The sequence below is a fragment of the Nicotiana tabacum genome, chromosome 19, assembly GCF_000715075.1.
Source record: "Nicotiana tabacum cultivar K326 chromosome 19, ASM71507v2, whole genome shotgun sequence".
NCBI classification, from domain to species: domain Eukaryota; kingdom Viridiplantae; phylum Streptophyta; class Magnoliopsida; order Solanales; family Solanaceae; genus Nicotiana; species Nicotiana tabacum.
The window spans coordinates 125960704-126032792 of record NC_134098.1 but is presented as its reverse complement, the minus strand read 5'-3'; the positions used below and the strand labels follow the sequence as shown (position 1 = coordinate 126032792).

The 72089-nt window shown below is 40.9% G+C and overlaps 2 protein-coding genes and 1 long non-coding RNA gene across 3 annotated transcripts; all 3 read left to right on the top strand.

The window, feature by feature from the left end:
• Positions 1-11872: 11872 nt before the first annotated feature.
• On the top strand, positions 11873-37564 carry LOC107779963 (uncharacterized). Its single transcript, XR_012703215.1, has 3 exons — positions 11873-13778; positions 36232-36303; positions 37276-37564. It is a non-coding gene; the product is annotated as an uncharacterized LOC107779963 (long non-coding RNA).
• A 13794-nt stretch (positions 37565-51358) lies between these two features.
• Positions 51359-53194, top strand: LOC142173713 (uncharacterized). The gene has a single exon (XM_075239344.1). The coding sequence runs from the start codon at positions 51359-51361 to the stop codon at positions 53192-53194; it is 1836 nt and encodes a 611-aa protein (XP_075095445.1).
• A 1038-nt stretch (positions 53195-54232) lies between these two features.
• On the top strand, positions 54233-55213 carry LOC142173712 (uncharacterized). The gene has a single exon (XM_075239343.1). The coding sequence runs from the start codon at positions 54233-54235 to the stop codon at positions 55211-55213; it is 981 nt and encodes a 326-aa protein (XP_075095444.1).
• Positions 55214-72089: the final 16876 nt, after the last annotated feature.

Sequence of the window (72089 nt, the reverse complement as noted above, 5' to 3'; positions counted from 1 at the left end):
CATTTACTTTTGAGACTACGAGGCGGTTCCTCTGGAGTTCTCCCTGCACATTTACTTTTGAGACTACGAGGCTGTTCCTCGGGAGTTCTCCCTGCACATTTACTTGAGGCTACGAGGCGGTTCCTCGAGAGTTCTCACTGCAGATTTACTTTTGAGACAACAAGGCGGTACCTCTGGAGTTCTCCCTGCATATTTACTTTTGAGACTACGAGGCGGTACCTCGGGATTTCTCCCTGTATATTTATTTTAGGACTACGAGACGGTACCCGGGGAGATCCCCTGTTGTTTACCCCTGTTTGTTGTACTGTTGCCTTGCTGTGTTTCCTTTTGTTAAATTCGTCACTCATTATACTGTATATTCTCCTACCTTATTTATTATTTACCAGTGGGCCTGACCTGACCTCGTCACTACTCGACCGAGGTTAGGCTTGGCACTTACTAGGTACCATTGTGGTGTACCCATGCTACTCTTCTGCACATGTTTTGGGTGCAGATCCAAGTGCTTCTTATTAACCCCGCTACTAGCTGAGAGTGCTTGTTGTTGTACGGAGACTTCAAGGTATATTGTCGCGTCCGCAGACCTTGGAGTCCCCCTCTATCCTCCCATATGTCAAACACTTCCTTTATTCCTTTTATTAGACTCTAGTGTATAGAGATGCTATTTTCCTTCTGTAGCTTGTGACTTAGGTGTTTTGGATTTTGGGAAGACTGTGTATTTATAGAGTATTGGTTATTGTACATGTCGGACGGCATTGTTACTAGTTATTCAGTTATTCATTGTTGTTAGTTGCCAAGTTTTAATTTCGTTTTGTTATCTTCCGCAATTTGTTAGACTTACCTAGTCGTAGAGACTAGGTGCCGTCACGACGTTATATGGGGAGAGTTTGGGTCGTGACAAGTTGGTATCAAAGCTCTAGGTTCATAGGTGTCGTGAATCACAAGCCGATTTATTAGAGTCTCGCGGATCGGTACGGAGACGTCTGTACTTATCTTCGGGAGGCTATGGAACTGTTAGGAAAACTTACGCTCCTTGATTCCTTGTCGTGCGAAAATTGTTGACTTCAAAATGCTAAACTTTTGTATCCTATTCTCTCACAGATGGTGAGGACACGTACATGCGGATCTGATGACCAGGCACCCTCGCCCCCTGCTAGAGTTGCGAGAGTCCAGGGCCGGGGTAGAGGCTGAGGACGTCCACACGGTGCAGGTAGAGCACACGCGCGAGCTGTGACAGAGGAGCCCCCAGTAGCTCCAACTGGAGGGCACGCACCTGAGGTACCTGTTGCTGCACCAGCCCTCCAGGAGGCTCTGGTCCAGTTCATGAGCATGTTCAGCACCTTATCTTAGGCTAGATTGATTCCACTTGCACCTGCCACATCTCAGGCCGTGGGAGGAGCACAAACTCCCGTCGCCGTTAATCCAGAGCAGCAGGTTCAGATCGACCATATTCCTGAGATTTTGCCAATGCAGCCAGTAGCTCCAGCTCAACCCGAGGTTAGGGCAGCAGTTTCTAAGGCGGAGCAACTCAGACTTGAGAGGTACAAGAAGTACCACCCTCCTACTTTCAGTGGATTGGCTTCAGAGGATGCCCAGAGTTTTCTGGAGGAATGTCACCGTATTTTCAGTACTTTGGGTGTAGCGGAGTCGAGTGGGGTTTCCTTTACTGCATTCCATCTTAGAGGAGAAGCCTATCAGTGGTGGCATGCTTATGAGTTGAGTAGTCCGGCGGAGGCAACTTCACTTATATTGACTCAGTTCTCGGACATGTTTTTGAGAGAGTATGTCCCTCAGAGCCTCAGGGACACATGGCGCGCAGAGTTTGAGAAGTTGTGCCATGGTGCTATGATTGTGTCAGAGCATGCAGTTTGTTTCAGTGATTTGGTCCGACATGCACCAGCCTTGGTTGCCAATGTTCGAGAGAGGTTTCATCGATTTATTGAGGGAATCCACCCCAGTATCTGGATTAGTATGGTCAGGGAGTTGGAGATGGATATTCCTTACCATTAGGTTGTGAGTATTGCTAGGAGATTGGAGGGCATGCTCACTCGGGATAGAGGGGAGAGGGAGACCAAGAGGTCTCGAGAGTCTAGCACTTACAGTGGTACTCGTGCCCCAGTTGCAGTTCGCCATGGTAGGGGTTATGTGAGTAGCCCCGTTCATTCAGCTCTTCCAGCGGCCAGTGGTATTCCAGGCCCTTCTAGGCCCCATGAGCCTTATTATGCACCGCCAGTGTCTAGTGTGCCTCCTGCATGGGGTGCTTTAGCGGTCAGTCCAGCAGACCTGGCCCGAGCCAGTCACAACAGCCACGCTCTTCGAGAGCTTATTTTGAGTATGGCAACACTCACCATATGGTGAGGGATTGCCCCAGACTTATGAGGGGTGCACCTCCACAGACTTCTCAGCCACCGCGTGCTCCACAGAGTCTTCAGGCTATGATTCCAGCACCAGCTACCGCCCCACCTGCTCAGCCAGCTCGAGGTGGAGTTCGGGGAGGTAGAGGTCACTCTAGAGGGGGAGGCCAGGCCAGATATTATGCTCTTCCTGCTCGTACAGAGGTAGTTGCTTCTGAATCTGTCATTACAGGTATTGTTCCGGTCTTTCATAGAGATACGTCGGTCTTATTTGATCCAGGCTCTACATATTCCTATGTGTCCTCTTATTTTGCCCAGTATTTGAGCATATCTCGGGATTTCTTGAGTTCCCCTGTTTATGTGTCTACTCATGTGGGAGATTCTCTTTTTGTGGACCACGTGTATCGGTCGTATTTTATTGCTCTTAGTGGTTTTGAGACCATAGCTGATTTATTATTGCTCAGTATGGTAGACTTTGATGTTACCTTGGGCATGGACTGGTTGTCGCCCCATTATGCTATTCTTGATTATCATGCTAAGACCGTGATGCTGGCAATGCTAGGTCTACCGCGATTAGAGTGGAGAGGTACCTTAGAGTATACTCCCAGCAGAGTTATTTCATTTCTTAAAGCTCAACGAATGGTTGAGAAGGGGTGTGACACGTATCTAGCTTATGTGAGAGATGTCAGTATTGATGCCCCTATAGTTGAGTCAGTCCTAGTAGTGAGGGACTTTCCAGATGTGTTTTCAGTTGATCTTCAGGGCATGCCACCCGACAGAGATATTGATTTTGGCATTGATTTGTTGCCGGGAACTCAGCCCATCTCTGTTCCTCCATATCGTATGGATCCTCCTGAGTTGAAGGAGTTGAAGGAGCAGTTACAGGAGTTACTTGATAAGGGCTTCATTCATCCCAGTGTGTCACGTTGTGGTGCTTCTGTCTTGTTTGTAAAGAAGAAGGAGAATGGTTCTATGCGTATGTGCATTGATTATCGCCAGCTGAACAAAGTTACAGTGAAGAACAGGTATCCATTGCCTCGTATTGATGATTTATTTGATTAGCCGCAGGGTGCCAGGGTGTTTTCCAAGATTAATTTACGTTCCGTCTATCATCAGTTGAAGATTTGGGAGCCAGATATCTCGAAGACTGCTTTCAAGACTCGGTATGGTCACTACGAGTTTCTTGTGATGTCATTTGGGCTGACCAATGCCCCAGCAGCTTTTATGCACTTGATGCACAGTGTGTTCCGGCCTTATCTTGACTCTTTTGTCATTATGTTTATTGACGACATTCTGGTGTACTCCCGGACTCGGGAGGATCAGGAGCAGCACCTGAGGATTGTGCTTCAGACCTTGAGAGAAAAGAAGTTATATGCAAAATTTTAAAAGTGTGAGTTTTGGCTAGACTCGGTGGCATTGTTTGGTCATGTAGTATCGAGTGATGGGATCAAGGTGGATACGAAGAAGGCGGAAGCAGTGCAGAGTTGGCCTAGACTGTCATCAGCTACGGAGATCCTGAGTTTTCTTGGTTTGGCGGGATATTACCGTCATTTTGTAGAGGGATTCTCATCTATTGCAGAACCTATGACCAGGCTGACCTATAAGGGTGCTCCGTTCAGGTGGACAGAGGAGTGTGAGGAGAGCTTTCAGAAGCTCAAGATAGCTTTGACTACAGCCCCATTATTGGTATTGCCTACAGGTTCGGGGTCTTATACTGTATATTGTGATGCGTCGCGGATTGGTCTCGGAGCGGTGTTGATGCAGGATGGTAGGGTGATTGCCTACGCGTCCAGACAACTGAAGGTGCATGAGAAGAACTATCCTGTCCATGACCTTGAGTTAGCACCTATTGTTCATGCCTTGAAGATTTGGCGGCACTATTTGTACGGTGTCCCTTGTGAGATTTACACCGATCATCGGAGTTTGCAGTATCTGTTCAAGCAAAAGGATCTTAACTTGCGTCAACGGAGGTGGTTGGAGCTACTTAAGGACTATGATATCACCATTTTGTACCATCCGGGGAAGGCCAATGTGGTGGCCGATGCTTTGAGTCGCAAGGCGGAGAGTTTGGAGAGTTTAGCATATCTACCAGCAACAGAGAGGCCATTGGCGTTAGATGTTCAGGCCTTAGCTAGCCTATTTGTGAGATTGGATATTTCTGAGCCGAGTCGAGTATTGGCTTGTGTGGTCTCTCGGTCTTCTCTTTATGATCGTATCAGGGAGCGTCAGTATGATGACCCCCATTTGCTTGTCCTTAAGGACACGGTCCAACACGGTGATGCTAAGGAGGTCACTATTGGGGATGATGGTGCATTGAGGATGCAGGGCAGGCTGTGTGTGCCCAATGTAGATGGTTTGCGTGAGTTTATTCTCCAGGAGGCTCACAGCTCGCGGTACTCCATTCATCTAGGTGCTGTGAAGATGTACCAGGACTTGAGGCAGCATTACTGGTGGAGGAAGATGAAGAATGACATAGTGGAGTATGTAGCTTGGTGTCTAAATTGCCAATAGGTAAAGTATAAGCATCAGCGGCCAGTCGGATTGCTTCAGAAGTTAGAGATTCCGGAGTGGAAATGGGAGCTGATCACTATGGATTTCGTGGTTGGACTTCCACAGACCTAGTGGAAGTTTGATGCAGTTTGGGTGATTGTGGATAGGCTGACCAAGTCAGCTCATTTCTTTCCTGTGATGATTACCTATTCTTCTGAGCGGCTGGCTCAAATCTATATCCGCAAAATTGTCAGGCTTCATGGCGTATCGGTATCTATCATCTCTGACCATCAGTTTACATCACGGTTCTGGAGGGCCATACAGCATGAGTTGGGTACTCGACTGGAGCTGAGCACAACATTTCACTCTCAGACGGACGGACAGTCTGAGCGCACTATACAGATATTAGAGGATATGCTCTGTGCGTGTGTGATAGATTTTGGAGGTTCTTGGGATCAGTTCTTGCCACTTGCGGAGTTTGCCTACAACAACAGTTATCAGTCGAGCGACCAGATGGCACCGTATGAGGCTCTGTATGGAAGGTGGTGTCGGTCTCTAGTGGGTTGGTTCGAGTTGGGCGAGGCTAGATTATTGGGTACAGAATTGGTTCAGGATGCTTTGGAAAAGGTTAAGGTGATTCAGGATCAACTTCACACAGCCCAGTCTAGATAGAAGAGTTATACGGATTAGAAGGTTCGCGGTGTTGCATTCATGGTTGGGGAACGGGTCTTGCTCCGGGTGTCACCTATGAAGGGTGTTATGAGGTTCGGAAAGAAGGGCAAGTTGAGCCTAAGGTTTATCGGCCCATTTGAGGTGTTGCAACGTGTTGGGAGGTTGCTTATGAGCTTGCCTTGCCTCCCAACCTAGCAGGATTTCATCCAGTATTCCATGTTTCGATGCTCCGGAAGTATCACGGTGATCTGTCTCATGTGTTGGATTTCAGCTCAGTCCGGTTGGACAAGGATTTATCTTATGTTGAGGAGCCAGTGGCTATTTTGGACAGGCAGGTTCCATAGGTGAGGTCAAAGAACATTGCGTCCATGAAGGTTCAGTGGAGGAGTCAGCTGGTCGAGGAGGTGACTTGGGAAACCGAGCATGATATGCGCAATCGTTATCCTCATCTTTTCACCACTTCAAGTATGTCTCTATACTAGTTCAAGGACGAATGATTGTTTTCAGAGGGGGAGGATGTAACGACCCGGCCGGTAGTTTTGAGAGTTATAGCCCCGATCCCCTATTACGGCTTTCCCCGTATCTTTTTCTGCTTATGTGACTTTCCGGGAGGTTGTTGTTGTGGTTTCGGAGTGAATTTGGGTACTTAGTCCCTAAACGGAAGTTTAAGTCTTAGGATTTTGAGCGTAGTCAGGACTATGTGAAGACGATTCCGGAATGGAGTTTCGTCGGTTTCGTTAGCTCCATTGGGTGATTTTGGACTTAGGAGCATGTCCGGAATGTGAATTGGAGGTCTGTAGCTGATTTAGGGTTGAAATGGCGAAAGTCAAATTTTTGGAGATTTTGATCGGAAGTGGACTTTTTGATATCGGAGTCGGATTTCGATTATGGAACTTGGAGTAGGTCCGTAATGTCAATTATGACTTGTTTGCAAAATTTGAGGTCAATCAGACGTGGTTTGATAGGTTTCGGCATCAGTGACAGAAATTTAAAGTTTCAAGTTCATTAGGTTTGAATCGGAGGGTGATTCGTGTTTTTAGCGTTGTTTGATGTGATTTGAGGGCTCGACTAAGTTCGTATGGTGTTTTAGGACTTGTTGGTATGTTTTGTTGAGGTCCCGGGGCCTCGGGTGTGTTTCGGATGCTTAACGGATTGAATTTGGACTTATGCAAATTGCTGAAGTTTTCTGGTTTCTGGTGTTTTTACCCCTGCGGTGGGGAGACCGCAGGTGCGGACTTGCACGTGCGGAAGGGAGCTCGCAGATGCGTCCCTGGTCTGGGTAACCAGTGTCACAGGTGCGACAAAAGGGGCGCAGAAGCGGAGCCTCTCCTGCGGGGGAGTGATCGCAGAAGCGGGAGCCGAGTGGGTGAGGACTTCGCAGAAGCGGACCATAGTCCGCAGGTGCACACGCGCAGGTGCGGCCACCTCATCGCAGAAGCGGTCCCAGGCTTCTTAAGTCATTTCTGCACCTGCGATGGAAATTCCGCATGTGCGGCGTTGCAGGTGCGACCAGTAGTCCGCAGATGCGGAATCGCTAGGCAGAAAAAGTCAATTTCGAGGGTTTGATCTTATTTTCATTTTGGGTCTTTGAGAGCTCAGATTAAGGCAATAATTCAAGGATTTTTCAGAGAGAACTTTGGGGTAATGATTCTTAACTCGTTTATGGTTATATTCCACTAATCTTTAATTAGTTTCATCATTTAATTAAGGAATTTGGTTGAGAAATTTGGGAAAAATGGGAGAAGTTCTTCAACTAAGTTTTTGAGATTTGATTGGGATTTTGATATCGGATTTGGATAATTTTGGTACGAATGAGCTCATGAGTGAATGGGTGTTCATATTTTGTGACCTTTACCCGATTCTGAGATGTGGGCCCATTTACTTTTGAGACAACGAGGAGGTTCCTCGAGAGTTCTCCCTGGACATTTACTTTGAGGCTACGAGGCGGTTCCTCAGGAGTTCTCCCTGTACATTTACTTTTGAGACTACGAGGCGGTTCATCGGGAGTTCTCCCTGCACATTTACTTTGAGGCTACGAGGAGGTTCCTCGGGATTTCTCCCTGCACATTTACTTTTGAGACTACGAGGCGGTACCTCAGGAGCTCTCCCTGCATATTTACTTTTGAGACTACGAGGCGGTACCTCAGGAGTTCTCCCTGTATATTTATTTTGGGACTACGAGACAGTATCTCGGGAGATCCCATGTTGTTTACCCTTGTGTGTTCTACTGTTGCCTTGTTGTGTTTCCTTTTGTTAAATTCTAGTCCCTCATTATACTGTATATTCTCCTGCCTTATTTATTATTTACCAGTAGGCCTGACCTGACCTCGTCACTACTCGACCGAGGTTAGGCTTGGCACTTACTGGGTACCATTGTGGTGTACTCATGCTACTCTTCTGCACATGTTTTGGGTGCAGATCCAAGTGCTTCTTATTAACCCCGCTACTAGCTGAGAGTGCTTGCTGTTGTACGGAGACTTCAAAGTATATCTGCCGCGTCCGCAGACCTCGGAGTCCCCATCTATTCTCCCCTATGTCAAACACTTCCTGTAGTCCTTTTATTAGACTCTGTTGTATAGAGATGTTATTTTCCTTCTATAGCTTGTGACTTACGATGTTCCGTGTTTTGGGAAGACTATGTATTTATAGAGTATTGGTTATTGTACAAGCCGGACGGCATTGTTACTAGTTATTCAGTTATTCACTGCTATTAGTTGCCAAGTTTTACTTTCGTTTTGTTATCTTCCGCAATTTGTTAGGCTTATCTAGTCGTAGAGACTAGGTGCCGTCACAACATTATACGGAGGGAGTTTGGGTCGTGACACCTGAGGCCCTTGGCACCTCAACCAACTACACCAACAAGTCTGAAAATATCATACGAACTTAGTCGAAATCACAAATCATATCTAACAGCGCTAAAACTACGAATCATACCCCAATTCAAGCTTAAGGAACTTAAGAATTTTCAACTTCTACATTCGATGCCGAAACCTATCAAATCAAGTTCGATTGACCTCAAATTTTGTGCACAAGTCATAAATGACATAACGGACCTATAAAAATTATCAGAACTGGATTCCGACCCCGATATCAATAAAAGTCAATTTATGGTCAAACTTTGAAATTAAGCCTTTAAGTTTCTAGTTTTCATCAATTGGCGATAATTCAAGCTAGGGACCTCCAAATTAAATTTCGGGCATACGCCCAAGTCCCAAATCACGATACGGATCTACCGAAACTGTCAAAATACTGGTCTGAGTCTGTTTGCTCAAAATGTTGACCAAAGTAAACTTAGTTGAGTTTTAAAGCTCTATTTCACATTTTAATCTATTTTTCACATAAAAACTTTTCGAAAAATTATACGAACAGTGGACGCAAGTCGAGAAAAGCTAAATGGTGCCATTTGAGGTTTTAGAACATAGAAATAATATTTAAAATTAAAGATGACATATTAGATCATCATATTCTCCACCTCTAAAACAAACGTTCGTCCTCGAACGGAATTAGAAAATTACCTGAGCTGGTGAAAATGTGTGGATATCTACTCCGCATGTATGACTCGGAGTCCCAAATAGATGCTTCTATCGGCTGACCTCTCCATTATTCCCGAACTGAAGGATAATTCTTACACTTCAACTGTCGGACCTACGAGCTAAAATAGCTACCGGCTCCTCTTCATAAGTCAAATCCTTGTCTAATTGGACTGAACTGAAATCTAACACATGGGACGGATCACCATGATATTTTCGGAGCATGGATATATGAAACACCGGATGAACTGTTGATAAACTAGGTGGTTGTGCAAGCCTGTAGGCTACTTCACCCACGCTTTCAAGAATTTCAAAGGGTCTGATATACCTAGGGCTCAACTTGCCCTTCTTTCCAAATCTCATTACACCCTTCATAGGTGAAATCTGGAGCAATACTCTTTCTCCTGCCATGAATGTAATATCACGAACTTTACGGTCGACATAACTCTTTTGCCTAGACTGAGTTGTGCAAAGTCGTTCCTGAATAATCTTGACATTATCCAAGCCATCTTGTACCAAATTGGTACCCAACAACCGAGCCTCTCCAGATTCAAACCAGCCAACTGGCGAACGACATCGCCTCCCGTATAATGCTTCATATGGAGCCATCTGAATGCTCGATTGGTAACTGTTATTATAGGCAAACTCCGCAAGTAGCAAGAACTGATCCCAAGAACCTCCAAAGTCTATAACACAAGCGCGAAACATATCTTCCAATATCTGAATAGTGCGCTCTGACTATCCGTCTGTCTGTGGATGAAATGATGGACTCAACTCAACCCACGTGCCTCACTCACATTGTACAGCCCTCTAGAAGTGCGAGGTAAACTGCGTACCTCAATCAGAAATGATAGACACGGGCACACCGTGAAGGCGGATAATCTTGCGGATGTAAATCTCAGCTAACCACTCTGAGGAATAGGTAACTGCTACTGGAATGAAATGTGTTGACTTGGTCAACATGTACACAATGCCCCATACTGCATCGAACTTCCTCTGAGTCTGTGGGAGCCCAACAACAAAATCCATAGTGATACGCTCCCACTTTCACTCAGGAATTTCTAATTTCTGAAGCAAACCACCAGGTCTCTGATGCTCGTACTTAACTTGCTGACAATTCAGACATCGATATACATATGTAACTATATCCTTTTTCATTCTCCTCCGCCAATAATGTTGTCGCAAATCTTGATACATTTTGGCGGCACCCGGATGAATAGAATACCGAGAACTGTGGCCTTCCTAAAGAATTAATTCACGAAGCCCATCCAAATTAGGAACACATATATGACCCTGCATCCGCAAAACTCTATCATCTCCCACAGTAACCTATTTTTCCCCACCGTGCCGCACCGTATCGTTAAGGACAAGCAAATGGGGATCATCATACTGTCGCTCTCTGATGTGCTCATACAAAGGAAGACTGAGTGACTGTGCAAGCTAGAATCCGATTGGACTCTGAAACATCTAACCTCACAAATTGATTGGCCAAAGTCTGAACATCTGTAGCTAACGGTCTCTCACCAACCGAAATATACGCAAGGCTGCCCTTACTCACAGTCTTTATACTCAAAGCATCGGCTACCACATTGGCCTTTTCGGGGTGATACAAAATGGTGATATCATAGTCTTTCAACAGCTCCAACCATCTTCTCTGCCTCAGGTTGAAGTCTTTTTGTTTGAACATGTACTGTAGACTACGATGATCAGTGAATACCTCACACGAGACACCGTAAAGGTAATGTCTCCAAATCTTCAGCGCATGAACAATGGCTGCCAATTCTAAGTCATGAACATGGTAATTTTTCTCGTGAACTTTCAACTGTCGCGACGCATATGCAATCACTCTGCTATCTTGCATTATTACTGCACCAAGCCCAATGCGAGATGCATCACAATATACCATATAAGATCCTGAACATGTGGGTAATACCAACACTGGCGCCGTAGTCAAAACAGTCTTGAGCTTCTGAAAGCTCAACTCACACTCGTCTGACCATCTGAATGGGGCACTTTTTGGGTCAATTTGCAATGGAGATGCTATAGATAAAAACCCCTCCACAAACCGACGATAATAACCTCCCAAACCCAGGAAATTTCGAATCACTGTAGCTGAAGTAGGTCTAGGCCAATTTTGAACTAAATCAATCTTCTTAGGATTCACTTTTATGCCTTCTGCCGATACAACATGTGTTGACACCGAATTTTGTCCCTCATTTCTTATAAATTATTGCCTTGAGATCCTAAATCACAGATATTTTGAATGCATTAATTTATATATTTTTCAACTATAATTCTAATTACAATTATCGTCGTTATCATTATCTTTATTATTGTGACTACTATTATCATTTGTTATTGAAAAAAAATTATTTCACTCGCACTATTACTCTCGCTTTACATTAATTATGCAATATTCCGTTTTCAAAATGTCGCTCTTCAGCATTGCATTAATATTTACTCTTTTTTTTTTTGTAAGCATATGCTCAAGCATTTATTTTTAGAACACGTCATTCACTAAGTTTGGTAAATCATTAGAAATACAATCTTATGTACTGAATTATTTTTGCTTCTCTTACTTTCTTATTTAATATTTCTTAAGATGGTAATAGAATTTTAGTGGCTCAAGATTTAAAATAGGAAAAGTAAGTCTCAAACCAACCAAAATTTGGCTAACGTCTCTTTCCCAATCTTTTCCCTAGCCGTTTAATGTTTTCTTTTTCTCTTTGTGTTTTTAATTATTTTCTTTCCCTCTTCGTCAAATTCCTATGTTTATTTTCCTAAAATATTTTCAAGAAAATCACTCCTCAAAATCCTCTCATAATCTCACATTTTCTTATTAAAAATCTAGACATTCCATAAAACAATCCCTCTACCAACGGCTCTTTTTCCTTCCCCGTCTCTTTATATTCCTTTTTCTCCAATTTTTAGAGAGGGTGGATAGCCTACCCTTAGAGGGCATAGGGATACACAGACGGGCTCAAAAGAAAAATACCTCCAGAGGCCTTAACCTTCTCCTTGATAATCCTCCATAGTCGATCACCACATCAAGACACTTCAGTCTTCTTTACCCTCTCATTAGCAGATGAGTCATCTCGGTTATTATCATTTTTCATATATTGTGAACCACTCTCTGTTGGCTGATAGTCAAAGTAGAGATTTTCTTTTTCAATTCAAGCATTTGTGATTACTCTAACAAGTTTGGACGTCGAGGCACTGACTTGAAGTTGTCCAGGCGCGCACCTCAAGTCAAAAGGGAGAAGCTCAGGTTTGCGAATAAGTAATTTGTCGCGGGTTCATTCGATCTCTTTTGTTTATTGTTATCTTGATTATTGTATCATGTATCTGTTAGTTAATATTTTGGGAGCCTCATTTATCTGACTTTTATTGTTTAAGTAATTGACCTAGTTTTTTGTACACGTTTATGCATAAATCTATAGTAGCCACATTGTTTGATCCATTGTTATGATCTTCTTTGTCTGCGTAAATCTAAGATTTTAACCAGTTTGTCATTTTATGATTTAAAGTTGTTTACTTGTTCTTAACCTTATACAAACATTTAAGAAGTTGTGCACTTTTCCTTGTAAACCATTATATCATTCTAAGGCCTAATGTTAAGACGCATTTTGTAGTATAATGAGGTAATACGCTTGTTAAAAGGGGCTATTATCAAAGATTTGTCTTCTTCGTAACAATTAAAGTTTTTGTGGTAGATCTTCTTCGGGCCCTAGTTCTTAATAACACGTAGTATATACTAATTAAACTTAGTTAATGTTTGTCTTAAGAGTTTTTCCTTGTACAAATGTTACTATTTTGTTTATTATAAATCCCCTTATATGATGACATATACCATGCTTTTCGCAGCTTGAAACTATAACTTTTTTTTAATCACGTTCAATGGCAAAATTTGGTTTTTAATAGTCAATATATTTTTATAATCCTTCTTTGGTTCCTTGTATGTCTGTTTTCATCCTAAAGTTTTGAGGGATCTGTGAAGAGAAGCACCACTGCTAAGTCTTTCTCTCGTATATGTTTGTCAAGGCTCTTCTCTAATATACTTTAGTTTGAAGTTCTAATTCATTCCTTATCCCATGTATATGTACATCGGTATTTAACGTGTGTGAGCCCTCCCCAAGTTAATTAATATTTTGAGGGAGGCTAAGGACTTTGTGGTCAAGGCTTATAAAATACAAGAGTTTAACTCTATACCTTTTAATTGTGACTAAGCCGGTCTTTTTTTTTAATTTCCTCGCTATTAAATTAAGTCTTTGTTCATTATGAGATATTTTTACATTATGTGAACTTCTTATGATATTTGCTAAACGATGGCATGCTACTTGATTAATTAAGTATTTTTCTTTATTGTGTGCTATCTTATTTTTGACCGGCAAGTCAACACTACGTGCTTTGCTTGCGTGTGTATAAATATTGACCTCACATTAAAGTCGCCACAAAGGTTAATGGCGTGTGATCAACAATTATCACAGTGCCACGCCTCTATGGTGGCGCACATTTTTTTACTAACTATCGTTTTCCCTTGTTTTAGCCGCGATTGCCGTGAAAATCCGCCGAATCAATTTTGTTACGGAGAAGAAGAAGATGTTTTCTTCTTTGACGAACTCAAGACCTGCAAATATACAATAGAGCAAAACATGAGAAGGAGAGCAAAACGTGAGCAAGCTGACTACTATTTTTGCTTTCTGCCCATCTTTAATTTCCTAGACGTCATGGAGAGGTTAGTTATTTTTTATTTGATATTATTACTTCTACTTGCTTGACTATCTGCTAATTCGCTACACGTATGCACAATTTACTTGTCTTAGGAAATTTGCACCTAGAAATTACTTGTAATTATTTATTTTATGGTTTAAGCATTTAGGACAAATATATAGATAATAATTTTTTTTTTATTGAAAATTTAAGATTTCACATATAGTTTAAAGCCTTAAAAGATAGCAATTTAGTTTAATTAATTTCATTCTTATCGATTAATAACCCAATTATCTCACATAGTCAAAATTCGGCTGGGACCCACATTTGTGGACCTCGAAGAGTGCCTAACTCTTTCTCTTTGAGGTAATTCGAACCCTTACCCGATCTTTAGTGACGCAGACTGGTTTAACCGGAGTTATCTGCGAATAGGTGCCCTAACGCACCTTAAGATCGTTAGGTGGCGACTCTTCTATTTTAACACCCATTTAAAAGAGTTGTTACACGTCGAAGCCCACTTTTATGAGAAAACGGTGCGTGACAACATGCTCCAAAAAGGCAACTGAGTCTAACCAATATTTGCATTTTGAAAATTTGGCATATAACTGATTATTCTTCAAAGTCCGAAGCACAGTCCGAAGATGTTGCTCATGCTCCTCTCGACTGCTGGAGTAAATCAAGATGTCATCAATGAATACAACCACAAAGGAATCCAGATAGGGCTTGAACACCTGGTTCATCGAATCCATAAATGTTGCTGGGGCATTTGTCAGCCCAAATGACATCACTAGAAATTCATAATGTCCATACCTAGTCCGAAAAGTTGTCTTAGGGACATCAGATGCCCTAATCTTCAACTGATGATAGCCAGACCTCAAGTTAATCTTCGAAAATAACTTGGCACCCTAAAGGTGATCGAATAAGTCATCAATTCCTGGCAACGGATACTTGTTCTTGATAGTAGACTTGTTCAACTGCCGATAATCTATACACATCCGCATTGAACCATCTTTCTTCTTTACAAATAACACTGGTGCACCCCAGGGTGAGACGCTAGGTCTAATGAATCCCTGGTCAAGCAAGTCTTGTAACTGCTCCTTCAATTCCTTTAGTTCCGGCGGAACCATACGGTATGGTGGAATAGAAATGGGCTGGATGCTCGGAGCCAAATCAATACAGAAGTCAATATCTCTGACGGGTGGCATCCCCGGCAAATCTGCAGGAAATACTTCTGGAAATTCACGAACAACTGGTACTGAGTCCATAGAAGGAACATCCGCACTAGGATCGCGAATATAAGCCAAATAGGCTAGACACCCCTTCTCGACCATACGCTGAGCTTTCACGTAAGAGATAACCCTGCTGGTGGAATGGCCATGAGTCCTTTTCCACTCTATTCGAGGTAACCCCGGCATGGCTAAGATCACCGTTTTGGCGTGACAATCCAATATAGCATAATAGGGTAACAACCAATCCATACCCAAGATGACATCAAAATCCACCATATCAAGGAGTAGAAGATCCACGCTAGTCTCAAGACTCCCAATAATAGCTACACACGAACGATAGACATGATCTACCATAACAGAATCTCCCACTGGTGTGGACACACATACAGGAGCACTCAAAGAATCACGAGGCACAACCAAATATGAAGCAAAGTAGGAGGACACATAAGAATAAGTAGATCCTGGATCAAATAAAACTGAAGCATCTCTATGGCAAACTGGAACAATACCTGTGATCACAGCATCGGATGACTCGGCCTCAGGCCTAGTTGGAAAAGCATAAAATTGGGGCTGGGCCCCACCACTCGGAGCTACATCTCTGGGACAGCCTCTAACTAGCTGTCCTCCACCTCTAACAACCTTACCTCCACCTCTAACTGTCTGACCCCTGCCCCTAGCTGGTCGGGCGGGCGGTGGAGCAACCGGTGCTGGTATGATGGCACGAGAATCCTGCTGAGATCTGTTGCTCGACAACCTAGGGAAATACCTCCTAATGTGACCAATGTTCCCATACTCATAACACCCATCCTGTTGTCGTGGCTGTTGAAGCTTAAGCTGACCCGAACAGGTCGGATAGCCACCATAGTGACTCTAGAGTGGTGGTGCACTGATAGGAGCTAGATGTGCACTAAATGTCGGTTGCCCAGAGTAAGGCATAATAGGACCATGACTCTCTGAAGCACCGTGAGATGCCTGAAGTGCTGAAAAAAATGGCCTGGGATAATGACCCCTACCATAAGTACCCCTGCCTCCAGATGAGGCGCCTCTGAAATTATCGGAATGACGGGGCCTTTATCTTACACTGGCCCTCTCTCCTGTGAAAGAACCATCTCGATCCGCCTGGCGACATTAGTAGCCATCTGAAAAGAAATCTCACTCCCGGTCTCCTTGGCCATCTGTAGCTTGATAGGTTGAACGAGTCCATCAATGAACCTCCTCAACGTCTCTCTCTCGGTAGGAATCAGAAGAAGAGCATGATGGGCTATATCCACAAAATGGGTCTCATACTGAGTGACTGACATACTGCCCTGCTGGAGACGCTCAAACTGTTTGCGGTAATCCTTTCTCAATGTGATAGGGAGGAACTTCTATAGAAATAGCCATGAGAACTACTCCCATGTAAGTGCAGGCGAACCAACTGGTCTAGTAAATACATAATCTTTCCACCACCTCTTGGCGGAATCGCTCATCTGAAACACAGCAAAATCAATCCCATTGCTTTCGACTATCCCCATGTTCTGCAATACTTCATAGCAGCGGTCAAGAAAATTCGGTGGGTCCTCAGAAGGTGTACCACTGAAATGGATTGGAAATAGCTTGGTAAACTTGTCCAACCTCAACAAAGACTCAGAAGACAAAGCAGGCCTATCACCGGTCTGTGCTGCAATAACTGGTTGAACTACCCCCCAACTGGATGGGCTACTGGAGCCTGATACTGGGGAGTTTTTTGCTCCGGAGCGGGAGTAGTGGGAGTCTATGCTCCTCCCCTAGCATGTGAGACGGCTGGTGCCACTTGAAATGCGTCATTCTGGGCCACGCCCTCCATAAGACTCACCAAATGGACTAGAACGTCCTGAAGCACTGGAGTAGCTATGAATCCTTCCGGGGCCTGAACTGGTCCAACGGGTACAATCTGAACTGGAACCTCCTGCTGAAGAACCACTTGAGGTTCCACTACGGGTGCTGCTGCTCGAGCTCTAACTTGAGCTCTGCCTCTGCCTCTGCCTCTGCCTCTACCTCGGCCTCTACCCCTGGTCATAGTTTCCACTGGGGGCTCTGGTCCCTGTCCGTCGGTAGATATATTATGTGTTCTCACCATCTGCGAGAGAATAAGAACAGAATGGTTCAATCATCGATGATAGAATAAAATCGCATGACAGAATAAGAAAGAAGTGATATTGTTCCTAAACTTTATAGCCTCTGAGATATAAGTACAGACATCTCCGTACCGTTCCTTCATACTCTACTAAGCTTGCTCGTGACTCGTGAGACCTAAGTAACCTAGTGCTCTGATACCAACTTGTCATGACCCGAAATTCCAACCTTCCGGACAGTGATGGCGCCTAACATTTCACTTGCTAGGCAAGCCAACGTTAGAATAATATTAGCCATTTTTAAATAATTTTAAAAATTAATTAATAACAAAGAAACAAATGCGGAAATAAAGTCTGAAATAAAGTGAATAATCCATAATAATAGCGATGTCTAAAATACCATCCCAGAACTGGTGTCACAAGTGCACGAGCTACTAGAATAATACAAATAAAGGTTTGAATGAAAATGAAGCTGTCTGAAAGAAATACACAACTACGATAAAGTGGAAGGGGACTTCAGAACTGCGAACGCCATGCAGTTATACCTCAAGTCTCCTGTGAATAGCTAAATCCGAGCAAATCTACTGTATGCCACTGGGACCAACTCTAGTATCTGCACAAGAAGTGCAGAATGTAGTAAGAGTATAACCGACCCCATGTACCCAGTAAGTTTAGAGTCTAACCTCGACGAAGTAGTGACTAGGCTAAGGCAAGTCACTTATATTAACTTGTGCGGAATAATAATAATAGCAACAATAAAAGAAATAAAACAGGTATCTCATTTCAACAGTTGAAGCCAACTCGGCAGTCATAACCAATTATTATTTCAATCAGTTTTCGTTGCAGCGTGCAACCCGATCACACAATATATTCATATTCAATTCCGTTGCAGCGTGCAACCCAATCCCACAATGTATTAATTTCATTTAATCTCGTTGCGGCGTGCAACCCGATCCTCAATATATCTTTTCAATCAATTCGCTTGCGGCGTGCAACCCGATCCTCCAATATATTCATTTCATCAATTCTGTTGCGGCGTGCAACCCGCTCCTCCAATATATTCATTTCATTAATTTCGTTGCGGCGTGCAACCCGATCCCACAATATATATAATTTATCAATTCTTATAAAAGAAATTACTCCAATAAATGCAACAATTAATATAAAATTATAAGACAACAAGCATACAATAATTATGATTTATTTAGAAATAAGTGATGACAAGTAGCAATTAATTGTGGAAATTAAGGAGGAAATAAGTAATTTAATAATTAGTATGCTAAATGTCAAGTAGCAATTAAGTCACATAAATCAAATAAGCATGTAGCAATTATAGCATGGATTCAAGGAATAATATTGATCAAGGAATATGAGAGAAACAATTAATATAATAATTAATTCATGATTTAAAATAATTTATGATTTTTAAATAATTATGCAAACAATTAATTTGACGACGTATAGACACTCGTCACCTCGCCTATACATCGATTACATGAATTTCACATACTATACGTCGTCACATGTATTCCATCAAGTCAAGGTTAACCACGACACTTACCTCGCTTCGCAACCAATTTCAAGATTCCAATAAATATTTGCCTCGTGAATTCATGTCCGAAAGCTTCAAATCTAGTCACAAACAATTCAATATACTCAACACGAATCATAGGAATTAATTCCATATGAGTTTACTAATTTTTCGGAATAAAATCCGAAATTCATTTTAAAAATCGATAGTGGGACCTATGTCTCGAATCCCGAGAAAACTCACAAAATTCGAACATCCGTTTCGATACGAGTTCAACCATACAAAAATTATCGAATTCCGACATCGGATTGACCTTCAAATCATCATTTTACATTTTTGGAAGATTTTATAAAAATCTGATTTTTCTTTCATAAATTCACGGATTCATGATGTAAATGAATATGGAATCATGAAATATAATCAATATAAGATAAGGAACACTTACCCCAATGTTTACCCGTAAAAATCACCCAAAAATCGCCTTACCCGAGCTCAAAATCGTGAATAATAAAAAATGGGACGAAATCCCATTTCCAGAGCTTAAGTTCTGTTGTCCAGGGATTTCTTCTTCGCGAACGTGACAGGTCCCTCGCGTTCGCGAAGCACATTTTGTGTTGCCCCAGATTTCTTATTCGCGAACGCGAGGGCAGTCTAGTGAATACGATGCTTTTCCAAGCTTGGCCTTCGCGAACGCGGTCTCCCCTTCGCGAACGTGAAGCCTTATCACCTGGTGCCCAGCCATGCCTCACCCTTCTACGCGAACGCTCCCACGCATTCGCGATGAACACTGCCCATTACCCTTTGCTAACGCAGTTCCCTCTTCGCAAACGCGAAGAGTAAATTTCGCTTGCCTAGATTTCTTCTTCGCGAACGCAAGACCCCTCCCGCGAACGCGAAGAAGGAAACCAGACAGTGCATCAGAAAAATTCCAGCAAAGTTCCAAGTCCAAAATTCAACCCGTTAACCATCTGAAACTCACCCGAGTCCCCCGGGACCTCAACCAAATACACCAACAAGTTCTAAAATATCATACGAACTTAGTCGAAACCTCAAATCATATCAAACAACGCTAAAACCACGAATCATACCTCAATTCAAGCTTAAGGAACTTAAGAATTATCAATCTCTACATTCGATACTGAAACCTATCAAATCAAGTCCGATTGACCTCAAATTTTGCGCACAAGTCATAAATGACATAACGGACCTATGAAAATTTTCAGAACTGGATTCCGACCCGGATATCAATAAAATTCAATTTGTTGTCAAACTTTAAAATCTTTAAGCCTTTAAGTTTCTAGTTTTCGTCAACTGGTGATAATTCAAGTTAGGGACTTCAAAATTAAATTTCGGGCATACGCCCAAATCCCAAATCATGATACGAACCTATCGGAACAGTAAAATACTTATCCAAGTTTGTTTGTTCAAAATGTTAATCAAAGTCAACTCAGTTGAGTTTTAAAGCTCTATTTCATATTTTAATCAATTTTTCACATAAAACCTTTCCGGAAAATTATACGGATAGCGCACGCAAGTCGTGAAAAGCTAAATGGTGCTAATTGAGGTTTTAGAACACATAAATAATATTTAAAATTAAAGATGACATATTGGATCATCACAAGGAGGATCTCCCGAAGAACCGCCTCATAGTCCCAAAGTAAATATGCAGAACTAGGGGATCTCCCGAGTAAACACCTCGTAGTCTGTACATGGGGGATCTCCTGAGTAAACGCCTCGTAGTCCCAAAGTAAATATGAGGTATAGGGGGGGATCTCCCGAGTAAACGTCTCGTAGTCCCAAAGTAAATATGCAGTACATGGGAATCTCTCGAGTAACCGCCTCGTAGTCCCAAAGTAAATATGCAGCAGGTAATCGAAGGAAAACACAAATTTCAGCAAGAATCTTACAGTTAAATATTTAATTTAAATTAAGGAAAAAGAGGTAATTCAACTAAGCATGTTGCACAAATTGCAAGTAAGAGTTAAGTCACGTAGACATGCGATACTAGGCTAAACATGGTCACTACATATGCTAAGGCAACTCAGTTAATGTGTTTTGAAAGAAGACAACTCGGTTAAGGAAATTCAAAAGATGACAAATCAGCAAGAACCGAATTTTCCATATTCAGCCCGTGTATGCACTCGTCACCTCGCGTACACGGCGCTCACATATCACAAATGGTTACAACAGTTTCAAAACCTAGGGGGATTTTCCCCTACACAAGGTTAGACAAGTCACTTACCTCAAATGTCGCTCAATCAATCAGTAGGAATGTCTTTCCCTCGATTTTCTGACTCTGAATGGAACAAATCTAGCCAAAAGCAATTTCATAACATGAATATAATTAAAAGAAACTAATTTAAATCATAAATCTACGACTTTAGCAAGGAATTGAAAAATCGCCCCAAAAAGTCGACCCGGACCCACGTCTCAGAATCGAGTAAAAGTCACAAAATATGAACACCCATTCAATATCGAATTCACCCATACCAAAACTATCAAATTCTGATGCCAAGTCGCCCCTCAGATCCCCAAATTACACTTTCCAAATCCCTAGCCTCAACTCCCACATTCCACCTTAAACACACATACTCTAGGTGAGGAAAACAACGGGGAAACAAGATTATTGATCAAAAATAAGCACAAGGGACTTACCTCAAGAAATCCCTCGAAAATGCTCTCAAAAATCGCCAAACCCCAGCTCAATGTCCAACAAATGATAAAAATCCCGAGCCCTTGAATTTACAAAATCTGCCCAGGTTTTCCGCTTTTGCGGATCAAATTTCGCTTCTGCGGTACCGCTTTTGCAGAGAAGTCTCCGCATCTGCAGAGTTCACTTGAATCCCCAGGTTTTGCACCTGCGCGTAAATCTCCACATCTGCGGATGTTCTTCTGCGGTCCCTCGTCTGCTTCTGCGGAAGCCTCCCCAAGCACTCACCCGCTTCTGCGATCGATTCCCCGCAGAAGCGACTCCGCTTCTGTGGCCCTCACACTGCACATGCGACCACTGGTCAATTACACTAGCTCTGCATCTGTGCCCCATTGCTCGCACCTGCGGTCAACCTTGCGCAGGTGCGATTACACCAGAACCAGCCCAGCACCAGCAAATCTTCTAAGTCTAAAAATGATTCGTTAACCATCCGAAACTTACCTGAGACCCCCGGGACCTCAACCAAATATACCAACAAGACCTAAAATATCACACGAACTTAGTCGAGCCTTTAAATCACATCAAATAACACTAAAAATACGAATTACACATTGATTCAAGCCTAATGAACTTCAAAGTTTCAAACTTCTACATCCGAGGCAGAAACCTATCAAATCAAGTCCGATTGACTTCAAATTTTGTACAGAAGTCATAATTGACATTACGGACCTAAAGCCTATTTGGATGGGCTTAAAAGCTGGTCTAAAAGCTGGTCAAACTAGCTTTGACCTGCTTTTAAGCACTTTTTAACTTCTTGAAGTGTTTGGCAGCCAAAAAAGGGCTTAAAAGGTAAAATTTGCTTTAAAAAAGCCAAAACCAACCCAACTTTTTCGAAATTGGCTTAAAACCCATATTGCTTTGACCAAGGATATTATATTCTTATCTCTTGTAATTTTTCTTAATCTCGAAATTACCCCTCAGTAGAAAACTCAAAATTGCAGCCTCTCCTTTCTTCTTCCTCCCAAATCTGCAGCATATGCTTTCTTCTTCCTCTTCTTCCATAACTTTCCCTAACTTCAACTCCAATTTTGAAAGCCTCTTCAATCCATGTAAGTATAATATTCCTGTTGAATTTCAATCCCTGGAGTGTTTTCAAAGTTTTGGAATTATGAATATCATAAACAAGTCTTGGTTTTAAATTTTTACCATAACTTTCCCCAACTTCAACTCCAATTTTGAAAGACTCTTCAATCCACGTAAGTATAATATTCCTGTTGAATTTCAAACCCTGGAGTGTTTTCAAAGTTTTGGAATTATGAATATCATACACAAGTCTTGGTTTTAAATTTTTACCCATTAAAAATTGAATACTACTATGATTTGTTTATAGGATGTACTATAGATTCTTGATTTGTGTAGTTGCCCAATTTACTCCATTTGTATATGCTCTTTCATATGGTTTAAGACTTGACTCCAATTTATATGACATCATTTCTTTGTTAGTTTCCCAATTTACTCCATTTTTATCTTTTTAACAGAAAAAAATGCTTACCAGTACTTGTTTACCAAACACTACAATAGTTTTTTTTAAGCTTCAGCACTTTTATCCAAACAGATAACTGCTTATTTATAAAACAAGTTCCAGTACTTAAAAGCTGCTTTTAAGCACAAGTGCTTAAAAGCTACTTTTTTCCAGCTAATCCAAACGGGCTCCTACTCCAACTTTCAGAATCGGAATCCGACCTCGATATCAAAAAGTCCACTCAGAGTTAAACTTCTCAAAATCATCATTTTTCCAACTTTCGCCAATTAGCGCTAAAATGACCTACGGACCTCCAATTCAACATCCGAACAATCTCCTAAGACCAAAATTACCCTATGGAGCTATAGGAACCGTCAAAACTCTATTCCGGAGTCGTCTTCACACAGTTCAAACTACAGTCAATTCCTATGACTTAAAGCTCCATTTTAGGGACTATGTGTCCCATTTCACTCCGAAACCAAAATAAATCCTCCCGGCAAGTCACAAAACCCAAAAATAAATTAGAGGGAATAGTAAATATGGTTTCGGGACTAATTTCCTCAATACGACCGGATGGGTCGTTATATCCTCCCTTTCTTAAAACAAATATTCGTCCTCAAACGAGTGTAGAGACACGCTTGAAGTGGTGAAAAGATGAGGATAATTTTTTCACATATCATGCTCGGTCTCCCATGTCGCCTCCTCGACCGGATGACCCCTCCACTGAACTTTCACTGAAGCAATATTTTTTGACCTCGACTTTCGAACCTGTCTGTCCAAAGTGGGCACAAGCTCCTCAACATAAGATAGATCATTGTCCAACTGGACTGAGCTGAAGTCTAACACATGAGACGAATGGCCGTGATACTTTCGGAGCATGAAAACATGGAACACTGGATGAATTGCAGAGAGACTAGGCGGTAGTGCAAGTCTATAAGCCATTTCTCCAGTCCTCTCAAGAATCTCAAAAGGCCCGATATACCTAGGTCTCAACTTGCCCTTCTTTCCGAACCTCATAACACCCTTCATGGGAGAAACCCGGAGCAAGACCCGCTCTCCAACCATGAATGCAACGTCGCAAACCTTCCGATCTGCATAACAATTCTACCTGGACTGGGCTGTACGAAGTCGATCCTGAATCAATTTAACCTTCTCCAAGGCATCCTGAACCAAGTCTGTACCTAATAGCCTAGCCTCGCCCGGCTCGAACCAACCCACTGGAGAGCGGCACCGTCCACCATACAAAGCCTCAAACGGCCCCATCTGAATGCTCGACTGATAACTGTTGTTGTAGGCAAACTCCACAAGTGGCACAAACTGATTCCAAGCACCTCCAATATCTGAATAGTATGCTCGGATTGTCCGTTCGTCTGAGGGTGAAATGTTATATTCAACTCCACGCGAGTACCCAACTCATGTTGTATGGCTCTCCAGAACCGTGATGTAAACTTCGTACCCCGGTCAGAGATGATAAATACCGGTACGCCATGAAGTCTGACAATCTCGCGGATGTAAACATGAGCCAGCTGCTCCGAAGAGTAAGTAGTAACCACAGGAATGAAATGAGCTGACTTGGTCAATCTATCCACAATCACCCAAACCGCATCGAACTTCCTCTGAGTCCGTGGGAGCCCAACAACAAAATCCATAGTGATCCTCTCCCATTTCCACTTTGGAATCTCCATCTTCTGAAGTAATCCACCCGGTTGTTGATGTTCATACTTCACCTGCTGACAATTTAGGCAACGAGCTATATATTTCACTATGTCCTTCTTCATCCGCCTTCACCAATAGTGCTACCTCAAGTCTTGATACATCTTCGCGGCACCTGGATGAATGGAGTACCGTGAACTATGAACCTCTTGGAGGATCAACTCACGCAAACCATCTACATTAGGCACACATAGCATGCCCTGCATCCGTAATACACTGCCATCTCCAATAGTTACTTCCTTGGCATCACCGTGTTGAACTGTGTCCTTAAAGACAAGCAGATAGGGGTCATCATACTGACGCTCCCTGATGCGATCATAAAGAGAAGACTGAGAAACCACACAAGTCAAAACTCTGCTCGGCTCGGAAACATCCAATCTGACAAACTGGTTGGCCAAGGCCTGAACATCCAAGGCTAAACTACCCAAACTCTCCGCTACTAGTAGATATGCTAAACTACCCAAACTCTCCGCCTTGTGACTCAAGGCATCGGCCACCACATTGGCCTTCCCGAGATAATAGAGAATGGTGATGTCATAATCCTTAAGCAACTTCAACCATCTCCACTACAGCAAGTTAAGATCCTTCTGTTTAAACAGATGTTGTAGACTCCAGTGATCGGTGAAAACCTCACAAGGAACACCATATAAATAGTGTCGCCAGATCTTCAAGGCATGAACAATAGCTGCTAACTCGAGGTCGTGAACAGGATAATTCTTCTCATGAACCTTCAACTGTCTGGACGTGTACGCAATCACCCTACCATCCTGCATCAACACTGCGCCGAGACAATGCGCGATGCATCACAATACACTGTGTAGGACCCCGATCCGGTATCTAACACTAATATTGAGGTTGTAGTCAAAATAGTATTGAGCTTTTGAAAGCTCTCCTCACACTCCTCGGTCCACCTGAACGGAGCACCCTTCTGGGTCAATCTGGTCATAGGTGATGCAATAGATGAGAAACCCTCTACAAATCGATGGTAATACCCCGCCAAGCTAAGAAAACTCCGGATATCCGTAGCTGAGGATGGTCTGGGCCAACTCTGCACTGCTTCAATCTTCTTCGGGTCTACCTTGATCCCCTCACTCGATACTACATGACCCAAAAATGCCACTGAATCTAGCCAGAACTCACACTTCAAAAACTTTGCATACAATTCTTCTCCCTCAAGGTCTAAAGCATAGTCCTCAGGTGCTACTCATGATCCTCCCGACTCTGGGAGTACACCAGAATGTCGTCAATAAATACAATAACGAAGGAGTCAAGATAGGGCTGAAATACATTGTTCATCAAGTGCATGAATATTGCTGGGGTGTTGGTCAGCCCAAAAGACATCACAAGGAACTCGTAATGACCATACTGAGTCCTGAAAGCAGTCTTGAAGATATCTGGCTCCCGAATCTTCAACTGATGATAGCCTAAACGCAAGTCGATCTTAGAGAATACTCTGGTACCCTGAAGCTGATCAAATAGGTCATCAATATGTGGCAAGGGATACATGTTCTTCACTGTAACTTTGTTCAACTGCCGATATTCAATACACATTCTCATAGAACCATCCTTCTACTTCACAAACAAGACAGGAGCACCCCATGGTGACACACTGGGCCGAATGAAGCTCTTATCCAGCAACTCTTGCAACTGTTCCTTTAACTCTTTCAACTCTGCTGGGGCCATATGATAAGGTGGAATAGAAATGAACTGAGTGCCCGGTAACAAATCAATACCAAAGTCAATATCTTTGTCAAGCGGCATGCACGGAAGATCTGCTGGAAATACGTCTGCAAAATCCCTCACGACCGGACCTAACTCGACAGTAGGAGTATCAACACTAACATCTCTCACATAGGCCAGATATGCATCACACCCCTTCTCAACCATTTGCTGAGCTTAAAAAAATGAAAAAACAACTCTGCTAGGGACACGATCCAAGGTACCTCTCCACTTTAGTCACGGTAGACCTGGCATAGCTAACATCACCGTCTTGGTGTAACAATAAAGAATAGCGTGATAGGGCGAAAACCAGTCCATGCCCAAAATAATATTGAAATCCACCATACTGAGCAATAATAAATCAGCTCTTTGGTCTCAAAACCACTAAGAACAATCAAATATGACTGATACACACGGTCAACAGCAATGGAATCACCCACCGGTGTAGATACATAAATAGGTGAACTCGAAGAATCACGGGATACACCCAAATACGAAGCAAAATAAGATGACACATAGGAATAAGTGGAGCCTGGATCAAATAAGACTGATGCATCTCTATGACAGACCGGAACAATACTTGTGATAACAGAATCTGATGCAACTGCCTCTGTCCTAGCAGGAAAGGCATAATATCTGGCCTTCTCCCTCTAGGGCGACCTCTACCTGTCCGACCTCCACCTCCAACTGGTTGTGCATGTGGGGTGGTAGCTGGTGATGTAATCATACCTGAGGACCAGGTAGAGCATGTGATGCCTGAGAAACCTGTGGAGGTGCACCCCTACTGAATCTGGGGCAATCCATCACCAAATGACGAGTGTCACCGTACTCAAAACAAGCTCTCACAGGACATGGCTGTTGTGACTGGCTCGGGATTGATCGACTGGACTGACCACTGGAAGCACCCCGTACATGAGGCGCACTAGACACTGGCGGTGCATAATAAGGATCATGGGCCTAGTAGTGGCTAGAGCACCACTGGCAGCTTGAAGTGCTGAATGAACAGGGCGATCCATATAACCTCTGCCCTGACGAGCTGTAGCTGGGGCACGAGTACCACTATAAGTGCCAGACTCTCGAGACCTCTTCGCCTCTGTTTCCTCTCTATCCCGAGTCAACATGCCCTCCTACCTCCTAGCAATCCCTACTACCTTCTGGTACGTAATATCCATCTCCAACTTGCGGGTCATGCTTAATCTGATACTGGGATTGAGCCCCTCAATGAACCGACGAACCCACTCTCGAACAGTAGCGACCAGGGCTGGTGCATGCCTCGCCAAATCACTAAATCGGACCGCATATTCTTCTACGGTCATAACACCCTGGCGCAAATGCTCAAACTCCGCGGGCCAAGCATTCCTGATACTCTGGTAACATACTCCCTCAAGAACATGTCTGAGAACTGATTCCAAGTGAGCGAAGCTACCTCAGCCGGACTATCCAACTAGTATATGCACCACCACTGGTAGGCCGCTCCTCTAAGTTGGAATATAGTGAAAGAAACCCCACTAGTCTCCGCAACACCCATAGTATGGAGGATACGGTGGCACTCCTCAAGAAAACCCTAGGCATCCTCTGACGCCAAGCCACTAAAAGTAGGTGGGTGGTACTTCTTGTACCTCTTGAGTCTGAGCTGCTCTGGCTCAGAAGTTGCTGCCCTAACCTCGGGCTGAACTGGAGCTACCGGCTGTATCGGTATGATCTCTAGATCCTGGTCTACCTGAACCCGCTACTCTGGGGTACCGGCGACGGGAGTCTGTGCTCCTCCCCTGGCCTAAGATGTGGCAGGAGCAAGAGGTATCAATCCTGCCGAAGCCAAGGTACTGAACATGCTCAAGAACTGGGCTAGAGTATCCTGGAGGGCTGGTGCAGTAACATGCATCTCGGGTGCCTGCCCTCCAACTGGAGCTACTGGTGGCTCCTCTGTGATAGCTCGTGCAAGTGTTCTGACTGCACCACGTGGATGTCCTCGGCCTCTACCTCGGCCCCGGTCCCGGCCTCTCGCGTCTCTAGCAGGGGGCATGGGTATCTGATCATCCGATCTAGTTATATGTGTCCTCACCATCTGTGAGAGAATAGAAAGATAGAAGTTTAGAGCACGATAAGGAAATCAAGAAAGTGAAACTTTTCCTAACAATTCCATAGCCTCCCAAAGATAAGTACAGACGTCTCTGTACCGATCCGCGAGATTCTACTAAACCTGCTTGTGACTCATAACACCTATGAACCTAGAGCTCTGATACCAACTTGTCATGACCCCATTTTTTCCTATGTAGGACGTCGTGATGGCACCTAGTCTCTAAGACTAGGTAAGCCTACAAATATGCGGAATCAATGAATAATAAATTGAACTCCAAAATTCAACACATGATATATAAATATAAAACTGCCATTCAATAATTACAACTCCCAAAACCCGGTGGAAACAAGTCACAAGCTTCTAATAGAAATACTAAGTGTCTCTATACCTCATGTCTAAAGAGAATCAGGAAAACATCATAATAAGGATAGAGGGGGACTCCGAGATCTGCAGATGCTGGCAGATATACCTTGAAGTCTCTGCGTACGGACTAACTCGCTGGTACCTGGTCTGGTAGGATGCACTTGGATCTGCACAAAAGATGTGCAGAGTGTAGTATGAGTACGCCACAACGGTAGCCAGTAAGTGCCAAGCCTAACCTCGGTAGAGTAGTGACGAGGTCAGGTCAGGGCCCTAATGGTTTAAAAGAAAAGTAAGACAAAAGATATAATAATATTTTGAAATGACTAAGAATTTAAACAATAAGAAGTTTCGGACAATATCAGCACAATAAATAGAGGTACACAGCAGGGGCACTCCTGATGTACCGCCTCGTTGTCCCAAATATAAAGATGCGGTACAGGGGGATCTCTCGAGGAACCACTTCGTAGTCCCAAATGTAAATATGCACGACAGGAGGGATCTCCCGAGTAACCACATCGTAGTCCCAAAGTAAATATGCAGTACAGGGGGATCTCCCGAGTAAACGCCTCGTAGTCCCAAAGTAAATATGCAGTACAGGGGGTCTCCCGAGTAAACGCCTCGTAGTCTTAAAATAAATATGCAGTATAGGGGGATCTCCCGAGGAACCGCCTCGTAGTCCCAAAGTAAATATGTAGCACATAATCGAAGGAAAACACAAATTTTTAGCAAGAATCTTACAGTTAAAGATTTAATTCAAATTAAGGGAAAATAGGTAATTCAACTAAGCATGTGGCACAAATTGCAAGTAAGAGTTAAGGCACGTAGACATGCGATACTAGGCTAAACAAGGTCACTACATATGCTAAGGCAACTCAGTTAATGTATTTTGAAAGAAGACAACTCAGATAAGGAAATTCAAAAGATGACAAATCAGCAAGAACCGAATTTTCCATATTCAATCCGTGCACGCACTTGTCACCTCGCGTACACAGCGCTCATATATCACAAATGGTTACAACAATTCCAAAACCTAAGGGAATTTTTCCCCACACAAGGTTAGACAAGTCACTTACCTCAAATATCGCTCAATCAATCGATAAGAATGCCTTTCTCTTGATTTTTCAACTCTGAATGGCCCAAATCTAGCCAAAAGCAATTTCATAACATGAATATAATTACAAGAAACTAATTTAAATCATAAATCTATGACTTTATTAAGGAATCAAAAAATCGCCTCAAAAAGTCGACCCGGGGTCACGTCTCGGAATCGCGTAAAAGTCACAAAATACGAACACCCATTCAATATCGAGTTCACCCATACCAAAACTGCCAAAATCCGACGCCAAGTCTCCCCTCAAATCCCCAAATTACACTTTCCAAATCCCTAGCCTCAACTCCCACATTCCACCTTAAACACACACAATCTAGGTGGGGAAAACAACGGAAAAATAAGATTATTGACCAAAAATAAGCACAAGGGACTTACCTCAATAAATCCCTCGAAAATGCTCTCAAAAATTGCCAAACCCGAGCTCAAATGTCCAACAAATGATAAAAATCCCGAGCCCTTGAATTTATAGAATCTGCCCAGGCTTTCCGCTTTTGCGGACCAAATTCCGCTTCTGTGGCGAAGTCTCTCCATCTGCGGAGTTCACTTGAATCCCCAGGTTCCGCACCCACACGCAAATCTCCGCATTTGTTGATGCACTTCTGCAGTCCCTCGTCTGCTTCTGTGGAAGCCTCCCCAAGCACTCTCCCGCTTCTGCGATCGATCCCCCACAGAAGCGACTCCGCTTCTGCGGCCCTCATACTGCACCTGTGACCACTGGCAAATTCCCCTAGCTCCGCACTTGTGCCCCACTGCTCGCACCTGCGGTCAACCTTGCGCAGGTGCGATTACACCAGAACCAGCCCAGCACCAGCAAATCTTCTAAGTTCAAAAATGATCCATTAACCATCCGAAACTTACCCGAGGCCTCCGGGACCTCAACCAAATATACCAACAAGACATAAAATATCACACGAACTTAGTCGAGCCTTTAAATCACATCAAATAATGCTAAAAACACGAATTACACATCGATTCAAGCCTAATGAACTTCAAAGTTTCAAACTTCTACATCCGACGCCGAAACCTATCAAATCAAGTCTGATTGACCTCAAATTTTGCACACAAGTCATAATTGACATTACGGGCCTACTACAACTTTCGGAATCGGAATCCGACCTCGATATCAAAAAGTCCACTCCCGGTCAAACTTCTCAAAAGTCATCCTTTTTCCAACTTTCGCCAATTAGCGCTAAAATGACCTACGGACCTCCAATTCAACATCTGAACACGCTTCTAAGATCAAAATCACCCTACGGAACTATAAGAACCGTCAAAACTCCATTCCGGGATTGTCTTCATACAGTTCGAACTACGGTCAATTCCTATGACTTAAACCTCCATTTTAGGGACTATGTGTCCCATTTCACTCCGAAATCAAAACAAATCCTCCCGGCAAGTCATAAAACCCAAAAATGAATTAGAGGGAACAGTAAATAGGGGTTCGGGATTAATTCCCTCAAAACGGCCGGCCGGGTCGTTACAATTATAAATAAATAACTTTGACTTTTCTAGATCCTTTTACCCATTAAAAAACGTACTCCAAAATTTAGAAGAAAAAACTTATACATAAAAAAAGGTAAACTGATACCCTAAAATTCCTACCATAAATAAATGAGAAAAATAGTTTTCAAGAAGGAATCAATTATTTACAATTCCAAATTCTCGGTAACTTTGCTACTTATCAAACAAAAACTTATGAATTGTTTATTTACCTTTTTAATTATTCCATTTTGATTTTTAAAAATGTCGTGTTTTTATATCAAACGTATAATTTAATTTTTTATTTTATTTTTTGGAAAGCAACAAGTTCATATAATTCAATATAAGAAACGAACCATCCTTGCTTCTTTATAAAATTATAGTTAATGTGTCTTTGTCTCCAAAAACAAAAATATTATTACACTAACAACTAATTATGTATCAACATATCTTTTTGTAACATTGATAGATCATTGTACAATTCAAAACATTATACATACAAAATTATAAAATTATTTAATAATGAATAATAGATAAAACTATAGCATATTCATGGTTCCTTATATAATTGTGATATCCTCTTTATTGTTCATTTTCTTAGAATGATACAAGCTTGTTACATTCAACTTAATCTTTTAAGTTGTTTTCTATAAAGAAGTTTAGAGAATATAAACTGACTTACATACGATCGTGAGTAATGCTAATACAAATAAACATATTGTGCTTATTCTGAGCTTTTAAACTAAATACAAAGCCCATATATTGAAATTCAATAAGACATATCAGGACTTTGTGGGGTGACGTTTCTTTTCTTATAAAATTAGTTACACAAATTAACATTCATATTTTTAAGAAGTTAACTATTTCCTTTAGTTTAAATTCTATATCAAAATATTTTTAATAATGTTTATGTGATTTTTATAAAGATTTTGATCGTAACATGGGTACACGCGCATCGCGCGAATCCTAAGACTAGTTCCCTAAATTTCGTCTGGCGATTTTCGACCGAAATCCGTCGAAGAGCAAACCGTCCACTTTCGGTCGGAAATGGCCAAAATAGTATTTTTCCTTTTTTATAATTGAACCGACCCAAGTTGGTCGATAAATTTAGTGCCAATGCTCGAGAAATATAATTTGTGTCCGTAATTTCAATATTCCGACCGAAATTAGTCGGTATCGAGTCAAACTTTGACTTCCACTACAAGAAAATCACGAATTACATGGGGATTTTCTTGCCGATTATATAGGACAATTCCCATGTAATTTAGTTTCTTGCGGATTTTCCTTCAAACAAAAATCTGATGGAAAAACCTTCGTGGGTAAACAAAAATCCTTGTTCCCCTGCATAAGACTCCCCGTATGCACTTTTACTATTTTTTGACCTGCATGGATGGTTAGTTCGGAATTTGAAAGGGTTCGGGTTGAAATCGGAACACTTCGTTCCTTGGTTTGGCTTTAAAAGGCTAAGTTTGACTTTGGTCAACATTTTGAATAAACGACCTCGGAACCGAGATTTGACGGTTCCAATAGGTTTGTATGTCAATTTTGAACTTGGGCATATATTCGGATCGGATTTTGGATGATCCGGGAGCATTTTAATGCTTAATGTTGAAAGTTGGCTTATTGAAGGTTTAAAAGTTCTTTAAATATAGTTTGGAGTAGGTTTTAGTGTTATCGAGGTCCGTTTGGGATTTTAAGCCTGGGAATAGTTCTGTATAGTGATTTAAGACTTGCACGCAAAATTTGGTGTCATTCCGAGTAGTTTAGGTATGATTCGGCGCGTTCGGAGCAAGTTGAATGAACTTTAAGTTCAAATATTGATTCGATTGAGTTTGGGATGTGATTCTTAGTTTTGGTGTTATTTTCGGCATTTCAAGGGTTCGAGCAAGTCCGTCTCATGATTTCAAACTTGTTAGTACGTTTGAGCGAGGCCTCGGGGGCCCCAGATGCCATTCGGACGATGCGCGGAAGTCATTTGGCCTTAGTTGGATAGCGGAAGCACCAAGCTTCTGATGCAATCGCACCTGCGGAGGGCTAGCCGCAGGTGCGAGCTCGCATAAGTGAGCTAGCAGCGGCAGAAGCGGCCCAGCATTGGCTGCCCAATGATCGAAAAAGCGAGGCAGGGACCGCACTTGTGGAGGCGCAGGTGTGAAGCATGCGATTGTAGAAGCGGAATAGGGTCACAGGTGTGACGCGCTCTCTGCAGAAGCGAGCTCACAGATGCGAGCCGTTGGTCGCAGAAGTGGAAAAGGTCGACCTGGGTTTGGTCCGCACCTGCATGGTTTTGTCCGCAGAAGCGGAACCGCAGGTGCGGCAGTGTCATCGCAGGTGCGAAAAATCGCTGGGCAGTGAGATTCATTTAAGTCAGGAGTTAAACCATTTTTGACTCATTTTCTTTCATTTATTGGGCAATTTTGGAGCTTTTGGAAAGGGGTTTTCACCTAGCACTCGGAGGTAAATAATTTTTATACAATACGAGTTTAAGACATAGATTATGGGTAGATTTTAACTTGTAAAATTATGAAAATCATGGGTTTAGATGAAAAACCTAGGTTTTGATATTAAAAAAATGGAATTTAACCACGAAAATGATTATGGAATGGGATAAAAATTATATATTTGAGTTCGTAAGGTTATTGGTAAAAATTTTCTTCGCAAATTCCCGGAATCCGGGCATGAGGGCCTAGGGGTGAATTTTAGGAATCTTCCAATTTAGGTTGGGTAATTACTCTAGTAGTTAAATTATGAACTTTTGAACATGTAATGACTAAATTATATAACATTTGACTAGTTCCGAGTCGTTTGACACCGAGTTGATGCTTTAGAGCGAATTTGACACCGGAAAAAGAGCTTTGAGACAAGGTAAGTCTCTTGCCAAACCTTGTAAGAATGAATTTACCCTCTAGGTGATTTAAATTTCTATTTGATTCTAATTGTGGGCGCTACGCTGCACTGACCGTGTAGGATCTGAGGCAAGTGCATCTGGCGATCTCACCGGCGCGCATCCCCATTACCCGGAGGCGTAGTGGTGAGCTGCTTCCTGAGCCGTTCTGCAACACCTAAAGTCTCTCCTTTGCATTCATTTTTATCTACTTTCATTTCAGACACTAGCTAGAGTTTTGTATAATCTATTAGTGCTCATATACTTGTGACACCAGGTCTTGGCACACACTAGTAGACTTTGTGCTTTTTGATTATTACTATGGTTATGATTCACTCAGTTACTTTCGTTTTCTTTATTTAAATCTGTTGTTTCTTAACATTTTAATTAAGAAAAAATTTAATTACTTGGAAATTTATTAAAAAGAGAAATCGCGTGGTCAATTAGTTCACTGTTGGCGCCATCACGGCCTATAAGAGATTGGGTCGTGACAGTTGTATTAAATGCAGATTCCAAAAATATAATGACCCGACCGGTCGTTTTGAGCTTTAGTGCGTTGTTCGGCAGTTTGAGGCCTTGAGTAGCTATCAAGTATTATGACTTGTACGTGTGGTCGGAATGGAATTTCGGGAAGTTCGGAGTAGATTTAGAAAGAAAATTCTAATTTCGGAAGCTTTAAGTTGGAAGAATTGACTAATATGTGACTTTTGAGTAAACGACCTCGAAATCAGGATTTGAAGGTTCCAATAGGTTCGTATGATAATTTCGGACTTGGGCGTATACTCGGATCGGGATTTGGATGCCCCGGGAGCGTTTTGGCGCCTATTATGGAAAAATGGCATTTTGGAAGGATTTCATAAATTTGGGTTGAAGTGCATTTCAAAGTTATCGATGTCCGTTTGGAATTCCGAGCCTGGGAATAGCTATGTTTGGTGATTCTGAACTTAGGGGCGCGTCCGAAAGTGGATTTGGAGGTCCGTAGGTCGTTCCGGGGTCGTTTCGGCGAAAAATGGAAATTTGAAGTTTTTGGAGAGTTTGACCGAGGGTGGACTTTTTGATATCGTGTTCGGATTCTGGTTCCTAAAGTTGGAGTAGGTCTGTAATATCATTTAAGACTTGCACGTAAAATTTGGCGTCATTCCGAGTTGATTTGATAGGAATCGGACGCGCGGAAGTATTTTTAGAAGTTTTTGAGTTCATGAGTTAATCCATGCGTTTTGGCATCCGATTCGTGGTTTTTGATATTATTTTAGTGTTTCGATTGCTCGAGCGAGTTTGTATGATATTGTTAGACTTGTGTGGATGTTTGGTGTAGAGCCCCGAGGGCTCGGGTGAGTTTCGGACGTTCGGAAGAATGAGGAAAAGCTCAAGTTTTCTGGTGTTTCTGGGCTGGAGTTGCAGGTCTCGCAAATGCGAAGCTTTGATCGCATTTGCGAGCTCACATTTGCGAAGAGCCATTCACATTTGCGAAGTTGGGAAGACTCTGAGGGTTTCGCATTTGCGAAGAACCCGCCGCTTTTACGAACTGGCCCTCTTAGCATTTGCGATGTTTTTGGCCGCATTTGCGACCATGGCAGAGATGGCCAGCCTTCGCATTTGCGATCGTTTTGTCGCATTTGCAACTTTGCATTTGCGTACGAGGTGTCACAAATGCGATACCTGCGACCTGTGCAGTAGTTTTTAATGCGGGACTTAGCTTTATTTTCCCCATTTCCCATATGGTCTTGGACGATTTTGAGAGCATTTTTGAGAGGGTTCCATCAACACCAAGAGGTAAGTGATCCCTATCGATTCTTTAGCTAAATACACGAATCATAAGTAGAGTTAACATGGAAAATGGTGGTATTTATGGGATTTTTTTAGGAAAACCTAGGGTTTTGATAAAATGGGATTTGACCACGAAAATGATTATGGAATTAGATAAAAATCATATATTTGAGTTCATGAGGTTATGGATAATAATTTTCTTCAAAAATTTCCTGAATCCGGGCACGTGGTTCTGGAGGTGAATTTTAGGAATTCTTCAATTTGAGTTGGGAAATCACTTTAATAGTTTGGAAATGAACTCTTAAGCATGTATTGACTATTTTAAATGTCATTTGACTAGTTTCAGGTCTTTTGGCACCGAGTTGAGGGTTTAAAGTTCAATTGTGGACCGGAAAGTAAGCTTTGCAGCAAGGTAAGTCTCATGTCTAACTCTGTGAGGGGGAAACTACCCCTAGGTGATAAATTTAATATGTGAAACTTGTTGCGAGGACTACGTATGCACGAGGTGACGAGAGTCTGTACGTAGTTAGATCCATGTTATTGTCCGGGTAGACTTAGGCTCACCCCATGTTGTACTTGTACTATAGGGATTAACCTTGCTCGTTTAATTCTTTTATTTCGCATTACAACTTGAGTCTAGACATGCGTAGACTGATAGACTTGCTATTGTAAAGTTTTCGCGAGTTTCATGACTTGCCACGGAATAATGGTGTTCCTCTTACGGATTTCTCACACTTATGCGTTTTCATCGAACCATTTTCCTTAAAAATTATAACTCACATGTTTATTTGTGAGTGGGGGTCAAGGACCCGTCAAAACTTCTTATTGTAATGGGATCGGGCCGTTCGCCTTGGCAGGATTTATGTACCACACTCTCATGGGAGCGGGTCGTTCGCCTCAGAAATTTGGCGATGCATCTATGGTTTGTGCAGTTTGACCCTCGACAGTGCACAATTTAATATTTATGTTGGATCGGGCCGTACGCCTAGCCATTTCTATAAAATATCCTCATGAAATCGTGCATAATATTTGGCAAGAAGCCAGTGTATCTGTGAGTCTCTTCCTGATTTGAAGTATAACGACCCATTTTGGTGAGGTCCACTATATAATTATATATATGTTCCGGTTGAGGAGGAAATTTTCTAATTGAGAGCTTGAGCCTATTGTAAAGAAGAGAATTGTAACACGTATTTATACTCGTTTATTTTATTTGTTTACTCTGCCTCATATTTGTTCACCTCTTTATTGTACCTGATATTATTGGACCACTAGTGAGTGTCGATGTGGACCCCTCATCACTACTCCTCCGGGGTTAGGCTAGATACTTACTGGGTACACGTGAATTTACGCACTCATACTATACTTGCTGCACATTTTTGTGCAGGTACTTTTATGTCTGGTGGTCCTTTGGGTGCGGAGGCGCGGATGATGCAGGGACTTACCGTGAGCTGCATTTCATGTTACTATCTGCAGCCAGCAGAGTCTCCTTCAGAGTTATTTATATTCTCCTGTCCAATTTGTATTCTGGACAGATACTGTATTTTATTTTACTTCCTAGTAAATGCTCATGCACTTGTGATACCAGATTTTAGGGATGATTATGGGTTGTTCCGTATTGTTGTTGTGAAGATATTATCATTTACTCTGTAAAATTTTATCTCTTACCATTTAATTGAAGGAAAATCAAGATTTCAAACATATTAAAAATGAGTAATTAAGTTAAAATTTTAGTGTTAGCTTGCATGGCAGTGGTGTTAGGTGTCATCACGACCTTTAATGGATTTTGGGTCGTGAACACATGGTATCAGAGCACTAGGTACACTTAGGTCTCACGAGTCATGAGCAAGTCTAGTAAAGTCTCGCGAATCGGTACGGAGACGTCTGTACTTATCTTTGAGAGGCTACAGGGCTGATAGGAGCACTTCCCTTCTTGATTCCTCATCGTGCGATTCGATTCCTTTGAAGCTTGTGCCTTTATTTCTTTCCTATTCAATCTTATGCGATGTGAAGCGCTTGTTATCAATTGGGAATCAAGGAATTTTAATGGTACTACAGTGGTGGTACGGGATATTTCTCCCTGCATAATAGCTTGGGCTATTGTCGTCGCCTTGCGGAAGGCTATTCTGTCGTTTCGGCTTAGTATCAGTAATTCCTATGGTTTTGAAGATGAGCACTGGTTGTTATGATGATTCATGAGTTGTTATCGCACAGTATTGATGTAATGGTAAGATGTTTGTCTATGTGCCGAGGCAGTGAATGACTTAAAAGGAGGCTTTTCTGAGTGCATGATTCAAAGATTCGGCATTTTATTTCCAGCGGAGGAAAGGCAATCGGATGAATGTTCAGGGTTGGGTTGATGGAGTAACAAGACTTGGTAATTTCGAGCATGGAAGAATTTTCATATGTGATGTGGCATCGTTGTCCTTATTAAATGTGTTAAGTTCGCCAGTGTTATGGTCTTCTTCAATTCGCCTTCGGGGCAAAGTATTGTGACATGGTGCTGGGGAAGTGGTTGTCGGAGATCGCGGTGTGCAGTGATTCAAAATCGAATCGGTGTCCCTAATGTTGACGGCTCGAGGAATATGATCTTCGGAGAGGTTTAAAGTTGGTGGAAATTTATTGGTTCAAGTGCGACAAAGATGATTTTTTGTTTAAGGCAACAATTGAGCATTGATGAGGAAGGGCATGTGGGAGGTGTCTTGCGGTGGTTAAATTTCTAGAAGGCCATATGAGAAGCAGAAGCCGAGTAGTTGCTTAAAGGAGAGGGTTTGACCAAAGTGGGAGAGTGGCAGAGTAGCATATGGGTTCTATGGTAGGATAGTTGCACGCCTTGAGGAAAGTTTAGAGTGATTTGGGATTCATGGTGGACAGTGACAAGGTCTACGGGCCTAATTTGGAATATTGGCTGCTATACGGAGGAAGGTTGGATACGACGGAAAGGAGTTGCTTGATATGAAGAAGGATACAATATGACTTTGGATTGGAATGTATTATCACACCTTTAGTTGGTATCCATGAGGAGTGAACGGACTTGTACATCTGGTGAATGAGCACGGGCTCAGGATGGTTTATTAGTTTCGTGGTAATTGCACCCAGAGCAGCGGTCCGAAATTCCCACATGTGGGTTATCTCCTATGAGATCGAATATGTGAATGTGGCTAGTGATTTAGAGCGTTCATAAAATGTGTAACAGGAAGATTCTGAGGAATTTGGCGGGTCAATTATGGAGATCGTGTTAATGAGGAAGAAGGAATTTTGGTGGGTTCCGGAGTTATGCAATTGTAGCTTCAAGCTAAATGGGAGAGCCCCTACCATTTACAATTGGATTGCATGGTTGTCTACTTGTGACGTTTCTAGTTATCGGCATATTGGCGGGTTGTTACGACTAAGGCAAGAAAACACCAGTGGTAATTTGAGCAAAGGATTTAGGGGAATGTGTGTTATATTTGGCCTTGTCGATTCATGTTCAGGCTTTGGGAAGACTCAGAGTTTATGCTTCATATATATGTGAGGTACAAGGAAAGTGGTTCAGCGGGGTGCTTCCTCGAGAGGGTGTTCATATGCTAGAAGAGCCTTGGAGTCGACTATATTCGGGACCAAATCGGAGTGGGTGACTCTCAATAACGGTCCTAGTGGATTCAAAAAAAAAATTAAATTAATTAAAGTGTTGTGCCTAAGGATTTTGAGTCCGTGGTAAGGTTAAGTATCGAGCTTTTGCACTGGATTATGAAAGGGACTTGGAGTGTTCTATGTTATTTTCGATCTGCGGTGTAGCATTGGAGGAATAGGAGTAAATAACTTCGGACTCATAGAGGAATTTTTAGAATAGGTGTACCAGTTGAAGATGCAAATGTGCGCACAAGGAGGGTATGAGATAGTTTGTAGGTTTTGAGACAACATGGCCTCATGAAATAAGGTCACTCAGGATGAGTGCGGATTTGGATTGTTATATTCTGAATGAAGCTATTATTATTCTTAAGGCAAGTCCAGAGTAAATTAGAAGAAGTCAGATCGGTTAGCGATGGTTGAATCGGCATGGTGGTGGAAATAATCAGTTCCTTCAGCGTGTTAAGTTAAGTTGGTAATTTGCGACGGTATGTGCGAGGCTTGACGGCCATCATAATTGATTTTATTTGGAGGCGTTCGAGTATTATAGCATGTTATGTGTAGATGGATCTTGGAAGAGTTATGGTGGTTTAGACCACTACTAGAGGATTATATTTTCTGCGGTTATGGGAATTCAGTCACGTGTTGCTATGGTTCTTCTGAAATGAGTTAAGTGAAAGGTTTCTATATGATGAAGTGTTTATTCTATTAGTGGTTCAGGAGTTATGATGAAATTCTTATACTCTCACATATTGGCATGTTAGGTGCAGTGAGCGGTTTGGGAATTTGAAGTTGAGGATCAAAGTTGCGGTTCGGTGTTAACAAGAATGTCACGAGCTCGGACGAGCAGGAAAGAATCAGATGGTTAGAATCAGCTGGTATTTTCTTTAGCGTCACCTGAGATCGGTGTCCTGTGTAAGAGACTTTGTGTACTGATTTGCGGATTCTTGATTTGCTTTACAGCATTAATGTGGCTGGTGGTATGGAGGTGCAAACTTGTTACCTGGTGCGGAAAGTCGTGGGAGCGTATCCCATGGGAAGATGGTATAAGTGTGATATATAGTCACTTGATTGATTAAAGATTGAAATCAAGTATGGAGATTTTTGTAATATCGCTAATGTGAGGGTTTAGGCCTGAAAAGGCGCTCTATTCAGTTGGTTGTGAATTATGGAAGTTTGTCCCGGAATTGACGGTTGTTCTTGCGTGTCATGGGAAAAGGGTCATTGTGGATCCTTGAGAGGTTATTTGCCCAAGCATGGTATGATCAGAATCGGTTTGAGGTCCGTTGATAGGTCCAAACATGGATGTGTACTCTACACCAGCCTGGGTGTGTTCATTCAGCATAGCATTCCTTATGGAAGAGTATTCGGGCGTGGGATTTTAATTTCACCACCAGTTATTTCATGTAATACTCTATTGTGCCACGTGGGTTGTGAGACGGCTTGTTTATTTGTACAAAGTGTTGAGGTCCCACGTAGCGGTGGTGTTATGTGGCCAGGATGGCTCTCGAGATGCAGATCATATATCGCACCTTAGTTGTGCTTGAGTTTCATAGTGTATGACGCTAGACGGTCTCCCAAGGATTTGTATTATGCACTTGGTGTGCTTAGGGTTGATATTCGGGCATTTTGTGAGTATAAGTGTTACGTTCGATGTGTGTTTTCTTTAGAGTATTATGTGTGGATCGGGTGGCACACCGCCATGGGTATCATGGTTGGATCGGGTTATACGCCGCAACGGTATCATGTGTGGATCGGGTTGCATGCCGCAATAGTGTGGCGTTGAGTACAGTTTCCCTTAGCTATTCTTGTGTGTTTTGTGTCTCATTTCTGAGTAAGGTTCATAACATCTTTTCGGTTATTAGATTAGTTATGTGGGTTGAGTAGTTCATTCCAAAGTTCGTTTTCCTTATGTATCACATTCGAGTTTGTAGCTTGTTAACATAATGTGGCATCATATGAGGCTTTTGCAGTATCTGAGGTGTCTTATTTCCTGAGCAGCTTGTACTGGGTGAAACGAGATTATTAGACCTGGGATCAGTGCGATCAGATTTATATAAGGCATATTAAAGAGTAAATATTGTTATTCAGTCCAGAATGAGGTAATGGTTCTTGTCGGGAGGAGAGACTCTATAAATTGGGATTCGGCAGGTGGTTATGAGTTCTACACATCTTCTCTATCGTGGTTGTATTGCGAGAGTTAAAGCAAGGCTTAATTGGTCATGAGGTACACTACGGACTTCGGGTCAGTGGAAATTTTAGTTGTTGTGCTTTGGAAATGATTGCCTTGTGCAAATGAGTCACGCGGTGCATGGTAAGAATTCAGTAAGGGTATACAATCGTGTTTGGTGCAGTGTGTAGTGAGTGATACGGTGTTCGTATGTTGGAAACAGGCCTGGTGGGTAATTCCGGATGTTGGAATCTGACTCCAAGGCTTACTTGGCTAAATAAAGGGGAAGATCTTTAGATTGGCTCGCTCTAATATGCTCAACTGAGTTGTGGTAGCACGGGTATGTGCGCGAGGTGTTAAACGGTGATTTCAGACAACTCCAAACAGTTCTTAGCACGTTCGAGGACGAACGTATGTTTAAGTGAGAGAGAATGTAACGACCCGACCGGTCGTTTTGAGCTTTAGCGTGTTGTTCGGTGGTTTGAGACCTTGAGTAGTTCACTTCAAGTATTATGACTTGTACGTGTGGTCGGAATGGAATTTCGGGAAGTTTGAAGTAGATTTAGAAAGAAAATTCTAATTTCAGAAGCTTTAAGTTGGAAGAATTGACTAATGTGTGACTTTTGAGTAAACGACCTCAGAATCAGGATTTGAAAGTTCCAATAGGTTCGTATGATGATTTCAGACTTGGGCGTATGCTCGGATCGGGTTTTGGATGATCCGGGAGCGTTTCGGCGCATATTGTGGAAAGTTAGCATTTTGGAAGGATTTCATAAATTTGGGTTGAAGTGCATTTCGATGTTATCGATATCCATTTGGGATTCCGAGCCTGGGAATATCTCCTTATGGTGATTCTGGACTTAGGGGAGCGTCCGGAAGTGGATTTGGAGGTCTGTAGGTCGTTTTGGGATCATTTGGTGAAAAATGGAAATTTGAAGTTTTTGGAGAGTTTGACCGAGGGTGAACTTTTTGATATCGGGTTCGGATTCCAGTTCCGGAAGTTGGAGTAGGTCTGTAATGTCATTTAAGACTTGCACGTAAAATTTGGCGTCATTTCGAGTTGATTTGATAGGAATCGGATGCGCAGAAGTATTTTTAGAAATTTTTGAGTTCATGAGTTAATCCATGCGTTTTGGCGTCTGATTCATGGTTTTTGATATTATTTTAGTGTTTCGATCGCTCGAGCGAGTTTGAATGATGTTGTTATACTTGTGTGGGTATTTGGTGTGGAGCCCTGAGGGCTCGGGTGAGTTTCGGATGTTCGGAAGGATGAGGAAAAGCTCCAGTTTTCTGGTGTTTCTGGGCTGGAGTTGCAGGTCTCGCAAATGCGAAGCTTTGATCGCATTTGCGAAGAGCCATTCGCATTTGCAAAGTTGGGAAGGCTCTAAGGGTTTCGCATTTGCGAAGAACCCGCCGCTTTTGCGAACTGGCCCTCTTCGCATTTACGAAGTTTTTGGTCGCATGTGCAACCAGAGATGGCCAGCCTTCGCATTTGCGGTCGTTTTGTCGCATTTGCGACATCGCAATTGCGTACGAGGTGTCTCATATGCGACACCTGCGACCTGTGCAGCAGTTTTTAATGCGGGACTTAGCTTTATTTTCCCCATTTCCCATATGTTCTTGGACGCTTTTGAGAGCATTTTTGAGAGGGGTTCCATCAACACCAAGAGGTAAGTGATCCTTAACAATTCTTTAGCCAAATACACGAATCATAAGTAGAGTTGGAAAATGGTGGGATTTGACTACGAAAATGATTATGGAATTAGATCAAAATAATATATTAGGTTATGGGTAACAATTTTCTTCAAAAATTTTCAGAATCCGGGCACGTGGGCCCGGGAGTGAATTTTAGGAATTCTTCAATTTGGGTTGGAAAATCACTTTAATAGTTAGGAAATGAACTCTTAAGCATGTATTGACTATTCTAAATGCCATTTGACTAGTTACGGGTCTTTTGGCACCGAGTTGAGGGTTTAAAGCTCAATTGTAGACCGGAAAGTAAGTTTGAGGCGAGGTAACTCTCCTGTCTAACTCTGTGAGGGGGAAGCTACCCCTAGGTGATATATTTAATATGTGAAACTTGTTGCGGGGACTACATACGCACGAGATGACGAGAGTCCGTACGTAGTTAGATCCATGTTATTGTCCGGGTAGACTTAGGCTCACCCCATGATGTACTTGTACTATAGGAATTATCCTTGCTCGTTTAATTCTTTTATTTCGCATTACAGCTTGAGGCTAGACATGCATAGAGTGATAGACTTGCTATTGTAAAGTTTTCGCGAGTTTCATGACTTGACACGGAATAATGGTGGTCCTCTTACGGATTTCTCACGCGTTATGCGTTTTCATCTAACCATTTTCCTTAAAAATTATAACTCACATGTTTATTCGTGAGTGGGGGTCAAGGACCCGTCAAAGCTTCTTATTCTAATGGGATCGAGCCGTTCGCCTCGACAAGATTTATGTATCTCACTCTCATGGGAGCGGGTCGTTCGCCTCGGCAGTTTAATAGATGTATCTATGGTTCGTGTCGTTCGACCCTCGGCAGTGCACAATTTAATATTTATGTTGGATCGGGTCGTACGCCTCGGCATTTATATAAAATATCCTCATGAAATCGTGCGTAACATTTGGCAAGAAGCCAGTATATCTGTGATTTTCTTCCTGATTTGAAGTATAACTGCCCATTTTGGTGAGGTCCACTATATAATTATATATATGTTCCGGTTGAGGAGGAAATTTGTTAATTAAGATCTTGAGCCTATTGTAAAGAGGAGAATTGTACCACGTATTTATACTCGTTTATTTTATTTATTTACTCTGCCTCATATTTGTTCACCTCTTTACTGTACCTGATATTATTGGACCACTAGTGAGTGTCGATGTCGACCCCTCGTCACTACTCCTCCGGGGTTAGGCTAGATACTTAATGGGTACACGTGAATTTACGTACTCATACTATACTTGCTGCACATTTTTGTGCAGGTACTTTTATGCCTGGTGGTCCTTTGGGCGCGGAGGCGCGGATGATGCGGGGACTTACCGTGAGCTGCATTTCATGTTACGATCCGCAGCCAGCAGAGTCTCCTTTAGAGTTATTTATATTCTCCTGTCCAATTTGTACTCCGGACAGATACTGTATTTTATTTTACTTCCTAGTAAATGCTCATGCACTTGTGACACCAGATTTTGGGGATGATTATGGGTTGTTCTGTATTGTTGTTGTGAAGATATTATCATTTACTCTGTAAAAGTTTATCTCTTACAATTTAATTGTAGGAAATTCATGATTTCAAACATACTAAAAATGAGTAATTAAGTTAAACTTTTAGTGTTGGCTTGCCTGACAGTGGTGTTAGGCGTCATCACGGCCTTTAATGAATTTTGGGTCGTGATGAAAAAGTAAATGAAAATTGTTTTCAAGTAAAAAAGCAAGTGAACTAAATTACGATTATATTACAATTAATTAAAAATATTCTTTGTTATTTCTCCAAAAATTTTATATACTGTAGAATAGCACATTAAATTATTTTCTTATATAAAAAATACATAAACTAACGAGAGATATACACATTATATATGATTACGTAATTGGTAAAAATTGTTACCCTAATTCTAACAACATATACAAGATTAAGTTACTTCAATAATGTTAGGTTAATTAAGAGATGATGTTGGCAGGTAGAATCATAAAATCACTAGATATCTAATTAAGTCTCAATACCAATTAAATAATGTTTGACAATACCAATTCTGTGCAAAAAATTAAAGATAAATTAAATAATGTTTGACAATTTCCGACCGAAATCAGTCGGATAGTTAAATTTGGATAATATTTTCCAGTTTACCGACCAATTTCGGTCGGTATTGAAGTCAAACATTTGGTCAACAAGAATAAATATATAATTCATTTTTAAACTATAAAAATAATTATAATTTTTAACAGATTTCGATCGGTAAATTAAATAATTAATAAAAATTAAATAATTCCGACCAACTTTGGTCGGTTCTTTTGTGTAATATTTTTTCCCTATCTTTTATATAGTACTTAATTATTTGAAATTTACATTCAAGCTTAATATAATTAATATCCTAAAGATTTACTTACGGACTCAATAATTCGGATCATCTAGTCACTTAAACTCAAGTATGATTCATATTCTAAATCAAATAAAGTGACTGAATATTTTATCCTATGTTCGAGTAGAATTGGTTCACCAATTAAGATCAACTCAAGTTCTCGAACAGACTACTACTCGAATAGAATTAGTTGTATTAGGAGTGTTGATTGTAGTTTGGTGGATTTAAAGTAGTTTTGGTTAATTGAACGTAGTTTTGGCGAATTGAAAGCATTTTGATGCTTAAATTAGGGGTTTGGTACTGTTTTCTTGTTTTGGCAGGTGGTGCAGCTATAAAATAAGCTGTTTATTTGTGCCTAATTATTTTCCAGAACACAGACCGAAATCGGTCGGTATATTAAAAAGAAATTGTTAATTTCCGACCGACGGTCGGTATATTAAAAAGAAATTGTTAATTTTCGACCGACTTCGGTCGGAAATGTTGAGAAACAATCCCAAAAATTATTAATTTTCGTCCGAAATCGGTAAGTATGTTCATAATTTTTACAGGATTATCTAACTTTTCGACCGATTTATATTTTTATTAATTACTAAATTTTCGACCGTAGTCGGTCGGAAACTGATTTTAATATTATAATTTTAATTTAATTTACCAACCACACTCGGTCAGAATTAATATAGTTATTTTTATTTAAATAAATAAATATACCAACCGCCATCGGTCGGTATATTTAATTTCAACTGGGTCATGTGTTAGAAGTGGGGACGTTGACTAGACCGACAGAAATCGGTCGGAATTTCCGACCGAAGTTGGTCGATTGCTTTTACCGACCCGCGATTCAGTGTCCTCCATGTTTCGGTTGATTTTCGAACGGAAATAGCCCTTTTTCGACCGATTTCGGTCGGTTTTTTCCGACGGAAATAGGGCAATTTCTAGTAGTGTTAGTAGTTGATTAGTAGGCTTGCTTTTATTTACACTTCAACCATCCCGAAACAATCGGCATTATATAAACATATTATATATAATATAGTGTGTGTGTTTAGTTGAAGAATCAAATAGTTTACTCTTTGATAGTTTTCTCAGACGTACATATTCAAATTATTGTGCGTCAATAGTTTGCAATTGTTTAATATTTTCTCAACATCAAGCGTTAATGTTATTCCATGAGCTACTTTTAGTTTATATTATGATATTATATCATAAGCTGCTTAATTTATATGATATGACATATTATACTTCCAAGCGAAACACAAAAAAATTCTGTAGTTTTGACTTATGACTGAATAAAGAGAAGCACTTCACTGCATGAGAAGGATTTCAAAAATATTGTAGTATATTTTTATTTTATTTATTTTCAACAAAAATATTGTAGTATATCAAAAAGCTTTCTTTATCCAAACTATTTGGGGGAGTGGAGATAGTCCAAACTGCAAAACCAAGTATCACAAGACGGTATACTTTAGTGCCATCCAAGTGAATGCGTGAAAGAAAGATAAAATAAAGGTGAATGCATGCATGCATAATTACTAGTACTTGCTAATTAATTTAAGCAATGTGCTTGTTACTTGAAAAGGTAATAATATAATTAATAAATACTCACGTACAAAATTACCGAAGGTAAGTATACTGAATCATGATTTTATTCTCATACTAAATACAGCATCGCAAACATTCATATTCTATCCCATACCCCCAATACCATAGTAGCACAATGAAGGCCAAAACTAGAACGGTAGCAACAATGCCAATCCAAAACATAAGCTTGAAGATTATGCTTTTGTGATTATCACTCTTATTATCATTAAGAGGTGGAGCATTAACGCCGTCAAGCTTCAATTTACGAGGTGATTGGAAATCTTTAAGCAGCTGATCATGTTTTAGGTCTTCATAATTAACATCATGGGAATAATTAGTTGAAGGAGCTAATAACGTGGTAATAATATTTGGGGTTATTGGTGTTTTTGGAGGAGCATCTGATAGGTTGGAGAGGGTGGTGGAAGGCGAAGTTAGTACTAATATGATTACAAGTAATATTTTGAGAAGAGAAGAGGGAACTAATAGGATTGTGGCTATTGTTTGTTGCACAAGCTTGCTAGGATGAAAGTTAAAAAAAAACTTTACTACTTTTACTCTTAGCCTGGGACTTGTATATATAGAGGAACACAATAATAGGGTTGTAAAGTGATCGATCGTGTAAAAAAATTACACTTTCATCTATTATAGAAAAAAAACACTTTCCATTTTCTTAAGTTTACTAATTAATGTTATATAGAAAATTACTTGAAGTTATTTTTTAAGGTAAATATTTGTCACACGGTCAATGCATAAAACTTATAGTACGCACTTTTATTGTTTGTGTTGTATTCGCTCGTTACGTTCCCGTTTTCTTGCTGTTTCGGAATACACTTGTGAAACCAAAATTAGTACTAATATGGCAATATCAATACCACAAGCCATTGTTGATTTCGCAGCTCATATGATGGTAATAACGAGTTAATAGTAATATGCTAAATTTGTTACTGTAGACATATAAAATTTATTAATTTTAATCAACACAAAATTTGGATTGAATCTTAATTTTATTTGGGTTAAATAATTGATTTGGACTTTACAAAATAAATCAGTCCAGTTTATTATTTTTAAGCCCAATGTCCAATAATTTTAAGGCCCAGACCCATGCCATATGTCAAGTGACATGGCATATCTAGTCAAACTACAAGTCAAAAAGACGACGCCGCATGTTAAATGATGTGGCAATCCAAGTCAAAAAGCAAGAACCAACCACAGGTCGCCAAGTAGTTAAAATAACATGGGCCAACCAGAATCAAGCAAGAGAGTTCATATGTAGTTGGACTGTCCATCCTCTGCAACTATAAATAGAGGGGTTACATAACTCTCAAGACATGGAGAGTTGGAGAAGAACATTCCGCAATTGGTGAAGGCATCCACAAACAGAGAGATCAATCATCAAGTGCATAGTTCTTCAACAAAGGAGTGATCAACGGAGTTCTTCCCGGAGATCAACCCGTAACAACAAAGTGTTGCTCGACATTCTTAGCGATCAAATACATCACAAGAAGGTCTGTATCATCCTACATTCGAGAAAGACGCTTCTCAAGCCCTCGAATCACGATAATTTTAGAGAGGAGAATCAAGGGATACATAGAATTGTTCTCACAAATATTTATTAATAAAATATCTTTTTCTTCATATTATTTTTGTTGCAGTTTATTTTTCGGACTATGAAAATTTGTTGCGAACAAATTTTGGCACGCCCAGTGGGACTCATTCTACCCTTCATCTCTCCTTCTTGTAAGTTGAAAACTACGAACTTCAGATCTACTGCTACAATGGCCTTCCGCAAGTTTGATGTTTCATGCAAAGATACTACTATTGCCTCATCCGCTGAGCTTAGTCATGTTGGCCCAATCACTCGAAGCAAGTTCAAGGCTAGTGGCTTGGATGGATCCGAATACTTCGCCTCCTTGGAGATGGCAAAGAAAAGCAGATCTCACATGACGTCTGCAACCACAATCTTTGGTAGCAACACCCCATTCTCGTTATTTGACGAACTTTCTCCAACAGCCTCCAACCTTGGTGAATTTGAAGATCTGGTGGATTCTCCGGTTTCAACAAAAGTCAACGCCTTAATGACCGACGCAACTAACATAGACGAAAAGTTTGCCATGATGGAACAGACTATAGAAGTCTTGAAGTAATCTGTTGAAGACAAAGACCTTCAAATAGCTCAACTCATGAACAAATTGTAGGCTTATGCACCTGGAGAGTCAAGCCACGTCCCTCCTCATTCACCTGTCTTCACCTCGCAAAAAACGGTTGTCGAGGAATCGTTTGCCAAGTTCAGCATTCAAAGGGAATAGCAATCCACTTCGGTTGCGGCGTTATCTGTCCAACAATTGCAAGACATGATAACAAACACCATCAGAGCTCAATACGGCGGACCATCACAAAGTTCATTGTACTAGTCTAAGCCTCATACTAATAGGATTGATTGTCTAACTATGCTAACCAATTATCGACCACCAAAGTTGCATCAATTTGATGGCAAAAGAAAACCCAAGGCAACATATTGCCCACTTTATCGAGACTTGTAGCAATGCCGGAATGCATGGCGACCTTTTGGTAAAGCATTTTGTTCGTTCGCTGAAAGGGAACGCATTTGACTAGTATATTGACTTGGAGCCCGAGTCCATTGATAGTTGGGAGCAACTTGAGAAGGAATTCCTCAATCATTTTTACAGTACCCGAAGAATTGTAAGCATGATAGAGTTGACAGGCACCAAGCCAAGGAAGGACGAGCCCATGGTGGATTACATCAATCGTTGGAGGGCATTAAGTTTAGACTGCAAGGATCGCCTTTCAGAAATATCTATTGTGAAGATGTGCATTCAGGGAATGCACTAGGCCTTTTGTATATCCTACAAGGGATCAAACCGCGAACTTTTGAAAAACTTGCCACGCGAGCTCACGGCATGGAGTTAAGCATCACAAGCCATGGAAAGGCATCTCCATTCGCTAATCAGAAGGAGTTCAAGAAAAATGTTGCATCAAAGAACCAAACTAAAGAATCTATGGCGGTGAAAGCAACTTCTATGAAAGTCACGACTAAGCAAAAGGTCAAGAAGGATAAGACCCCGAGTCAATATCCCAAAGAGGAGAAACGTCGTCCAACCTTGAAGGAATTAGAGGCGAAGGTTTATCCGTTTCCAGATTCAGACGTACCCACGATCCTCGATGAATTGCTGAGCAAGAAAGTCATCGATCTCCCTAAATCAAAAAGGCCTAAGAAAATTGGTAAATTTGGCGATCCGAAATACTGCAAGTTTCATCGCGTCATTAGCCACCCTACAGAGAAATGCTTTGTCTTAAAGGAGAAAATCATGGCTCTTGTAAGTGAAGAAAAAATCATCATAGACATGGATGAAACAGCAGAAGCAAATCATGCAAGTATCGCGCTCAAGGAAAAGAAGTGTTCAAGGTTGCAAAACGCGTCAAGCACTGCCTTCTTACAATTTGAAAGTTTCGAGCCCGTTGAAGTTGTTCTTACAAGGAAAACTCTTGAAGGTTCACTAGAGCTGGACACTCAGTCCAAAGACAAAGACGATGAGGGTTGGACTCTAGTCACTCATAAGAAACGAAGACATCAAGAAGTTTTGAGGCTACCACTTCCTAAGCCAAGAGGAAAAATAAGCGATGTGGATAAGCAACAACCACCAAGAATTATCAAATCTTCTATTAGCAAGAAAATTAACGGTGCCTTATCGCCAAAGTTCCGAAAGCCCATCACATTGCATGGATTCTTTCCTAGAAAATTCCTTCATGGAGGTCACGTTGGTGCAACTCATGTAGTTTCTAGTACTGACAAAACAAAGGAAAGCAACGATGAGCTCGCTCTAATGAAAACACAAGAACATCATGATAACGAAAAAGTTGTCACATGTTATGCAACAATTTCCTTACAGATGATGACTCGTTGCTGGGGCCTAGGCCATATAACAAACCTTTTTTCATTGTAGGGGCCATTCAGGAACAACATCGCAATCGCATACTTGTTGATGATGGTTCGGCTGTCAACATCATGCCAAAAATGGTGCTAAAAAAGCTTGGGATCTCTATCGATGAGCTATCCAAAAGTAACCTAACAATCCAAGGTTTCAACCAAGGAGGACAAAGAGCCATAGGTATGATCCGCGTGGGATTATCCATTAGTGAGATGAAGTCAAACACCCTAATTCACGTCATAGATGCTAAAATATCATACAACCTGCTGCTTGGACGTCCTTGGATTCATGAGAATGGAGTGGTATCGTCTACTTTGCATCAATGTCTGAAGTACATAAGGGATGGAGAGATAGTCAAAATTGATGCAGACATCAATCCTTTCACTGAGACGGAGTCATACGTTGTAGATGAAAAATTTTACCTAGATTCTTATGAACCGAGTGTAGAGAAACCGTCATCAGTCGACGAAGCAAATGTCAAGTCAGAAGAAGAAAATAAGGCTCAATGGACTACCACCAAGCTGCCTAAGAAGAGAACTGAAGAAGTCTCCATTAAGATGTCATCATCTGAAGGTGGCATACAGACAAAGACTGATAAGGAGCATCTAGTTTTTCGCTATATTCCATGTGAGCGCCGAAATAAAGGGAAACCTTTGCTACAGGAATGTACTCCAAAGAAGAAAATGAGTCACAAAGATATCCAACATTTGAAGGAGCATATGATTGTCCCAGTTGCACAAATCCCATACGTGACTTGTGAGTCTACTAAAGGCAATCTCCAAGCTGATAAAATAAAAGGGCTCTATGATCTTAAGGCCTTCATACTGCTTAAAAAGTCTGGTTATGACTTCTCCAATCCATCAAGACTAGGAAAACTCAAAGACGAAGTCACTGGTGAAAATATACATAGTCTCAATGAGTCCCAAATGAAGTTGAGAAAGCAAGGGCACTACGTCTCCACTCCAAAGTTTGGGTTGGGATTCAGTTTGGCAGAGCCTCTTCGAATTTTATTTAAGAGAAGCAAAGAGATAGGTTCATCACAGCACACCTCGATAGAGAATATGAAGGAAGTTAAGGGCAAGAAAATAAAAAAACGGGCTTCAGTGTTTGATCGCATTGGAGGCTCAACCCCTCCGATCTCGGTGTTTGAAAGGCTAGGTCACAAAGGTGAACGTGTATCTTCCAAACATCTAAAAAAGGTTTCCACTACTTCAAAGACCTCCATCTTTTGTCACCTGGGAACCACAAGGAAGTCACCATCTACAAAGATACTGTCAAAACATAAGGATCAAGTCCATGAGGGGCGGGATCATTTTAAAGTTGTTGCTGACAAAGAAATCTGTAGTGCTTTCCCATTACGTATGAAAAGGAAGTCTACTTTGTCAATATCCACAGATGGTCCACTGAAGGTGCAAAGGATAACCATTGTTTACACTTGCCAGCCTCGTAAAGAAATAGAGAAAGACAAAGAAGCCATGCCGACCATCCAAGGAAGTCGAAGAGAAAAGTCAGACTTTGTGGAAACATCCTATCACATAACTGTGGAAGATAGAACATGCATTGACGTTGATGATGAAGTCCACGAGGCTCCCCCTCAACTAGAATATGGAGGTCAATCAACTATAGATGAGCTTAAGGAACTCAATTTAGGCACTCCGGAAGATCCAAGCCTCATCTTCATTAGTGGGCTTCTTACGCCTCAGGAGGAGGAGGAATACTCCAAGTTATTGACCGAGTACAAAGATGTCTTCGCTTGGTCGTATAAAGAAATGTCTGGTCTTAGTCTTAAGGTAGTCATTCATCATTTAGGGATCAAAAGTGGAACACGCCCTGTGAAGCAGTCACAACGCATGTTTCGACCCGAGCTAGTACCACAAATTAAAGTCGAAGTCAACAAGCTCATCGAGGCGAGATTTATTTGAGAGGTGAAGTACCCATCATGGATATCGAATATTGTACTTGTCAAGAAGAAGAATGGTCAAATACGTGTTTGTGTTGACTTTTGAGACCTAAACAAGGCATGTCCGAAAGATGACTTTCCACTACCAACTATTGAACTCATGTTTGATGCTACAACAGGGCATAAAGCTATGTTATTCATGGATGGGTCCTCCGAATACAATCAAATCAGAATGTCTCCAAAAGACTAAGAGTGTACTACTTTCCGAAATCCAAAAGGGATATACTGCTACAAAGCGATGCCTTTCGGTCTGAAGAATGTTGGTGCCACCTACCAACGCGCGATGCAAAACATATTTGACGACATTCTTCATCAGAGGGTTAAATTCTACGTCGATGACTTGGTGGTGAAGACGAAGAGTAGGCGTTACCACCTTGAAGACCTTCGAATTATTTTTGAAAGGTTAAGAAAATTCGACCTAAAGATGAATCCACTCAAGTGTGAATTTGGAGTTACCTCAGAAAAGTTTCTTGGCTTCATTGTGCGCCATCATGGAATTGAAGTTGATCCCGCAAAGATTGATGCCATTCATAAAATGCCCGATCCAAAGAACTTGAGGGAGCTTCGAAGTCTACAGGGAAACTTAGCATTCATCCGGAGGTTCATCTCTAATATGGACGGACGATGTCAACCTTTCAATCATCTATTAAGGAAGGATATTCCTTTTCATTGGGATCAGTCATGTCAAAATACTATTGAAAACATCAAAAGATACTTGGTGAATCCACCTGTGTTAGGGGAACCAATGCTTAGGAAGCCATTGATACTCTACATTGCGGCACAAGAACGCTCATTTGGGGAACTACTTGCTCAAGAGAATGATGAAGGAAAGTAATAAGCCTTGTACTACCTCAGTCGAACTCTTATAGGAGTTGAGTTGAACAACACGTCTGTTGAGAAAATATGCTTAGCGTTACTTTATGCAATAAAGAAACTAAGGCATTATTTTGAAGCATACACCATCAAACTTATCTCTCGAGCAGATCCTGTGTAGTTCGTGATGACTCGACCTGTTCTTTCGGGACGCCTAGCAAGATGGTCCATATTGTTTAACCAATATGAGATCACATACACACCTCAAAAGGTTGTGAAAGGACAAGCACTAGCCAATTTTCTAGTTGATCACCCTCTTCCGGTGGAATGGGAGCTTTCAAATGAGTTTCCAGATGAAGACATTTTGTTCATTGAAGAATTGCCACCATGGACAATGTTCTTTGATGTATCTGCACGTCGTAATGGCGTTGGGGAAGGTGTTGTGTTGATATCTCCAGAAAGACAAGTCTGGCCATTCTACTTTATTTTAGGTGAAACATGTTCCAACAATGCCGCGGAGTACCAAGCTTTGATCGTCGGTCTCGAAATGGCATTAGACATGAAGATTCTACAGTTGAAGATCTACGGCGACTCTAAGCTCATCAACCAGCTGTTGGGGAGTTACGAGGTAAATAAAGAAGATCTCTTGCCATACCATCAATATGCTTCGGGTTTACTTGAAAGATTCGACCAAGTGTTCTTAAACCAAGTCCCAAGAGAAGAAAATCGCATGGCTGATGCTTTGGCTAACTTGGCCACAACGATGGCACTTGGAGAGAATGAGTCAACAAAGGTACATGTGTGTCATCGATGGGTCATTCCTAGACTTCTTGATCTTCAAATCAATGAAAGTCATCATATCTCTGTTGGGGTGATTGAAGAAGAGGATTGGAGACAACCATTGATAGAGTACCTTGAACATGGAAAGTTACTCGAGGATCCGCGACAAAGAACAAACATCAAGCGAAGGGCACCACGATTCATATTCTACAAGGGGACATTATTTCTCTTCTCTTTTGAAGGACTATTCTTGCGATGTCTTGACAAAGAAGAAGCCCACCAAGCGATGGAGGAAGCACATTCTGGCTCATGTGGAGTACACCAATCTGGTCATAAACTCCATTTTCGCATCAAGAGGATGGGCTACTACTGGCCGGCAATGGTGTAGGATTACATGGAACATGCCAAAAGATGTCAAGTGTGTCAATTCCACGCCAAAAATATCCACCAATCTCCGGAGCCTCTTCATCCAACTATAGCTTCATGGCCTTTTAATGCATGGAGACTTGACGTTGTTGGACCGCTTCCAAAGTCATCAAAGGGACAGATGTACATATTGGCTGCCACAGACTACTTCTCTAGATGGGCTGAAGTTGTTCCACTCAAGGAAGTAAAAAAGGAAATCGTTGCCGATTTTATCAAGTCGAACATAATTTTTAGGTACGGCACACCAAGATACATAATCATTGATAATGGAACTCCATTTGACAACAAGATCGTGAGGAGTCTATGCGAGAAATTTGGTTTCAAGCAACATAAGTCTTTAATGTATAATGCACCCGCTAATGGCCTTGTTGAAGCTTTTAACAAGACGCTTGGTTACCTTTTGAAGAAAGTTGTTGCAAAGAACAAGAAAGACAGGCATGAGAAAATTGGTGAAGCTTTGTAGGCATACCGTACAACCTTCAGAAATGCTACACAAGCAACTCCTTACTCTTTGGTGTATGGCGTAGAAGCAGTCCTTCCGTAGGAGCAACAAATTCCATCATTGCGGATCGAAATCCAAGAAGGACTCACGTCCGAAGAAAATGCTCAACTTCGCTTAGCAGAGTTAGAAGCATTGGATGAGAAAAAATTGGAAGCGCAACAAAAATTGGAGTGCTATCAAGCTCGACTAGCTATAGCCTTCAACAAGAAAGTGCGGCCACAATCATTCCAAGTGGGAGATTTAGTCCTAGCTATTCAAAGAACCATAATCCTCAACAAACGCATAGGCGACAAGTTTACCTCAGAATGGGATGTGCCATATGTTGTGAAGGAAGCCTATTCAAGTGGCGCATACAAAATTGTTGATAAGGATGGTCTCAGAGTTGGTCCGATCAATATAAAATTTTTGAAGCAGTACTTCCCATAAAATTCACCTATGCTCCTCGACGTACGAGCCTAAACTTCAAGTCATGACGCTCCTTGATACATGAGCCTAAACTGCACGTTACTACACTCCTGGCCCGCATGAGTCTAAACTGTGTACGGCCAAAAAAAAAAGAGTCGGCTAGGTTGAAAACTCGCGAGAAGCGGCCTAGGCAAAAATTAGGACACAAAAAAAAAAACTCACCCCTCTGAACTATGTTATGACTTGATCCTCTTCATCGAGGTACGTAGGCAGCTTAGAGTTTCATTCTAAGTTCAGTCGCATGAGTTTTTAAAAAATAATAATTTGGCGTCATCAGATCATCACATAAATTCTTCAAGTGTAGAGTCACATATCTATGAGGAAAAGAAGACGATTTGCGTTGAAGTACAAAAGATGTTTTACTGCTTCAATAGTACAAAAGTTGATACATCCAAAATTGTAGAGACAAAAGGAACTAGACATTTTTCTATACAAAAGCCTAAATCATGAGGATGATCGTAGACTAGGCTTTGTTGCTGACGCGTCTTAAATGCTTTTTCAAGTCCGTATGACGTCTCCACATTTAATGTCATTCTCGATGTATGTCTCTTGCATTCAGTAGTTGTGATGATCTCTTGACCACATATCTTGTTAGGCCTTGAGCATGATAGTTTGCTTCTCTTGTGCAAGTGTTGGTTGAAGGTCCCACATATGAGAAATCCTCTCTCTTGAATAAAATCTTCAATCACCATGGGAGCCGCCATTAATGAACTTCAATACTATCAACAAATCAAGTACAACAGTTGGTGAAGGGGTGGCTCCGCATCTTGTATGACACCTCAGTCTGATATCTCGACCCTTTGAGCTTTTTTGCGAGTCTGCAAAAGAAAATGAAGAGATAAGATTTATGAGGCATGATAGTCAAAGTTACTACATGCAAGATAGTAAAGTCAACTTCAAGAAGAAAAGAAAACACTATCAAGACAACTCAGAGAGCATAGAGATGGAAAGCGAGCTCAACAGACGACGGGATCAATTTTGAAAAAATACCGCGGTCTCCCAAGGATTTGTATTATGCACTTGGTGTGCTTAGGGTTGATATTCGGGCATTTTGTGAGTATAAGTGTTACGTTCGATGTGTGTTTTCTTTAGAGTATTATGTGTGGATCGGGTGGCACACCGCCATGGGTATCATGGTTGGATCGGGTTATACGCCGCAACGGTATCATGTGTGGATCGGGTTGCATGCCGCAATAGTGTGGCGTTGAGTACAGTTTCCCTTAGCTATTCTTGTGTGTTTTGTGTCTCATTTCTGAGTAAGGTTCATAACATCTTTTCGGTTATTAGATTAGTTATGTGGGTTGAGTAGTTCATTCCAAAATTCGTTTTCCTTATGTATCACATTGGAGTTTGTAGCTTGTTAACATAATGTGGCATCATATGAGGCTTTTGCAGTATCTGAGGTGTTTTATTTCCTGAGCAGCTTGTACTGGGTGAAACGAGATTATTGGACCTGGGATCAGTGCGATCAGATTTATATAAGGCATATTAAAGAGTAAATATTGTTATTCAGTCCAGAATGAGGTAATGGTTCTTGTCGGGAGGAGAGACTCCATAAATTGGGATTCGGCAGGTGGTTATGAGTTCTACACATCTTCTCTATCGTGGTTGTATTGCGAGAGTTAAAGCAAGGCTTAATTGGTCATGAGGTACACTACGGGCTTCGGGTCAGTGGAAATTTTAGCTGTTGTGCTTTGGAAATGATTGCCTTGTGCAAATGAGTCACGCGGTGCATGGTAAGAATTCAGTAAGGGTATACAATCGTGTTTGGTGCAGTGTGTAGTGAGTGATACGGTGTTCGTATGTTGGAAACAGGCCTGGTGGGTAATTCCGGATGTTGGAATCTGACTCCAAGGCTTACTTGGCTAAATAAAGGGGAAGATCTTTAGATTGGCTCGCTCTAATATGCTCAACTGAGTTGTGGTAGCACGGGTATGTGCGCGAGGTGTTAAACGGTGATTTCAGACAACTCCAAACAGTTCTTAGCACGTTCGAGGACGAACGTATGTTTAAGTGAGAGAGAATGTAACGATCCGACCGGTCGTTTTGAGCTTTAGCGTGTTGTTCGGTGGTTTGAGACCTTGAGTAGTTCACTTCAAGTATTATGACTTGTACGTGTGGTCGGAATGGAATTTCGGGAAGTTTGAAGTAGATTTAGAAAGAAAATTCTAATTTCAGAAGCTTTAAGTTGGAAGAATTGACTAATGTGTGACTTTTGAGTAAACGACCTCAGAATCAGGATTTGAAAGTTCCAATAGGTTCGTATGATGATTTCAGACTTGGGCGTATGCTCGGATCGGGTTTTGGATGATCCGGGAGCGTTTCGGCGCATATTGTGGAAAGTTAGCATTTTGGAAGGATTTCATAAATTTGGGTTGAAGTGCATTTCGATGTTATCGATATCCATTTGGGATTCCGAGCCTGGGAATATCTCCTTATGGTGATTCTGGACTTAGGGGAGCGTCCGGAAGTGGATTTGGAGGTCTGTAGGTCGTTTTGGGATCATTTGGTGAAAAATGGAAATTTGAAGTTTTTGGAGAGTTTGACCGAGGGTGAACTTTTTGATATCGGGTTCGGATTCCAGTTCCGAAAGTTGGAGTAGGTCTGTAATGTCATTTAAGACTTGCACGTAAAATTTGGCATCATTTCGAGTTGATTTGATAGGAATCGGATGCGCAGAAGTATTTTTAGAAATTTTTGAGTTCATGAGTTAATCCATGCGTTTTGGTGTCCGATTCATGGTTTTTGATATTATTTTAGGGTTTCGATCGCTCGAGCGAGTTTGAATGATGTTGTCATACTTGTGTGGGTATTTGGTGTGGAGCCTTGAGGGCTCGAGTGAGTTTCGGATGTTCGGAAGGATGAGGAAAAGCTCCAGTTTTCTGGTGTTTCTGGGCTGGAGTTGCAGGTCTCGCAAATGCGAAGCTTTGATCGCATTTGCGAAGCATTCGCATTTGCAAAGTTGGGAAGGCTCTAAGGGTTTCGCATTTGCGAAGAACCCGCCGCTTTTGCGAACTGGCCCTCTTCGCATTTACGAAGTTTTTGGTCGCATGTGCAACCAGAGATGGCCAGCCTTCGCATTTGCGGTCGTTTTGTCGCATTTGCGACATCGCAATTGCGTACGAGGTGTCTCAAATGCGACACCTGCGACCTGTGCAGCAGTTTTTAATGCGGGACTTAGCTTTATTTTCCCCATTTCCCATATGTTCTTGGACGCTTTTGAGAGCATTTTTGAGAGGGGTTCCATCAACACCAAGAGGTAAGTGATCCTTAACAATTCTTTAGCCAAATACACGAATCATAAGTAGAGTTGGAAAATGGTGGGATTTGACTACGAAAATGATTATGGAATTAGATCAAAATAATATATTTGAGTTCATGAGGTTATGGGTAATAATTTTCTTCAAAAATTTTCAGAATCCGAGCACGTGGGCCCGGGAGTGAATTTTAGGAATTCTTCAATTTGGGTTGGGAAATCACTTTAATAGTTAGGAAATGAACTCTTAAGCATGTATTGACTATTCTAAATGCCATTTGACTAGTTACGGGTCTTTTGGCATCGAGTTGAGGGTTTAAAGCTCAATTGTAGACCGGAAAGTAAGTCTGAGGCGAGGTAACTCTCCTGTCTAACTCTGTGAGGGGGAAGCTACCCCTAGGTGATATATTTAATATGTGAAACTTGTTGCGGGGACTACATACGCACGAGATGACGAGAGTCCGTACGTATTTAGATCCATGTTATTGTCCGGGTAGACTTAGGCTCACCCCATGATGTACTTGTACTATAGGAATTATCCTTGCTCGTTTAATTCTTTTATTTCGCATTACAGCTTGAGGCTAGACATGCATAGAGTGATAGACTTGCTATTGTAAAGTTTTCGCGAGTTTCATGACTTGCCACGGAATAATGGTGGTCCTCTTACGGATTTCTCACGCGTTATGCGTTTTCATCTAACCATTTTCCTTAAAAATTATAACTCACATGTTTATTCGTGAGTGGGGGTCAAGGACCCGTCAAAGCTTCTTATTCTAATGGGATCGAGCCGTTCGCCTCGACAAGATTTATGTATCTCACTCTCATGGGAGCGGGTCGTTCGCCTCGGCAGTTTAATAGATGTATCTATGGTTCGTGTCGTTCGACCCTCGGCAGTGCACAATTTAATATTTATGTTGGATCGGGTCGTACGCCTCGGCATTTATATAAAATATCCTCATGAAATCGTGCGTAACATTTGGCAAGAAGCCAGTATATCTATGATTTTCTTCCTGATTTGAAGTATAACTGCCCATTTTGGTGAGGTCCACTATATAATTATATATATGTTCCGGTTGAGGAGGAAATTTGTTAATTAAGATCTTGAGCCTATTGTAAAGAGGAGAATTGTACCACGTATTTATACTCGTTTATTTTATTTATTTACTCTGCCTCATATTTGTTCACCTCTTTACTGTACCTGATATTATTGGACCACTAGTGAGTGTCGATGTCGATCCCTCGTCACTACTCCTCCGGGGTTAGGCTAGATACTTAATGGGTACACGTGAATTTACGTACTCATACTATACTTGCTGCACATTTTTGTGCAGGTACTTTTATGCCTGGTGGTCCTTTGGGCGCGGAGGCGCGGATGATGCGGGGACTTACCGTGAGCTGCATTTCATGTTACGATCCGCAGCCAGCAGAGTCTCCTTTAGAGTTATTTATATTCTCCTGTCCAATTTGTACTCCGGACAGATACTGTATTTTATTTTACTTCCTAGTAAATGCTCATGCACTTGTGACACCAGATTTTGGGGATGATTATGGGTTGTTCTGTATTGTTGTTGTGAAGATATTATCATTTACTCTGTAAAAGTTTATCTCTTACAATTTAATTGTAGGAAATTCATGATTTCAAACATACTAAAAATGAGTAATTAAGTTAAACTTTTAGTGTTGGCTTGCCTGACAGTGGTGTTAGGCGTCATCACGGCCTTTAATGAATTTTGGGTCGTGATGAAAAAGTAAATGAAAATTGTTTTCAAGTAAAAAAGCAAGTGAACTAAATTACGATTATATTACAATTAATTAAAAATATTCTTTGTTATTTCTCCAAAAATTTTATATACTGTAGAATAGCACATTAAATTATTTTCTTATATAAAAAATACATAAACTAACGAGAGATATACACATTATATATGATTACGTAATTGGTAAAAATTGTTACCCTAATTCTAACAACATATACAAGATTAAGTTACTTCAATAATGTTAGGTTAATTAAGAGATGATGTTGGCAGGTAGAATCATAAAATCACTAGATATCTAATTAAGTCTCAATACCAATTAAATAATGTTTGACAATACCAATTCTGTGCAAAAAATTAAAGATAAATTAAATAATGTTTGACAATTTCCGACCGAAATCAGTCGGATAGTTAAATTTGGATAATATTTTCCAGTTTACCGACCAATTTCGGTCGGTATTGAAGTCAAACATTTGGTCAACAAGAATAAATATATAATTCATTTTTAAACTATAAAAATAATTATAATTTTTAACAGATTTCGATCGGTAAATTAAATAATTAATAAAAATTAAATAATTCCGACCAACTTTGGTCGGTTCTTTTGTGTAATATTTTTTCCCTATCTTTTATATAGTACTTAATTATTTGAAATTTACATTCAAGCTTAATATAATTAATATCCTAAAGATTTACTTACGGACTCAATAATTCGGATCATCTAGTCACTTAAACTCAAGTATGATTCATATTCTAAATCAAATAAAGTGACTGAATATTTTATCCTATGTTCGAGTAGAATTGGTTCACCAATTAAGATCAACTCAAGTTCTCGAACAGACTACTACTCGAATAGAATTAGTTGTATTAGGAGTGTTGATTGTAGTTTGGTGGATTTAAAGTAGTTTTGGTTAATTGAACGTAGTTTTGGCGAATTGAAAGCATTTTGATGCTTAAATTAGGGGTTTGGTACTGTTTTCTTGTTTTGGCAGGTGGTGCAGCTATAAAATAAGCTGTTTATTTGTGCCTAATTATTTTCCAGAACACAGACCGAAATCGGTCGGTATATTAAAAAGAAATTGTTAATTTCCGACCGACGGTCGGTATATTAAAAAGAAATTGTTAATTTTCGACCGACTTCGGTCGGAAATGTTGAGAAACAATCCCAAAAATTATTAATTTTCGTCCGAAATCGGTAAGTATGTTCATAATTTTTACAGGATTATCTAACTTTTCGACCGATTTATATTTTTATTAATTACTAAATTTTCGACCGTAGTCGGTCGGAAACTGATTTTAATATTATAATTTTAATTTAATTTACCAACCACACTCGGTCAGAATTAATATAGTTATTTTTATTTAAATAAATAAATATACCAACCGCCATCGGTCGGTATATTTAATTTCAACTGGGTCATGTGTTAGAAGTGGGGACGTTGACTAGACCGACAGAAATCGGTCGGAATTTCCGACCGAAGTTGGTCGATTGCTTTTACCGACCCGCGATTCAGTGTCCTCCATGTTTCGGTTGATTTTCGAACGGAAATAGCCCTTTTTCGACCGATTTCGGTCGGTTTTTTCCGACGGAAATAGGGCAATTTCTAGTAGTGTTAGTAGTTGATTAGTAGGCTTGCTTTTATTTACACTTCAACCATCCCGAAACAATCGGCATTATATAAACATATTATATATAATATAGTGTGTGTGTTTAGTTGAAGAATCAAATAGTTTACTCTTTGATAGTTTTCTCAGACGTACATATTCAAATTATTGTGCGTCAATAGTTTGCAATTGTTTAATATTTTCTCAACATCAAGCGTTAATGTTATTCCATGAGCTACTTTTAGTTTATATTATGATATTATATCATAAGCTGCTTAATTTATATGATATGACATATTATACTTCCAAGCGAAACACAAAAAAATTCTGTAGTTTTGACTTATGACTGAATAAAGAGAAGCACTTCACTGCATGAGAAGGATTTCAAAAATATTGTAGTATATTTTTATTTTATTTATTTTCAACAAAAATATTGTAGTATATCAAAAAGCTTTCTTTATCCAAACTATTTGGGGGAGTGGAGATAGTCCAAACTGCAAAACCAAGTATCACAAGACGGTATACTTTAGTGCCATCCAAGTGAATGCGTGAAAGAAAGATAAAATAAAGGTGAATGCATGCATGCATAATTACTAGTACTTGCTAATTAATTTAAGCAATGTGCTTGTTACTTGAAAAGGTAATAATATAATTAATAAATACTCACGTACAAAATTACCGAAGGTAAGTATACTGAATCATGATTTTATTCTCATACTAAATACAGCATCGCAAACATTCATATTCTATCCCATACCCCCAATACCATAGTAGCACAATGAAGGCCAAAACTAGAACGGTAGCAACAATGCCAATCCAAAACATAAGCTTGAAGATTATGCTTTTGTGATTATCACTCTTATTATCATTAAGAGGTGGAGCATTAACGCCGTCAAGCTTCAATTTACGAGGTGATTGGAAATCTTTAAGCAGCTGATCATGTTTTAGGTCTTCATAATTAACATCATGGGAATAATTAGTTGAAGGAGCTAATAACGTGGTAATAATATTTGGGGTTATTGGTGTTTTTGGAGGAGCATCTGATAGGTTGGAGAGGGTGGTGGAAGGCGAAGTTAGTACTAATATGATTACAAGTAATATTTTGAGAAGAGAAGAGGGAACTAATAGGATTGTGGCTATTGTTTGTTGCACAAGCTTGCTAGGATGAAAGTTAAAAAAAAACTTTACTACTTTTACTCTTAGCCTGGGACTTGTATATATAGAGGAACACAATAATAGGGTTGTAAAGTGATCGATCGTGTAAAAAAATTACACTTTCATCTATTATAGAAAAAAACACTTTCCATTTTCTTAAGTTTACTAATTAATGTTATATAGAAAATTACTTGAAGTTATTTTTTAAGGTAAATATTTGTCACACGGTCAATGCATAAAACTTATAGTACGCACTTTTATTGTTTGTGTTGTATTCGCTCGTTACGTTCCCGTTTTCTTGCGGTTTCGGAATACACTTGTGAAACCAAAATTAGTACTAATATGGCAATATCAATACCACAAGCCATTGTTGATTTCGCAGCTCATATGATGGTAATAACGAGTTAATAGTAATATGCTAAATTTGTTACTGTAGACATATAAAATTTATTAATTTTAATTCACACAAAATTTGGATTGAATCTTAATTTTATTTGGGTTAAATAATTGATTTGGACTTTACAAAATAAATCAGTCCAGTTTATTATTTTTAAGCCCAATGTCCAATAATTTTAAGGCCCAGACCCATGCCATATGTCAAGTGACATGGCATATCTAGTCAAACTACAAGCCAAAAAGACGACGCCGCATGTTAAATGATGTGGCAATCCAAGTCAAAAAGCAAGAACCAACCACAGGTCGCCAAGTAGTTAAAATAACATGGGCCAACCAGAATCAAGCAAGAGAGTTCATATGTAGTTGGACTGTCCATCCTCTGCAACTATAAATAGAGGGGTTACATAACTCTCAAGACATGGAGAGTTGGAGAAGAACATTCCGCAATTGGTGAAGGCATCCACAAACAGAGAGATCAATCATCAAGTGCATAGTTCTTCAACAAAGGAGTGATCAACGGAGTTCTTCCCGGAGATCAACCCGTAACAACAAAGTGTTGCTCGACATTCTTAGCGATCAAATACATCACAAGAAGGTCTGTATCATCCTACATTCGAGAAAGACGCTTCTCAAGCCCTCGAATCACGATAATTTTAGAGAGGAGAATCAAGGGATACATAGAATTGTTCTCACAAATATTTATTAATAAAATATCTTTTTCTTCATATTATTTTTGTTGCAGTTTATTTTTCGGACTATGAAAATTTGTTGCGAACAAATTTTGGCACGCCCAGTGGGACTCATTCTACCCTTCATCTCTCCTTCTTGTAAGTTGAAAACTACGAACTTCAGATCTACTGCTACAATGGCCTTCCGCAAGTTTGATGTTTCATGCAAAGATACTACTATTGCCTCATCCGCTGAGCTTAGTCATGTTGGCCCAATCACTCGAAGCAAGTTCAAGGCTAGTGGCTTGGATGGATCCGAATACTTCGCCTCCTTGGAGATGGCAAAGAAAAGCAGATCTCACATGACGTCTGCAACCACAATCTTTGGTAGCAACACCCCATTCTCGTTATTTGACGAACTTTCTCCAACAGCCTCCAACCTTGGTGAATTTGAAGATCTGGTGGATTCTCCGGTTTCAACAAAAGTCAACGCCTTAATGACCGACGCAACTAACATAGACGAAAAGTTTGCCATGATGGAACAGACTATAGAAGTCTTGAAGTAATCTGTTGAAGACAAAGACCTTCAAATAGCTCAACTCATGAACAAATTGTAGGCTTATGCACCTGGAGAGTCAAGCCACGTCCCTCCTCATTCACCTGTCTTCACCTCGCAAAAAACGGTTGTCGAGGAATCGTTTGCCAAGTTCAGCATTCAAAGGGAATAGCAATCCACTTCGGTTGCGGCGTTATCTGTCCAACAATTGCAAGACATGATAACAAACACCATCAGAGCTCAATACGGCGGACCATCACAAAGTTCATTGTACTAGTCTAAGCCTCATACTAATAGGATTGATTGTCTAACTATGCTAACCAATTATCGACCACCAAAGTTGCATCAATTTGATGGCAAAAGAAAACCCAAGGCAACATATTGCCCACTTTATCGAGACTTGTAGCAATGCCGGAATGCATGGCGACCTTTTGGTAAAGCATTTTGTTCGTTCGCTGAAAGGGAACGCATTTGACTAGTATATTGACTTGGAGCCCGAGTCCATTGATAGTTGGGAGCAACTTGAGAAGGAATTCCTCAATCATTTTTACAGTACCCGAAGAATTGTAAGCATGATAGAGTTGACAGGCACCAAGCCAAGGAAGGACGAGCCCATGGTGGATTACATCAATCGTTGGAGGGCATTAAGTTTAGACTGCAAGGATCGCCTTTCAGAAATATCTATTGTGAAGATGTGCATTCAGGGAATGCACTAGGCCTTTTGTATATCCTACAAGGGATCAAACCGCGAACTTTTGAAAAACTTGCCACGCGAGCTCACGGCATGGAGTTAAGCATCACAAGCCATGGAAAGGCATCTCCATTCGCTAATCAGAAGGAGTTCAAGAAAAATGTTGCATCAAAGAACCAAACTAAAGAATCTATGGCGGTGAAAGCAACTTCTATGAAAGTCACGACTAAGCAAAAGGTCAAGAAGGATAAGACCCCGAGTCAATATCCCAAAGAGGAGAAACGTCGTCCAACCTTGAAGGAATTAGAGGCGAAGGTTTATCCGTTTCCAGATTCAGACGTACCCACGATCCTCGATGAATTGCTGAGCAAGAAAGTCATCGATCTCCCTAAATCAAAAAGGCCTAAGAAAATTGGTAAATTTGGCGATCCGAAATACTGCAAGTATCATCGCGTCATTAGCCACCCTACAGAGAAATGCTTTGTCTTAAAGGAGAAAATCATGGCTCTTGTAAGTGAAGAAAAAATCATCATAGACATGGATGAAACAGCAGAAGCAAATCATGCAAGTATCGCGCTCAAGGAAAAGAAGTGTTCAAGGTTGCAAAACGCGTCAAGCACTGCCTTCTTACAATTTGAAAGTTTCGAGCCCGTTGAAGTTATTCTTACAAGGAAAACTCTTGAAGGTTCACTAGAGCTGGACACTCAGTCCAAAGACAAAGACGATGAGGGTTGGACTCTAGTCACTCATAAGAAACGAAGACATCAAGAAGTTTTGAGGCTACCACTTCCTAAGCCAAGAGGAAAAATAAGCGATGTGGATAAGCAACAACCACCAAGAATTATCAAATCTTCTATTAGCAAGAAAATTAACGGTGCCTTATCGCCAAAGTTCCGAAAGCCCATCACATTGCATGGATTCTTTCCTAGAAAATTCCTTCATGGAGGTCACGTTGGTGCAACTCATGTAGTTTCTAGTATTGACAAAACAAAGGAAAGCAACGATGAGCTCGCTCTAATGAAAACACAAGAACATCATGATAACAAAAAAGTTGTCACATGTTATGCAACAATTTCCTTACAGATGATGACTCGTTGCTGGGGCCTAGGCCACATAACAAACCTTTGTTCATTGTAGGGGCCATTCAGGAACAACATCGCAATCGCATACTTGTTGATGATGGTTCGGCTGTCAACATCATGCCAAAAATGGTGCTAAAAAAGCTTGGGATCTCTATCGATGAGCTATCCAAAAGTAACCTAACAATCCAAGGTTTCAACCAAGGAGGACAAAGAGCCATAGGTATGATCCGCGTGGGATTATCCATTAGTGAGATGAAGTCAAACACCCTGATTCACGTCATAGATGCTAAAATATCATACAACCTGCTGCTTGGACGTCCTTGGATTCATGAGAATGGAGTGGTACCGTCTACTTTGCATCAATGTCTGAAGTACATAAGGGATGGAGAGATAGTCAAAATTGATGCAGACATCAATCCTTTCACTAATAGGATTGTGGCTATTGTTTGTTGCACAAGCTTGCTAGGAAGAAAGTTAAAAAAAAACTTTACTACTTTTACTCTTAGCCTGGGACTTGTATATATAGAGGAACACAATAATAGGGTTGTAAAGTGATCGATCGTGTAAAAAAATTACACTTTCATCTATTATAGAAAAAAACACTTTCCATTTTCTTAAGTTTACTAATTAATGTTATATAGAAAATTACTTGAAGTTATTTTTTAAGGTAAATATTTGTCACACGGTCAATGCATAAAACTTATAGTACGCACTTTTATTGTTTGTGTTGTATTCGCTCGTTACGTTCCCGTTTTCTTGCGGTTTCGGAATACACTTGTGAAACCAAAATTAGTACTAATATGGCAATATCAATACCACAAGCCATTGTTGATTTCGCAGCTCATATGATGGTAATAACGAGTTAATAGTAATATGCTAAATTTGTTACTGTAGACATATAAAATTTATTAAGTTTAATCCATACAAAATTTGAATTGAATCTTAATTTTATTTGGGTTAAATAATTAATTTGGACTTTACAAAACAAATCAGTCCATTTTATTATTTTTAAGCCTAATTAAGGTCCAATCATTTTAAGACCCAGACTCATGCCATGTGTCAAGTGACATGGCATATCTAGTCAAACTACAAGCCAAAAAGATGACGCCGCGTGTTAAATGATGTGGCAATCCAAGTCAAAAAGCAAGAACCAACCACAGGTCGTCAAGTGGCTAAAATGGCATGGACCAACCAGAATCAAGCAAGAGAGTTCATATATAGCTGGATTGTCCATGGTTACATTAACTCTCAAGACATGGAGAGTTGGAGAAGAATATTCCGCAAGTGGTGAAGGCATTCACAAACAGAGAGATCAATCATCAAGTGCATAGTTCTTCAACAAAGGAGTGATCAACGGAGTTCTTTCCGGAGATAAACCCATAACAATAAAGTGTTGCTCGACGTTCTTAGCGATCAAATACATCACAAGGAGGTCTGCATCATCCTACATTCAAGAAAGACGCTTCTCAAGCCATCGAATCACGGAGAATTTTAGAGAGGAGAATCAAGGGATACATAGAATTGTACTCACAAATAAATCAACAAATCTCTTTTTCTTCATATTATTTTTGTTGCAGTTTATTTTTCAGACTACGAAAATTTGTTGCGAACAAATTTTGGCACGCTCAATGGGACTCATTCTGCCCTTCATCTCTCCTTCTTGCAAGTTGAAAACTATGAACTTCAGATCTACTGCTACAATGGCCTTCCGCAAGTTTGATGTTTTATGCAAAGATACTACTGTTGTCGTATCCGCTGAGCTCAGTCATGTTGGCCCATTCACTCGAAGCAAGTTCAAGGCTAGTGGCTTGGATGGATACGAATACTTTGCCTCCTTGGAGATGGAAAAGAAAAGCAGATCTCACATGACGTCTGCAACCACAATTTTGGGAGCAACACCTCACTCTCGTTATTTAACGAACTTTCTCCAACAGCCTCCAACCTTGGTGAATCTGAGGATCTGGTGGATTCTCCGGTTTCAACGAAAGTCAACGCCTTAATGACCGGCGCAACTAACATGGACGAAAAGTTTTCCATGATGTAACAGAATATAGAAGTCTTGAAGAAATCTGTTGAAGACAAAGACCTTTAAATCGCTCAACTCATGAACAAATTGTAGGCCTATGCACCTGGAGAGTCAAGCCACGTCCCTCCACATTCACCTGTCTTCACCTTGCAAAAAAGGCTGTCAAGGAATTGCTTGCCAAGTTTAGCATTCAGAGGGAATAGCAATCCACTTCGGTTGCAGCGTTATCTGTCCAACAATTGCAAGACATGATAACAAACACCATCAGAGCTCAATACGGCGGACCATCACAAAGTTCATTGTACTACTCTAAGCCTCATACTAAGAGGATTGATTGTCTAATTATGCCAACCAATTATCAACCACCAAAGCTACATCAATTTGATGGCAAAGGAAACCCAAGGCAACATATTGCCCACTTTGTCGAGACTTGTAGCAATAGTGGAACACATGGCGACCTTTAGGTAAAGCAGTTTGTTCGTTCGCTGAAAGGGAGCGCATTTGACTGGTATATTGACTTGGAGCCCGAGTCCATTGATAGTTGGGAGCAAATTGAGAAGGAATTCCTCAATCGTTTTTACAGTACCCGAAGAACTGTAAGCATGATAGAGTTGACAAGCACCAAGCAAAGGAAGGACGAGCCCGTGGTGGATTACATCAATCATTGGAGGGCATTAAGTTTGGACTGCAAGGATCACCTTTCAGAAATATCTGATGTGGAGATGTGCATTCAGGGAATGCACTGGGGCCTTTTGTACATCCTACAAGGGATCAAACCGCGAACTTTTGAAGAACTTGCAACGCGAGCTCACGACACGGAGTTAAGCATCGCAAGCCATGGAAAGGCATCTCTATTCGCTGATCAGAAGGAGTTCAAGAAAAATATTGCATCAAAGAACCAAACTAAAGAATCTATGGCAGTGAAAGCAACTTCTGTGAAAGTCACGACTAAGCAAAAGGTCAAGGAGGATAAGACCCCGAGTCAATATCCCAAGGAGGAGAAACGTCGTCCAACCTTAAAGGAATTAGAGGCGAAGGTTTATCCGTTTCCAGATTCAGATATACCCACGATCCTCGATGAATTGCTGACAAGAAAGTCATTGATCTCCCTGAATCAAAAAGGCTTGAGGAAATTGGTAAATTTGGCGATCCAAAATACTGCAAGTTTCATCGCGTCATTAGCCACCCTACAAAGAAATGCTTCGTCCTAAAGGAGAAAATCATGGCTCTTGTAAGTGAAGAAAAAATCATTATAGACATGGATGAAATAGCAGAAGCAAATCATGCAAGTATCACGCTCAAGGAAAAGAAGTGTTCAAGGTTGCAGAACGCGTCAAGCACTGCCTTCTTACAATTTGGAAGTTTCGAGCCCGTTGAAGTTGATCTTACAAGGAAAACTCTTGAAGGTTCACTAAAGTTGGACACTCAATCCAAAGACAAAGACGATGAGGGTTGGACTCTAGTCACTCATAAGAAACGAAGACATCAAGAAGTTATGAGGCTACCACTTCCTGAGCCAATAGCAAAAATAAGCGATGTGGATAAGCTACAGCCATCAAGAATTATCAAATCTTCTATTAGCAAGAAGATTAACAGTGCCTTATCGCCAAAGTTCTGAAAGCCCATCACATTGCATGAATTCTTTCCTAGAAAATTCCTTAATGGAGGTCACGTTGGTGCAACTCATGTAGTTTCTAGTACTAACAAAACAAAGGAAAGCAACGATGAGCTCGCTCTAATGAAAACACAAGAACATCATGATAACTTAAAAGTTGTCACATGTTGTGCAATAATTTCCTTCACAAATGATGACTTGTTGTTGGGGTCTAGGCCACATAACAGACCTTTATTCATTGTAGGGGCCATTCGGGAACAACATCTCAATCGCATACTTATTAATGATGGTTCGGCTGTCAACATCATGCGAAAGATGGTGCTAAAAAATCTTGGGATCTCTATTGATGAGTTATCCAAAAGTAACCTAACAATCCAAGGTTTCAACCAAAAAGGACAACGAGCCATAGGTATGATCCGTGTGGGATTATCCATTGGTGAGATGAAGTCAAACACCCTGATTCACGTCATAGATGTTAAAACATCATACAACCTACTGCTTGGACGTCCTTTGATTCATGAGAATGGAATGGTATCGTCTACTTTGCATCAATGTCTGAAGTACATAAGGGATGGAGAGATAGTCAAAATTGATGCAGACATCAATCCTCTCACTGAGACGGAGTCATACTTTGCAGATGCAAAATTTTACCTAGATTCTTGTGAACCGAGTGTGGAGAAACCATCATCAATCGATGAAGCAAATGTCAAGTCAGAAGAAGAAAATAAGGCTCAATGGACTACCACCAAGTTGCCTAACAAGAGAACTGAAGAAGTCTCCATTAAGATGTCATCATCTGAAGGTGACATACAGACAAAGACTGATAAGAAGCTTCTAGTTTTTCGCTATGTTCCATGTGAGCGTCGAAATAAAGGAAAACCTTTGCTACAGGAATGTACTCCAAAGAAGAAAATGAGTCACAAAGATATCCAACATTTGAAGGAGCATATGGTTGTCCCAGTTGCACAAATCCCATACGTGACTTGTGAGTCTACTAAAGGCAATCTCCAAGCTGATAAAATAAAAAGGCCCTATGATCCTAAGGCCTTCATACTGCTTGAAAAGTC

Excerpts from the sequence above, each read along its gene's own strand:
- LOC142173713 (XM_075239344.1), top strand. The coding sequence starts at position 51,359 with ATGGTGCTAAAAAAGCTTGGGATCTCTATCGATGAGCTATCCAAAAGT.
- LOC142173712 (XM_075239343.1), top strand. The coding sequence starts at position 54,233 with ATGACTCGACCTGTTCTTTCGGGACGCCTAGCAAGATGGTCCATATTG.